Source organism: Diospyros lotus, chromosome 9 (genome assembly GCF_014633365.1).
Source record: "Diospyros lotus cultivar Yz01 chromosome 9, ASM1463336v1, whole genome shotgun sequence".
NCBI lineage: Eukaryota > Viridiplantae > Streptophyta > Magnoliopsida > Ericales > Ebenaceae > Diospyros > Diospyros lotus.
In genome coordinates, this window is record NC_068346.1 from 9,855,132 (window position 1) to 9,927,220 (window position 72,089).

Here is a 72,089-nt window from a genome sequence, read left to right on the forward strand (position 1 = left end):
ATCATGCCAATAATATCCTTAATTCATATAATTAATACGCGAAACTAAAACGAACTAAGGAAAGGCGTGGAGTTCACAAAAGGGAAAAGGATCACAAGGGTAGAGGGAGCTTGCCTTGTTTAAACTGATTACAACGTTTTTACGCTTGAATCCCACCAAAATAATACACACTGCAAATTAATATAAACGCCCAAAATTAACAAAATTGGATCCAAAACGAAATTCCAACCGTACAGAATGTTTAATACATAATTATTTACTCACCTGACTAATTAAAACTCAATTATACCGCATTTAAACCTGAATTTGCTCCCAAATTTCACCATTTTTCTCATTGTGCGCGAGCTTCATCTTCTTCACATTTTCTTACTGTTTTTGCTAGCTCGGGACGCCCGAATTGGGCTTAAAAAGGGTAAAAATTAAGTGGCTAGGGGAGAGTCACATGACAACAGCAGAGGTAGCCGCTGGAGGCACCACCGCCTTAGGCGAAACAACGCCCTTTTGGGCGTCCTTGTTGATTAAAAATCAGCATTTTCCTCCCTCACGCACTGGCAGAATCAAACTCGCGTCCAGCCCCTGGTCGCCCTCGCGCGCGACCGCTCGCGCCCGCGCTCACCTTCAACATATATGTGCCTTCCATTAAATTTAAATTGACTTTCAGTCACTTTCGTAAATCACGCTTCAGCACCCACTATTTCCATTAATTACACACACCCCAGACTCCAATTTTCCTGTTATTACATTTACATCCCGACTTTCCAGAAATTTCACTAATTTAATTTATTTTATTATTTTCCTAAATACTCTCCAATAAATAATTATTTTCTTTAAACACTAAACACTCAATAATCACCAAAATACAAATTAAATCATTATTTCCTTATTTCCATAAATACTCCCAAGTAATTTAATTAAATACCTAAATTTCCTATTTCCTCAAAATTACATAAACAAATATTTCCTCTTAAATTCCCAAATATTCAATAATGTCTTCAAAAATCGATTTGAATAATTATTATTTATTTTCAAATTTCGGGATATTATAATTTACATTTTCAATCCCATTTTCTTTAATCACCAATTTTACCCATAATTTAACACACACATATATATGCAAAGCCCACTTACAATTATATTAATGGCCCAAGCCTACTCAAGAGCCCATCCATGTTAGGCCCATGAAATCATTCAACCCATCACTTTTTTTGGGGCTACAAACCCTTGGTCCAAGCCCACTCCATAACACCATTTTATGCCTTAAATATCACACACACAATAATTCATTTTCAAGCAAAATTTAAACCACAAATATCACTTTATCTTTATATAATTGCATATAACAATTAAGCCCACATGAAATGCTCTACACTCAAAAATACAAATATTATCTAAGACCCATTAAACGGGTTGTTACAATTCTAATGGAAATTGAACTAATAACTGCTTGAACGCATCATCGATGGGTTTCATTTCATTGCCAATGGAACAAGAGGTACCAATTGGCGCAATGGGTTCCAAATTTGGAAAACCATCATACTGTTGGCATCCAGATCATTGGAACCCATCATCACTTCAATGGGTTCCAACAATCTGGTGGTACTCAAAGAGAGAGAAATAAATAGATAAAAAGAGAAAGAAATGGAGAAATGAGTAATGGTGACCTATTTCTACTTCCTCTTCTTCATTTGGTTGTTATTGCTTTGCCTTTCTCCTTTTGCTAAACTATTACTACTTTTTCTTTATTTGGTATTACCTTAGTGACACTAGAGATAAAAGAGAACAATGCTAAAGATGACGTAATGACATCGAAGATCAAACAATGAGAAAGATGAGAAGAAAGAGATCTACGAGTCTGATATTCGAGACATGGTTAGAAATGTTTTAATATATTTGAGGATAAAATATTATTTTAAGTTTGGTCAAAATCAACTCTTTTTTTTCCCTTTAGCTTTTAAGCTTCAAAATTAAAAAACTATACCTTTTATCTTTTTAAAAATATTGGGTCTTATAACTTTTAAACTAGGTAGTGTTTGGCCCATCCAAACACTTCAACTCATCTAAAAGAGTTGATGTACAACTATAAAACTGTTGTTAACCCACTTCTAAGTCAAGCCCAACAACCTTTTAAAATTGAATTGGTCACGGGCAGCCTATTGGTTTGTTGGTTGCACTGATCACTTATTAGTTTAATCACTAATTCAAAAATTTATATAAAAAAATAATCATATCACTCTTTAAATTATATGAATGTATTATTCATAATTATTAATTTTTAAAAAATATTAAAATAATATAAAAATGAATCATTAATTACATGTTCAAATTTTGTAACTAAAGCATAACAAAATCGGTTACATTATTTTTGTTAAATTTTTTAATTATATTTTTAAAAGTAAACTCCATACAACATTCTTGAGATTTAGAAAAAAAAAAAAAACACTGACTATTCTTATGTTTTTTAAAAATAGCACAACCCTCTCCCGTTGATAATTAAACATAAAAATTAATCATTTTACCCTTTTTATTAAACCATCTTATCTCTACTTTTTTTTTTCTCTTCTCTCTCTAACATTAAGGTCGTGTTCTCTTTACTTTTCAATTTTCAGTTTTGAGTTTTGAATTCATTTTTAATTTTCTGTTTTGATAGTTTATTTTTAAAAAATTAAAAACGTATTCTTTTTGTCATTTTGAAAAACTATTTCTCAAAACAGAAAATTAAAAAGCGTGTTCTCTTTGAAATTTTAGAAATAGTTTTTTAATGATATTTTATTTAATAAATTTGGTTATTCAGCAAATTTGAAATATTTAATATTAATATATTATTAAAAAAATATATACATTTTAAAGTTAATGAATTTTGTAATATTTTTTCCCATTACAATAATAAAATATGAATAAATAATTAAATAAATGTGTTTTGAGTTTAGAGTTTGTTTTGGATAAAAACACTTAAAACAACTTTTTGTTATTTTGAATTTTCTTTATAATTTTTTTTATTTTCAAAAATACATTTTTAAAAATAGCAAAGAGAACACGTTTTTATTATTTTAAAAAATTAAAAACTAAAAATGATTTGAAAACAGCAAAAAGAACGCAACTTAATGTTCTGGTAAAGTTTCGATCATCGTTAAACTAATGAATTTGTCCTTTAAACTCTTTTATTTTCTCTCTCTTTCTTTTATTCCCATATCTGAATCAATGGAGTTGATCTCTATTGTGATAAAACCTCTACGACCTATCATAAATAGAGTTTTGAAATCATATCACATTAGTAGTCAAAAATAAAAAAAAATAATAGAGAAAGAAAGAAATGAATTGTCAAAAATAAGAGAAACTAAAAATATAGAGAAAGATAAATTTATCATTTCATTCTTGGAAGCCCATCTCGACACAATCCACCTTTAAAAATATCAATATCACTAAATTAAGAATAAGGTAATGCTATCATCTAATAATTTTATTAATTAATAATAAATGTATTATGTTTTAAATAATTTAATTGATTAATATAATTTTAAAAAAATTAAAATATAATATAATAAATATTTTTTTAAAAAATAAAATGAACAAGAATTAATATTATCATAAAAATAATTATATCTAATTTTAAATAATCTCACCTCGTCGTTGGACGTGATGAAATTTTCCTTTCTTTTTATATAAAGGAAATGATAAAATTAGGTTCCACCTCTCAATCCCCTAATCATAGAAAGACGAAACTAACTGAGAAGTGTGGAGTTCGTGATCTAAACTAACTGATGAGCGTCTCTTCTTCCACCGACCCACACAAAAGTAATTAAAAAAAAAAGAAAGAAAGGAAGAGAAAGATCAAACGATCAAGACAGCCTGATAAGGTTCGTCTGTTCCCTAAATTTAAGGAAAGTGTTAGATTGCACTTCTATTTTTGTTGGGCTGCGTTTCTTTTGTGTGTTCTCTTCAATTTTTGTCTTCCTTCAGTAGAGTAACGCGGCAACGCACGGCTGTGTTGGGCTGCGGATCGCTATTTCTTCCCAGCCGCTGTGGGTTTACATTGCTCCAGTGAGAGGTAATCAAACCTTTATTCCCAGACCTTGTTCTTGCTCTTCGTCTTCTATGTTGAATGAAGTGGGTTATCATCTCCTTTTATTTAAACATCTTCATCTGCAAAAATTAGGTTCCATATATTTGGTTTGCCAAGGTTGTTAACCAAACAAATCACACACCCAGAAAGGAGATACCATCTCAATCAGATTCTAGGAAATAAAGTAGAATACTTTTGAGTTGTTCATCCGTAGCAACTGTGAGAAATAATTCATCCTGGTGAGCTGAGGCCAATTGGTTGAAGAAAGGAATTGCTTCAGGGGAAAACGCAAAAGAGGGGGGGAAGGGGGAAGACAACAATTTTTAAGTCAAAACCCTCGGTAACCATCATCATTATTGGGGAAATAGCCGTTTTGATTAATTTATCATTAGGTAAACAAGTGCCTGGGAACCAAAAAGGTGAGCAGGCAATAAGATTACCAAGGTAAAGAAGCCATTTTTTTCCTGGAATTTTGAAGGTTTTAGTAGTTGTCTGGGAGCCATCATTGAAGTTGAAGAACAACAGAGGCAGAAGCTAACATGGAACACACATTTAGCAAGATTCAGAACCAGAGTTATGCAAGGGATTTCTAAAACTCACAGGGCAGCCTTGATTGGTGGCCTGGGAGAGCCAGGAATCTCATTAAGCCTTTGAAGGAACCTTCACAACGTTGGGTTTGTTGTAAAGTAGAATAGGGGATTGAAATCCCCAATTCCATTCACAACTGAAATTGCAGGCTTTAGAATATACAAAACTGTGTAGTTGAACTCTGAATGGCTATCAATTTTGACATTTTGATGCTCCTATTATTGTGGGTTTAACTTTGGCAATTCAGTTATTTAAGTATTTTGGGTATTAGGGGTGAAGGTGCATGAAAATTTCATACTGTTTGGGTATTTTCTGTAGTAACCTAAATTCTTATATGGCTAATTGTGTTTTTCCATAATTTTTCAAAGGAGCTGACTTTATCTAGCTTGCCTAAACCATATAGATGTGGCACAGTTATTATAATTAATTTCATGTATCTGTAGTTTATGCCTATCTTTGATGTTTTCTTTACATACATGAACGAGAGCTATAAGGAAGTTTATGGGTTTTGGTTCTTATTTGGTGTGTAGTTTGTACTGAAGAAGAAGCCTGGTGAAAGGAAAAAACAAAAAAGGAATGCATTGCACTCTATAAAAGAGCTTCAGAGGGAAACGAGCAATGTTTGGGGTCCTTTCAGCCTCTGCATTTGTTTCATCACATTTATCTACAGCGTCAAGGTTTGTTGAATTTCCCTTTTTTGTTTGATGATTATGAATATAATATCTTATGATGTTTTTTGCTATCCTCTCATAATCTCACTTCACTGGAGGCCTTGCAGATTGGTTGTTAAAATGTCAGCTGCTGGAACCACCAAACCTCAAATATCACTTGACCATATAGCTGTGAAGCCTCCTTCTCACCCTACTTATGATTTGAAGGGCATAATCAAGCTTGCCCTTACTGAAGATGCTGGAGATCGAGGTTCAGTTTCTCACATTTCCTCTTAAGGTTTCTATTGTCAAATGTATTTCAGTTTTTTCAAACCTTTTCTCAGTCTGACCACACTGGAGCAGCTTATCTATGTGTGTTAGGAATATGTAGATTTGACCCTCTCCTAACTCCACAATGAATTGAGTGGTCTTGATTGTACCGCCCATAGCATGGATTTTAACCACATTGCTAAGCTACTACAAGCTAGTTGAAAATGCAAATCTAAGAAGCTGTAACTCTGTTGGTTGATTTTTAATTTTTAATCCTTCACTGAAATGGGATTAATTGTTGAAAAATATTTTGATAATTATTTGATGACGTTCTTTATCGTGTGGACTTGAATGCAGGGGATGTGACCTGTATGGCTACTATTCCAGCTGAAATGGAAGTGGAAGCCCATTTCTTGGCGAAGGAGGATGGGGTTATTGCTGGTATTGCACTGGCAGAGATGGTATTCAGTGAGGTTGATCCTCTGTTAAAGGTATTAAGGAGTGAAACTTCCTTAATCTAAATCTTGTTTGTGGTAGGAGTGTTTTTCATTTTTGCTGCACTCACTGACATCAGGTAGAGTGGTCAAGAAAAGATGGCGATTGTGTTCAGAAAGGACTGCAGTTCGGAAAAGTGCATGGTAAATCAAGAAAACAGTCACAATTGGAGCATTTTTTTGGGAGGTTTTTGTGTTGTATGTTTGCTTCTCCCCCTCTTATTCCAAAATATGCAGGGCGGGCGCACAACATTGTTGTAGCTGAGAGAGTTGTTCTTAATTTTATGCAAAGGATGAGTGGAATAGCTACTCTAACTAAGGTATTCAACCTTCTTTCTCTCTCTTCCTTTCCATGCACACAGGACAAATGCATGACAAGGGACGTCATATGATTATCTCTTCCAATTTGGATATTTATGGCTGGAAAATGATGAGAAAATCTGTGAGTTTTAACTTAAGTTTAGATCAAAATGGATGATACTAGAATACAGAAACAAGTTATTTAATCATATCCTTGCCACGGAGAACATTTCATGTTATATCACGATACATGTCTTTGGCTTCAGATCATAATTTCTCAATTGGACAATTTTACTTCCGTTCACATGAAATGAAGTAGTGTGGTAGTATTGAATTTCTGCAATAGAGTGAAACAAGTGAGCATTTTCAGTTATTGAGAACAAGTGAATAATATTGTTCAATTTTAGTACTGGGATGCATAAACCAGAGTGTTGCTTTCCTTAAACAGTTGGATGATAAATTCCATGTGACGAGGACATATTTAACCAATGTCCCCCACAGGCAATGGCTGACGCTGCATGCCCTGCATACATTTTGGAAACAAGGAAAACAGCTCCAGGTTTACGTGTGGTGGATAAGTGGGCGGTGCGGATCACTTAATTAACTTGCTTTCATTCCTTTTATCTGCACTAGGTCTGTTATCACTTATTAACCTTTCTAGGCTATCTTTTACATGTCTCCAAACAGGTGTTAATAGGTGGAGGGCAGAATCATAGGATGGGTTTATTCGATATGGTGATGATAAAGGATAATCATATTTCAACTGCCGGAGGTGTCAAAAATGCTCTCAGATCTGTGGACCTGTACTTAGAGGAAAATAATCTTTGTATGCCGGTTGAGGTAGTGTTCTTAATTTTTGTAGTTTTGCCTGGATTACAGACATCACATCAATTTCTTTCGACGTGTCAGTTGGATAAAGAAGTGCTTCCAGTTATTTGATTGTTTTTTATGTCCATTTTCTTTTAACTTCTCTTTAAAATATGAAATTCTATCTCTAACTCTTGTCTTTTCTCCACCCATCCTACCCCTGCATCAAAAGAACTAATGAACTGCATGTGTCCATGTACACTAGTGGCATGCTTTTGCTTGTTATCATGAGTTATTACATCTAATAAAACCTTGTTTTGATTGTCAAATGTATACATTCTTATGAGAACAACTTATCAATTTCCAGGTTGAAACCAGGACGCTTGAGGAAGTACATGAAGTATTACAATATGCATCTCAAAATAAAACGTACCTGACTAGGATAATGCTGGATAATATGACTGTTCCACAACCAAATGGAGATGTTGACGTGTCAATGCTTAAAGATGCCGTGGACCTGATTAATGGAAGATTTGACACTGAGGTATTTCATATTGTTTATTCGGTATACCAATTTTCTGCTAGCTAGTCCTTGCAAGGACCATCAGTCTGTGCCTGATGCCTCCTCCCCATAAAATCGACCTGGCCACCCTTGTTTATTATTGAAATTAGGTTGTCCTGTATGTGCTGAATTTACCATCTTTTCTCCCATTCCAATTTCGTACTCACTTCAGCTATGGAGATCTTTCTGCTTGCATTCTGATCCAAATAACGATTCAAGGATCTCGGGTCATGCTTCTGCGAATCTTTCCTTTCCCCATATCCAACACAATACTTATTACTGATTTTCCTTCAAAATCCAAAAGGTGTTGATACATCCTATCCACATATTGGCATTACCTGCTTCCACACATTACTGATAGATGCTACAGCTGCCATTACTTAATGTACAAAATGTTTCTCAGTGCACTGCCTTTTATGTGTTCAATAATGTTCTTGTCTTGTGAGGAATCACTGCTCAGTGTCTTGCATAATCATCCAAGCATTACAACCTGTTTGAATTTGGGTATATGCATCTTGCTGTTTCATTCTTGATATATTCATGCTATTTGATATCCTTTTTGTTCTTCATCCCCTAAAGCATCAGGAGGCATTCTTTCTTTTCTCAAGATAATATGACTGTCTAAAGTTGTGCTCATATCTATATAATTACATATCAATTTAATGGTGTCAGGCATCTGGAAATGTTACCCTCGAAACAGTGCATAAAATTGGACAAACTGGGGTCACCTACATCTCAAGGTAATGATTATTAACTTTTTTATCACATTCTGTGAAGAAACTTTGGGCTTTTACTCAGATGGTTGAGGGAGCTTCCAAAGGCAATCTATAGCACTAATCTCTTGAGTGGAAGTATCTTTTATTTGAGAATTGCCGGCCATAATTGTGACATGAACATAGTTCATGTGATACTTGACAGTTCCATGCCCTGCACAGGGACGAACAGTTATCAACGCTTAGAAAGGACTTAAGAATGAACAGTATATTGTTTGTTGGATTAGCAAGTGTGAGACTGCATCTCAGTCTGATCTGCCTATTAACCTTGATTGGATATTGAACTTCAAAAAAATCATAGATAAAAATGATTGGCTAATTAGAATTCATGTAGCTAACGCTACATAGCCGGCCATTGTTTCGAGCAATCTTCTCAAGTAAAATATTCCATCCCCATCTGTAAGGCTATTTTTGGATTGCCACACTACAATTAAAAACAAAAAAGGATCATCACTAGCTACATCTGATCTTTTATTTGGACCCTAATGGATCATGTCCGGGTTTTTCTAGGTTCAGTCAGATAAGATTGTAGCTTGGAATGCAAAGAATTCTGTTTAGAAAGCACGGATTCTTTTGGCATTTGGCTGAGTTTTTGTTGTTGGGAGCAACCTTTCCTGTGGGTGTCTATGAAATCTTAGCATCTTACGGTTCTAATAACATCGCACATTAACTTGCTGCTGCTCCTTTTTGTCCTGATGTTTTGCAGCGGTGCACTGACACATTCTGTAAGGGCACTCGACATTTCCCTGAAAATCGATACAGAGCTCGCGCTTGAGGTGGGAAGGCGCACGAAACGGGCTTGATCACCATCTATTTCATGCTTTTCCTCTGTAGGAACGGGTGAAACTAAAACACAAACACTCAGACTAATTCCAAATCATAAGTTCTTTGGACTGCTGAATCCATGGCCGGAGCGGCGACGACACGGCAAGCTGAAGAATATCAAGGGCCAGAAGCTCGGGCAAGCATGCTTTTTAAGTATGGTTTTGTATTTTTGTTGTTTCATGTCATCTTGGAAAGGCATAGCTTTTTTTCCATATACAATAGAAAAAAGCTAGTTACAATGAACCAGCTTGTTCTGAACAAAGTTGCAATGTTCCCTAGTTTTAGTAGAGCCTTGTTTGGGACTAGGCCCGCCCGTATGGTCTTCATAATTTTTAGATACACAGAGGGATTCTATCTTATCTTGTGATGAAAGATTAAAGATTTGACTTGACTTGACTTCAAACTCGTTTTAGACGGCCCCAGTCAGATGCCCTTTACATCTAAAACCTTAACCTTCAGGGCATGCATTTTTGTGCTTTTCTCAGAGCATTAGCTGTTGTTTGCTAAAAGTTATAATAAATATTTATGCTAGTGTTTTATTAAACAAAGTATTATTATTTGGGTAAAAGAAGATTAAGAGGTACCTTAAACAAGGGACAACTTGCATCTTATTTTTATTGTATTTTAATTATGGACCACTACCACTACCACTACCACTAACACTTTGGGGTCAATTCTTGGCCTTAAAATTGATGTGGTGGCTGGTCAGGGAGAGGAACGTGGCGGGTTAGGGTGAGGAGGGGGACTAGAAAGATAAAGAGAGACAGAGACAGAGAGATGAGCAAAGACCCATTTTCTAAGTTCTATCGCACATGGGTTATTTGTTATTGTTTTTATAATGGTTGAAATTAAATTATATTCATCCTTATTATAATGTTGATTATTTATCATTTTATATCTATATATTAAAATAATAATAATAATAATAGTGCATAAATGTGCACCTCCATCCAAGAGGAGAAGCAGTAGTCCTAGTCGCCGACTCGCCTGTGTCCAGCTCCAGCGTGCCTCGTGCTTGGCTTGGGCCCCAGCCACTTCGCAAAATACGCATGGTACCACAACTAACTATATAATCATAATAATAATAATAATAATCATGTTAATACTAAGATAGTATTAAAGTCATATAACATAACATAAGAGAGTGAATGTTTTACTTTTAATATTAATAAATTAAAACTGAGATATTTATAATAAATATACAAAGCAGGGGCTGATGGAAGGGAAGTTGCGTGAAGAAGAAGGAAAAAGAAATGAAAGAAAAGAAAATTTATTGATTTTGGGTCTGATGAGGGTTATAGAAAAGTGAAAAAGACTGGCTGTTCAACCTTTTGATCAAGTGCCCACCGCAATATACTTTTCTTCACCGCCATTTCCTTCCCTTCCCTTCCTTCACATTAACGCCATGATTATTATTCTTCACGTTCGTTCGTTCATTCAAATTCATTAATCTAAACTCCATTTCCAGAAAGAACGAACTTTCAGAAAACGAATAATGGGTGTGGTAGATACTAACCCAACAGAGGATAGAGAGAATTAAGTGCATTATTTCTTAGGAAAGATGGTTAAATTAGAAAAATGATAAGTCTTAGGTGACTTGATTTGTTTTTAAGCTAATTCTTTCTGATTTAATTTACACATTTTTTTTGTGTTTTATGCTTTCGCTCACGCTTCCTTCCACAAATGTAACCCAAATCAGAAAAATCAAAGCCTCTAAAGAAGACTTTCAATGTGGAAAATAAACAAAGTGAGATCATTTTAAACATTTATTCAAATACATAAAAATAAAAAGGGTGGTCCCAGAAACTTATCAGCTAAAACATTAATAATAATAATAATAATAATAATAATAATACAAGAAAAAGAAAGTCCCACACCCACACCCACACCCAATCCGATCCCATCCTTACCCGACCCTTCATTAGACTTTTGAAATTTTGTCGCGAAGAAGCCTTTTAACTACAAAGACTGCATTGAAAGGCTATATATACGTATATGATGAGGTCTAGTACTTCAAAAAGGGTTAGGTTTGAACTAGCTTTACGAAAGTCAGTGCATTATAATCTAATCTTGACGTCATTGCTTATCAATTCTAAGCTTCCTTAAATCCGCCTCTAGTTGAGAATTTTGTGCCCTTAAAATGACAAAAATTTATTAAATGATAAATACAACCATATATAGATAGATAGATAGATAGATAGGTGGGCTTTTTCTCGAGGATGATTGAGAAACTAACCCACTCATCAAAGAAAATTATGTTAAAAGCGAATAGACATTAATGGCTTCCTTGCCCCTAAGCATAGTTAAATGTAAACAAAGTCATATTATGGTCCAAAACCTTTCGCTTATTAATTATTTTCTTGTCTAGTATTGTTGGCATGGAAGGTGGTGCATCCCCCCCCCCCCCCCCCCCCCCCCCCTACTTACTGCATACCCAACACACCAATCTATATACCAGTAAGATTTACAAACTTATCTCTATCATCAGTGCAAAAGGGTTAATTCGCTATTTATCAAAGTTACAATTAGGGGTATTCATGAGTTTGTAAAATTTGGGATTGATTTCATTAGATTAATTTAATTTATCTTTTTTTTTTTAAATTTAATTTGGTTTTGATTATATTTTTTGACTTGATTGGCATCAACTTAGATTTAACTTAAGTTAGTACGTCTCTCCAAACTCGATTTACATATCATCCATTAATATGCTATTGCGCTCTTTCTTTATTGGCTTATGGTTGCTATGGGTTTTAGAATTTATGTTAATGTAAATTTTATAAATCTTCATACTTTGGGTGCATGTGTTTTAAATTATAAAATTTTGATATGATTATATAGTTTTTATAATCAAAATTCAACTTCTTTAAAATCCAATTTAACCGGGTTGAGTTGGTCTAATTTTATTTTATTATTAGGTCCAATTTTAAACACTATCATAACTATGATTCAAATTCAAATTTATATAAAATTCAAACTCAGTTAATTCATGAGTACAAGCTCGGTCTCAACTCAAACCCTTTTTTTTTTTGGGTAAGTTTCATGTACAACTTATGAGCTTTACCTAAATTGTAATGATCACCCATATATTTCTAAAAATAACACCAACATTCTTTGAGGTTATCAAGAGTATGAAAAATGACTGTGTTACCCTAATATTTATATCTTTTTTATCTCTCATTCTTTTACATCCCCACTTCTATCCTCTCTTTTTCTCTCGCATTTTAAACTCACTGAAAGTTAATTACCATGTTAATTTGATGAGTGTTTTAACGATCATCCAACAACGATATCTTATTTTTTGTTCATCTATTTTTTTTTTCTCTCAAGATTTTGTGTCATTCTAAATTGATCCAAATTTAAAACAGTGATGAACCAAATGAGATCTAAAACGATCGTTCTAAATCTGAAATGATGGATGAAGATTTGGTTTGGAACCTTTAAAATGATGGTAGAAGTGGCAGGGCCAATAATAATTTTTCATCAACGAAATAAGTTTTTCTCTCCTTATCTTTCTCGTTCTGTTTATCTTGATTTCTTTAACTAAAACTTTTATTCATAACCTTGACTTGGGTTTCTATGTAAAAAAAACTTAGTCTTGGGTTCATTTGACTTAAAATTTAATGTGGAGTTTGGTTCAAATAAGAAAAAAAAAAAAACAAATTTGAACAAAATCTAATTTTGATTAGGGTTTGATTTCTTGTGGTGGTAGACTGCTAGCCATCATTAATATTTTTTATTTTTTTCTTAATTATAGGGGTATTTTATTATTTTTAATAAAATTAACTGTTGTTACCAGGACATATGGTGCATAGTAACTACCCTTAAGAGATGTTAGTGTTATTTTTAAAAATATAAACGGTGATTAGTGCAATTAAACAAATATTAGGGGTGATGTGTGAAATTTACATTTTTCTTTTATAAGTACAAAGTAAATTCAAATCAATCAAGTACATGAATTACTCTCACATTAAAAATTATAAATAATCCATTATAATATGACCAAACAAATCATCAAATCACAAATAATCAACATTAGGTTGAAAAAACTTTAGTAAGTGATAAGATTTAAACTTAGATTTAAAGATTTTTCAAGCCTAATTTTGTCTTATCTAAATAAGTCACGCTCATTATTAACTTATCCGTGTCCCCTTTAAATAACTTTAGCTACTTAATGTGTTAAAATTGTTGAAACCCTACACTTAATGCTTAGTAACAAATTAGTTATTGTAGTTACCATTAAATTTTTAATTTTATTATAATTTAATCATTTGTTATAAATTTCATCAAAAACTATAATGTAACAAATACATAAATAAAAAATATAAAAGTGGGGATGGCCGATGGAAGAACCCATGTTGAATTCTTTCTTTTTCTTTAAAAAGAAAACATAAAATTAAGAGAGTAATTATATTATTTATCCTAAATTATTCCATATTATACACAACAATCCACTTGAATATTCTATGTTTATTGTTAGTTAAATGCAAGTAGGGGAACATGGATAGGGATTAAGATTTGGTCATGCATGGAGGCACACATTTTCTATATTATAAGATTCTCTTCTCTTAGTACAATATACATACATACATACATACGTTTTAATTATTTTAATTATCTTGTCCCCCCTTACTTATTTTATATATCTAGCTATTATTTAATCACTTTTTGACAAACCGCAACGGAAAATACAAACACAGCGGTGCCGGTTGTTTCAGGCTTTCAGCCACGAGACCTAACCATCGCCATTAGACCACATGTTGATAAAAAAAAAAATTATTAATTCATCCCATATTTATTTTAACCATAAATTGAAGTAAGAAAGATGATGAAGATGGTGATGATACCATTAAGAATAATTCAGGAAAATTATGTAAAATGACTGAAGAAGGCATGAATAAGTATTGTGGGCGAGCTCAGATCTGCTGTCCGATCATCTGTCTTTTTGATTGTCTCTTCAGTTAAATTAAGTTATCTTATCAAATTAATACGTAATAATGTGTATTAATAATATAAAAAACTCAACGTTCTTCTTTCAAAATTTATCTTGTAATTAACGGAAAGAAACCCATCTGGATTTTTTTAGACAGAATACTTCTATCTTTGTTTGGAAAAAACCCATCTTTTCATCTAGAAGAAATATGAATTTTTCTCGTTAATTGTAAAATAAAATTTGAAAAAAAAAATATTGAGTTTTCTGACCTTATTAATACACATTACTGTGTATTAATTTGGTGAGACGACTTAATTTGATTGGAGAGACGACTAAGGGGATAGGGGGATGGGACAGCAGACCTCGGCTCATTGTGGGCATGGCATGGAATGTGTTAGGCTTTTATAATGGGGCCCACATAGACCCAAATTTGACAAAGCATCCGAAGGTTATGGGATCCCTAATCCACAAAAATACAATGCTTCCTCACATGGAGATGACTCACGAATGATGAAGAAGAAGAAGAAGAAAATTAAAGTTGGATGGAGGGGCGGCTGCCTCTTGTACCCTTCTTCTCTTGATATGGTGACAATAATGTGTGTTTGTGATGTAACTTTCTATTAAAGTGGGGTTGCGCCTAAGAATAAACAACCGGGATGGCTTGCCATAGGCCATCCTCTTTTTCAAAGGATTGGTATCAAGACACCACAGTGTTAATTAGAAGCTGAAATTTAATGTCTTTGGAAAGTATGGTTTGTAATTTTGATTGGACGGAGAGAAAGGTTTATTAGTTAAAACTCAATTTGACTTGGAAGTACCCATTCATACCTAATAAATGCTATTATTTAGTCTATAATAATGATAATAATAATTGAGTTATTGAAATTTAACCAACTAGTTGTTTAGAGTTGTGTGGTTGTTGTATGTGATGGAATTCTTAAATTTTGATAGATTAATTATCTAAAATTGTGTTTTTAAGGTGTGTTGCATTGGACGGATGTATATTAAGAATTTGACCAACTAATTGTTTAGAATTGCAATGTTGTGAAGTTTTTCGGATAAAACTACAAGCTTAGAATATTATTCTATTACTATGAAATTCATAAATATAAACTTTTAAGTTCAAAAGACACACAAAAATTTCACGTCGTTTATGGGTCGAGATGATTGAAAATTTACAATTTATGTGATCAACGACGTCATCTAATGAGAATAATTGTTATTGTTGTGTTCCTAAGACGTAGGTTAAGTGGTGGGTAAGTGATAAATTAGAATTAGTACTAGTAAGTCACGAGTTCAATACTTGACTTAGATAAGGGTCAAAAATTCGTCTGCGATTTATCTTATTTGTTAAAATCGAGAGCACGAGCGACGGATAATCGGACAAGGGTGATAATTCCAATAATTATCATTGTTGTAAGAAAAAAATAGTGTAAAATAAAAGCATTTTCAAAATTATGAACTCATAAAACTCAACAAAAAAAGAGAGATGGAAACGACTTGAGGACTGGGATCCAACAGGAGGGACGCTTTCATTATGCGCGACGCCAAACTGTGCATGGATAAATCTAGGAAGAGGCCAAGGAGATGAAGCATACCAGAACGGTTGGAACGCAGGAGAGGAAAAAATAAAAAATAAAAACAAGAAGGGAAAGGAAAGGTAAAGAAAAATAAAAAAAAGGGGGTCATTTGGGGGCATAACATAACAGGAGGCTTGAAAGATGCTGTCCTCCCACCAAACCATAAAAGGAAAGAAAAAAAAAAAAGTCTTCTAATTGAAAGGCACTACCAAACCTTCTCTCACCTGTCTGTCCGTCCATCATACTTATATCATTCTCCTCACCTCTGGTGCATTGCTTCCCATGCTCTACCACTCTCCCCACGCATGGCCCACCATCCATCCATCCATCTCAGCTTTCCACTTTGCAAAATGCAAAATAGACCCACATTCTTAAACTATTCTTTTATTATTATATATATCTTGAAATAGTGCAGAATTTTACAGGCTTTAAGAGGTTGATTTTTATTTTGTTGTTAGGGTAAAATTCTACTTAAGACATCACATGAATTGGACCATTTTAATGCAAGTTTCATGGGGTTTCCTTTCTTTATCTGCTGGTGCTTTACTTTTTTTTTTTTACTTTATAAGTTAATAACCAAATAGATTATCCCTAAAATTGATGTTTAATTTAAATTATAAAGAAATAAAATAATTCAACAAACTAAAAATAAAAAAAATAAAATGATTTGACTTTGCGGTTGGGAGTTTGGAAAAACAGACCCTTTTTACTAATGTTATTCCTTGTTTGGGGGTCCTCGGATTCAAACAGAAGAAAACCCGAACCGGTTTGGTGGCGAGTAATAACTCACCAAACTTAACTTGCGAGACCTATAAAATTAAAATAGACACGCGCTTGCCTCAGGCTGAAGCTAAATCCGGGCGTAAAGCACGCACTCCGACTGCGAGTGGGCTTAGACCCACTAATCCAAATTGAAACACTGTCGCTGTGCCTGCAGCCAAAATACTTTAATCCCACACAATTCCCCCATTCGGACCAATCAACACTGAGATCAACTCTCCTCCTCCCCAATTAAAAAACCCTAAATACAAATTAAAGAAAGCCAAAAAAAAAAAATGGCACACAGTTAATTACATTATTGCAGAATTAATTGAACCCTCGTGGAGCATCATGCCGACCAATGGCTGCACATAAAAGCAGAGGACAGGATCATCAAATGCTCATAAAACCCTAGAGAGAGGACGAGGAGGAGGAGGAGGAAGATAAAGGTGGAGAGAGAAAGAGTGTGTATGTATAGGGGGAGTTGGATTATTTTATTGGTGGTTTGTGGGGGTGAAAAAGAAAGCATTGCCGGGAAAGATGGGAAAGAAGAGTGAAATGGTGGCGTTGTTGGGTTTGTTGAAGAAGGGGGGCAAGAACAGCGAGAAGAGATTAGGGTTCTTGTGTATGGAGATTCGAGCTACCAGTTCCAACCACGGAACCTTCTCCGTACTCTTCCTTTTCCTCCTTTTCATTCTCATCCTCTTCGTTCTTTGAATCTCTCTCTCACACTCACAGAACACTCTTCCTCTCTCTCTCTCTCTCTCTCTCTCATCTCTCTATAAGTGTAATCTCGTCTTCTTTTCTCTTTCAGTTGATCGAGGGGTGTTTCGGGGACCTTTTTTGGTATTTGTTGTGGGTAGGGCTTCGTTTTTGGTGTTACATAGATTGAACTGTTTGATTTAGAGGATCTTATCTGGAATTTCATCCGATTCTTGGTGGTTCTCTTTGGGGGGTGCCAAGTTCTGGATCTTGGGTCTCTAATGCTCGCGTCGATATTGAGATCTGAGCTTGATGATTCCGGGATTGGTTAGTTGGGCTTAGGGTTCAATTCCTGTTGTAGCCAAAGAAAGAAAAAAAGGAAAAGAAATATAGGATTATTGTTGCTGCTGTTGTTGTTTTGATTTGTTGTGGTTGGTGTATGTATAATCCATTTCCTGTCAATTTAATTATAACTATCCGTTCCCTCCTTCGAGATATTAGCAATTCCAGGAGGAATTTAGTCATTTGCTCCCTTTATTGTTCTTCGCCCAAAATAGAAAAAAAAAAAAAAAAAAAAGGTGATCCAAGCCCACTTTTTTTCATGTGGGTTTTCATAAAATTCACTTCAGTTGATCTGGGTTGTTTTTGATACCAAAGAATCAGATAAGTTCAATCTACTTGTAGGTCTTATTATTTTGACTTTAGACTATAAGAAGAGAAGAGTTGTACAGTTTCCGTCTTGAGGAGCTGGTGGATATACGTGTTGGGTCTTTGCTTTCTATGGGAATACCTGATAGGTCACTACCAGATTTGATAGAGAAATTTAGGTCTTGGATTTCCTGGGGAACAAGTGATCTGGCTTCTTTTCCCTGTGAATTTGAGATGCCCGATAACCATCTCAAAATGTGTTACGAGTGCGAACTGAGCTTCACGGACACTTTGCTTGGGTATGATTGTAGAAGCTGCGGCAGGATGCTGTGTGCAAATTGTGTGCAGGGCTATGGTTCTTTGTATGTGATGTCAGGGGACAGAAACAGCAGAGTGGTTGATATCGAGGCTTGTAAGTTTTGTTCTGAGATCAGTACAAGGAATGAAGGGCCAAGAAGGTATAGTGACAAGATCTATCCTGCGGACTCTCCCCGACATAGCCCTGAACCTCCTTCACCGTGCTGCAGTGGTGAAAGACTGGATGGTTATTCGTTGCATGATGTGAATCGATGTAGTAGTACTTCATTAACTGGCTATCCAGCTCCGGTCTCTGTCCTTTGCTCTCTAAGCAGGTAGAAAAGACTTTTTCATTTATGAGAGCATGCTGTTGAATTCTTTTCTGATTCAATATCATTATTGTAGAAAATTTAGATTGTGTGAGGATTCTGTTTCATATGTTCTCTTCCCTATAGGATTGTTTAGAACCTATAAGCATGAAATTTGATAGTTTATGGCATACATGAGTTGAATTTTGTCTTATGTTGATTTTTTAATTTTTCTTTTTAGACGATTGTGATAAAATCATCTCATGACTTAATGGGACAACCTAATTTCTTGTTGATTGATGCAATCTATTACATACTGCCTTCCAACTTTTGATTAGAAATCGTAATTTTCTTGGTATTGGATGAATAATTAATCAAATAATGTGTGCATGAATGTAGGAGTGATGAAGAAGAGACTGAGGATTCTGCAAGGACCATTTTCAGCCCATCAAGTGAATACGGTAATGACACTTTGGATATAGATTCAAGTAGCATTAGCACTAGACAGGAGTTTTACTGCTTTAAGTCAGTTGGATCTAGTCCTTCTGACAGCCCCTCTAGGATTCATATTACTTCCAAAAGAGTTGGGCATTCTGTACAGAAGGAGCAAGGGGAAACCCCAAGGCATCAGAATGATGGTCCCTTTGATCAAGTCTCAATTGCTGTTTTAAGAAGGCCAGAGAGAGGGATTGAGGATCCAGAAAATTCTGATGATTGTACTGATGATTTGTCTATATTCCGGGGCCAATGTGAGACAATGCAAAAACCATTGGATTTTGAACAAAATGGTCTACTGTGGTTTCCTCCACCACCTGAAGATGAAGATGATGAGGCTGAAAGCAATTTCTTTGCATATGATGACGAAGATGATGAGATTGGAGATTCAGGTGTGGTTTTTTCATCCAGTAGTAGCCTTGCTAGTTCTTTTCCAGCAAAGGAGAAGCATAATGAAGGGCAGAAAGAACCTCTAAAAGCTGTGGTGCAGGGGCACTTTCGGGCCCTTGTGTCGCAGCTTTTACAAGGGGAAGGTATCACGTTGGACAAGGAAACTAGCACGGATGACTGGCTGGATATTGTTACAACAATAGCATGGCAGGCAGCTAATTTTGTTAGACCTGATACTAGCAGAGGAGGCAGTATGGATCCCGGTGATTATGTAAAGGTTAAGTGTATAGCATCAGGAAGTCCTAGAGAGAGGTAAAATTTGTTTACTTTTCTCCCCTGTTTATTTAATCTGTTTCTGAGACTCTTATGTCCATGTTGTTCCCTTTATTTGTGTTTCTCTTCTTTATTTATCATGATGATTGACTTTTGTTAGTTTTTGCGTTGCAGCACACTTGTTAGAGGAGTAGTCTGTACAAAGAATATTAAGCACAAGCGCATGACTTCACAATATAAAAACCCTAGATTACTTCTTTTAGGAGGAGCACTTGAGTACCAGAGAGTCCCTAATCAGTTGTCATCTTTTGATACCTTACTTCAACAGGTTTTTGTCTACACTGATTTGTTTTATTACCTTTGTAATGATATTATGCAATTAGACAGGAATTTGAACTTTGTTAACCAAACAGGAAATTGATCATCTGAAGATGATTGTGTCAAGGATAGAGGCGCACCGCCCAAATGTGCTGCTTGTAGAAAAAAGCGTATCTTCATATGCCCAAGAGTATCTGCTGGAAAAGGAGATCTCTTTAGTGTTGAATGTTAAAAGGCCATTATTGGAACGCATAGCCAGGTGTACTGGTGCGGTCATAACCCCGTCAATCGATAATATATCTAAAGCACAATTGGGACAATGTGAACTCTTCCGTCTGGAAAGAGTTTCTGAAGAACTTGAGAAAGCCAACCAATTCAATAAGAGGCCCTCAAAAACATTGATGTTTTTTGAAGGCTGCCCCAGACGGTTAGGTTGCACGGTAAATATTTCTTATATCCATTTAAATTCAATTTCATTTCCTTTTGGAACTTGTAACGTATTAGGTTCTTGATGAGATTGTTTTCTGGTAAATGATGTAAACATGTCCAGCATGTATTCCTCTTTTGTGATCTCATTCTTTTCAGATGTTTTCCTTCAATTCTCAGGTCTCAGTGCCCTTCTACTTTTTCCTTTTCCTGTTTTTTTGTTGGTGCTGTGGGAGCCTTTGCAGGCATAGAGTAGATGAGGCTGTTGTTTCCTTGTATTATTGATAGATCTGTCTGTTCATTAATTCTTCCATAGAACTGAGAGCTTTATCAATAAAAAAGGAAATGGCAGCCTCCTGTGTACCTGCAAATGCTCCCACAAAAGCAACAAAAAAGAAAGAGAATAATAAGAGGTATATTACAGCCTGCCAACTTATCAGGAAAAAAAAAAGAAGGCTGCCATGAAATTGATCCTAAATTTCTGAATAACCATGCATGAGCTCTGCAGCATATACTTGGATGTGGTCCCATTTTTGTGTTTGGTGATAATGCCCTTCAATCTTTTATTTGGAGATGGACGTAAATATGTACTATGTAGTCTGATGTCATTCACTATTGTATCGACAAGGATTTCTTGACCTACATAATTTCAATATAGCAGATTAAAGATTCTTAAGGAGGGGTTTTCTCATTTGACATTTTGTATAACCAAAAGGAAGAATGAAAAAAGAAAGTCATCCAAGTTATTCGACAAGGGAAAGAAGCATGAATACAAACCTCTGTAACATACATGGCAGGACAAGGGCATGTTGACACAATATTTTTCTACAAAATTAGAACACAACACAGTAGAGACATGTCAACTAATAGATTATATATTTTGAATGCACATACATATAAATAGGTCAAATGTAGGAAATACGCATGATCAATCTAAATATATGTTGGAGAAAACTCTTTTATTTTCAAGGTTTTGGAATTTAAGATTTAGAATTCACATGTTTAAGCAACGTCATACCAATAAATATAAATTTGCATTTTTTATGTCATAATTGATTTTTAACTTGTAATTTTAGAATTGTAAGGTGATTGCAATTTATTTAACTAATGGGCGCACACAACAACTCTTAATGGACACATGTGTCCTCTAGGTGTCTATATAGTAAAAAAAGAAGGGCGTCCCTAGTGCATGAGGATTGTAGGGAGAGGGGGGGGGGGGGGATGTTTTCACAACTTCAACCTGTGACCTTCAGGTCACAAAAGAGCAGCCTTACCATTGTTCTGTAGAGCGTTCAGTGGTAACAAAACTTTAGATGAACATTTGATGTATACTTGGAAGTGGTCGATGTGTGTGTCAGGCATGGTTGTTAGACACATTGCATTATTTTGTAGAACTGTCTGTGCTTCTTAGCTCTTTGGCCTTCACTTAGATGGCCTAGTATTTCTTTAGTATCCCTGTTAAGAAATTCTTGTCTTGCTTCCTGCTTATATGTTCCTTCTCTCTAATAAAGTTTTTCTCCATGAACAAAAATAAAATGTTGATGTATTTGGACTCTTTTCAGATATCATCCGCTCTTTATGCAGCTAATGCCTTGGATTATAAAAATATATATTTGTATTTAAATTTCCACTTTATATTTTGTATTCTTTTGGTGTAATTGCTCATATAAGCCTTTCGTATTATTAAAACATAACTATAATGTTCTTGTTGCTACATTTCTGATTAATTACAACTCTTACAGGTATTGCTGAGGGGCTCATGTCGTGAGGAACTGAAGAAGGTCAAACATGTTGTTCAGTATGCAGTTTTTGCAGCCTATCATTTATCACTGGAAACTTCTTTTCTTGCTGATGAGGGTGCTAGTCTTCCTAAATTGAGAATGACGCCTTCTTTAGCCACGCCGGAGAGAGCAGCTGATAATGCCATTCCACTTGTACCAAATGCTGTTTCTTCTATTAACGACAAAGAAATAGATGATGACCAAGAAATTAATGAAGTATCTGCATCTTGCAGTTTGGACATTAGAGCTCAAGAACTATCATCTGAGCATCTTAATCCTTCTTGTGGTTCTTTTCCTACTTGTAGGCCTGGATCTGTATCCTTTGATGCATGCAATGATAATTTAGCATCTAATATGCCCCTTGAGGATATAAAGGACACCCGTGAGTTTTCTTCTGAGATTAGATCTCATACCAAGCAGGAATTGTTGGAAACCACTGGCCAAGAGGAGAGGAAATCAAGGGAAGTTTATGAACTGAAAGGGCCTGAAAGAGTTGATGAAAATGATGCCTCGAGTGAATATTATTCAGCAACGGATGGTCATCAGAGCATACTGGTATCCTTTTCTAGCCGGTGTGTGCTAAATGGAAATGTATGTGAACGCTCTCGACTCCTCCGCATCAAGTTTTATGGATCTTTTGATAAGCCGTTAGGAAGATATCTTCGAGATGATCTCTTTAATCAGGTAACAGATTCAGGTTTGATTGTTTTACATTTCATGACCTGGTTAGGAGCTGAAATTTGTTAATTAATTGTTCTATCTGTGCCAGAAATCTATCTGTCAATCTTGTAAAGAGACAGTTGAAGCCCATGTTCTTTGCTATACACACCAGCAGGGAAATCTTACTATAAATGTTAGGCGTCTTCCCTCCATGAAGCTACCTGGGGAGCGTGATGGAAGGATATGGATGTGGCACCGATGCCTTAAGTGTGCACAGATTGGTGGAGTTCCACCAGTCACTCGGAGAGTGGTCATGTCAGATGCTGCTTGGGGACTTTCCTTTGGGAAGTTTTTGGAACTTAGTTTTTCAAACCATGCAACTGCTAATCGTGTTGCAAGCTGTGGGCATTCTCTGCAGAAGGACTGTCTCCGTTATTATGGGTACATCTACCTGTTCAGATTTTAACTTCTTTTGCTTTATTTTGGGATATGTTGCATGCACTTGGATACTGGTTTCTGTGAGAATATACTGTTGTCTGAGAATTTACCAGTCTCATATTGTATGGCTTCTTGTGTTTAGTGTAAGAGGCTGTTTACAAACAAACATGTAGCTTTTTATGCATAATGTAGAGTTTCATGCAGAGTCATAGTAAATTCGAATGCCTAAACACATTCCAACGTATTTGTGGTGGGTGCATGCCCAACTGTGCATATAACACAAATATTTCTGATGCTGCAATAGTGGTGATCACTGAGAAATTTAATCAGTTGAATTATGAAGGCACTGACGTCTGAAATATCCCATTTTACTTCAACAGGTTTGGGGATATGGTTGCATTCTTCCAGTATTCCCCAATTGAAATTCTCTCTGTCCATTTGCCCCTATCAGTGCTCGAGTTCAATGGCCATGTACAGCAGGATTGGATAAGAAAAGAGGCTGAAGAGGTGCTTAATAGAATCTTAATTACAATTATCCTGGTTGTGACATTAAATGTAGGACTGTTTTTATTACTTGTTTCAGATTGAGTCCATTTAATAATCCTTTGCGTTATCTCCTTCACAGCTTCTGAGTAAAACTGAAGCTGTGTATGCAGAGTTATCAGTTGTACTGGACAGCTTTGAACAGAAAAGCAGGTCCTTGGGACATGAAAAGCCTGATGCAGGGGACTTACATGACCAGATCATGGAGTTAAAGGACTTGCTTATAAAAGAGAGTAGTGATTACAAGGTAATTTGAATATCAAACAATCAAATGTATAATTGTATGAATAGAAGTGAGGCTTCCACCTATCTGACTTATCTCCTTGCGAGCAGGATTTGCTTCAACCATCTCATGAAGAGACTTCACCACTGGACCAGACATCAGTAGACATTCTTGAGCTTAATCGCTTGAGACGTTCCCTTGTAATTGGGTCACATGTTTGGGATCGCCGTCTCTATTCCTTGGATTCCCTTCTCAAGACAAGTGAGTTTACTTCCAATGTCACCCTAGATGCTACATCTCATATTGAGCTGAAAGCTCCAAGATCTCAGGACATCAGTCTTAATTGTGGTCATGAAGAAAATGTGTCAGAGTCTTCAAAACTACAAGTTTTGCCCAAGAATACTACACAATCAAAGCAGAAAGATGAGCCTAACTTGTCCCCATCTGAGCCCATTGTTCCCGAGGACTCCATACCAACATCGTGCCAGCATTACAAACAAGAAGACCTACAGTTGGATGGAGAAATTTCAGGTGTTAAAACATCCTTAGATTGTGCCCCCTTGCCTGCATCCAATCTGTCGGATAAGATAGATTCTGCATGGACTGGTACTGATCAATTTCAATTGGAAGCTCAGTTTCTTAATATTCTGCAGACAGATGGACGTCAGGTTGGTTCTGTTAGGCATGCAGGCCAAACAGATAATCCATCCTTCAGGAGGCTGGTGTCACCAGCCAGAGTTTATTCTTTTGATTCTGCATTGAGACTTCAAGAAAGAATTAGGAAAGGATTGCCCCCCTCCTCACTGCATTTGTCAGCAGTTAGATCTTTCCATGCTTCTGGAGAATACAGGAGTATGGTTCGGGATCCAGTTTCTAATGTGCACAGGACTAACTCTCAAATTTCGCCAAAGGAGGCCCAGAAATTTAATCTCTTAGTGAATTCCACACCATCTTTTATCTTGCCTGCAGGGGCACGGTTACTGCTTCCACATACTGGCCAAAGTAATTTGGTTATTGCTGTTTATGATAATGAACCTACTAGCATAATATCTTACGCCCTCAGTTCCAAGGAATATGAGGAGTGGATTGCTGATAGGCCTAATATGCATGAAAGAAGCTGGACGATTGACATCAATAGAGTAAATTCTGCAGCTCCCACATTTTCAGCCTGGCCATCTTCTGGTTCACTGGACTTGGATCATGCCAACTATGGAGGTTATGGATCTGAAGATGCTTCATCCACTATCAGTGCTCTGTTTACAGAACCTAAGAATTCTCCTCATCTTAAAATTTCTTTTGAAGATGATTCTTCAAATGCTGCAGGCAAGGTGAAGTTTTCTGTTACCTGTTATTTTGCAAAGCAGTTTGATGCTCTTAGGAAGAAATGGTGCCCAAATGAAGTGGATTTCGTACGTTCCTTGAGCCGCTGCAAGAGATGGAGCGCACAAGGTGGAAAGAGCAATGTGTACTTTGCGAAATCTTTGGATGAAAGGTTCATTATAAAACAAGTCCAGAAAACTGAATTGGAATCGTTTGAGGAATTTGCACCAGAGTACTTTAAGTATTTGACAGATTCCTTTAGCACGGGAAGTCCAACATGCCTTGCTAAAGTGCTTGGAATTTATCAGGTTAGTTCAATATTTTTTGCATGGCTGTCTGAATTTGTTTTTTTTTGTTCTTGGTTTGGTATTTTGGTTAAGCTCTTGTGATTCTAAACTGCATTTAATACATCTCAGGTTACTGTCAAGCACTTGAAAGGTGGCAGGGAAATTAAAATGGAACTGATGGTGATGGAGAATCTCTTTTTCAAAAGAAGTATCTCAAGGGTCTATGATCTGAAGGGTTCTGCAAGATCTCGATATAATGCAGATACAACAGGGAGGAACAATGTACTGCTAGATATGAATCTTTTAGAGACACTGCGTACAAAACCCATATTCCTCGGAAGGAAGGCAAAGAGAAGTCTAGAGCGTGCTGTTTGGAATGACTCATCTTTCCTAGCGGTAAGTTGTTCTAAAACCATGTCATTGCGACCACATCAATTTCCACAACTTGGCTTTCAAGCATTTAACATAAATCTGATACTATGCTAAATTTTGAATCTTTTATTGCTGTTAAAATTGAGTCTCATAAAAAAGAAAAAAAAAAAAAAAGGAACAAAAGTAGTGTCAGGAGGGCTTTAATGCCTGTTCTCTGAAGCGCCTGATGGCTTAAATTCATCAAATGTTGACTATCATCGTTGCTTTCCCCTTTGCTTTCCTTGTGTAGTCGGTTGACGTAATGGATTATTCGTTGCTGGTCGGGGTGGATGATGAGCGGAAGGAGCTGGTGATCGGGATAATTGATTTCATGAGACAATACACTTGGGACAAGCATTTGGAGACGTGGGTGAAGACATCTGGCATACTACTAGGCGGGCCAAAGAACGCTTCTCCCACCATCATCTCTCCGAATCTATACAAGAGAAGGTTCCGAAAGGCCATGACCACCTATTTTCTCACGGTCCCGGATCAATGGTCGTCATGAATGAAGTGGCTGTGGTTGGTACCATTATTCCATTCTTTTACGTCGCAACAAGCACGCGTTGTTGCGAATAAGGATAAGGAAAGTGAAAATTGTTGGAGGGGGGAAACCCTGCCCTTCCTTCTCATAGATGGGATTTTTTTTTTTTTTTTTGGTTTTGGGGGGGTTGTTGGTTGTAGATGGGGGCAGAATTGGCCCTCAGAAAAAAAAAAAAGGTAATGTAAATGAGGCAGCAGAAAACATATTTTGGCTACGGGAGATGAAAATTCTTTTGTAGTTTGGTGTTATAATTGTATGCATACATGCATGCCATCTACGTTGGCTTTGTTTTTCAAGATCAAAGTTCCTTCACGTGTCACGCTCAGCCTCTTTTGGGGTGGCTTTACCCCCCTTGTTATAGATGATCAATGTTACCATGCAATTAAAAATCAGCATTATCATCGAGACTTGCAATTATGGGATTGAAAAGTTTATTAAGAACTGAAGAAAAAATTATGCACCTTTAAGTACTTATACGAGGCTAGGTATATCATGCCTTATTTAAGAGTTTTTGTACAATTGTTTTTGGGGTCCCCAATCTTTTACTATAACTAATTTCTTATATTTTATCCCATTGTGAAATGGTTTTTCTTTTATGAGCATTCACTTCTAAGAATGGAAGAATATATTTACAAGTAATGAAGTGGCTGAATTATCTTCGCATGTGCTAGAAGCATATATTCTACTTTTAACTTTAGGTAAATTATAAAAAAAAAAACCACCTTAACTTTGACAGTTTATTATTTCCAAATCAAACTTCTAAAATGATATCAATCATATATATATATATATATATATTATAAACCTTCAATAGATGTATAAAATATCAATTATATGATATCGTAATATATATCTTCTAACATAATAGAATTCCATTAAAATGAGATGAGTTCTTTATTGTCTTCTTTATTGTGTGACGATGATGGTCATTTTGTGATCATAAAACTCAGAAGAGATGGAGACCTGAAAATTTAGGTCGCACCGGCGAAATCCTATAACACTTTGGTGGAAAAAGAGAGAGGTGGCTTAAGGCTAAAAATCCTAACATAAATTGGGATAGTGGGGGGAGGCTATCAAACTCCTAAGGCAGCCAATGCAATAATTTTCGCAATTACAATGGGTGCTGAACGAGCCCTTCTTCTATCGGTGAGGTGAAAGCAAAGTAATGCAAGTACAGATTAAGTGGTTGAGCAACGATAAGTTAGGCTTCGTACTAGTAGGTTGTGAGTTCGATTTCTTGTCTTGTGCAGTGAGATAAAGACTTCACTTGCGATTTATCTTCTATGTCGAAATTGAGAGCACGAATGATGGGAATTACGCAAGAACGGTCATCCCAAATAATGCATTAATTAACATTAACGTACGCTACTGCAACTATATAAATGAAGACTTATATATATGTGAACATTGACTATAAAATAAAAAAAATGTATTTATTTACGCATGTAATGGAGCAGTGACCAACTGCTAAGCATGTAAATATTAATATATACTATGCTAATTTGGCCTTTTTATTTTAGTCCAATCGCACGAGGAGGAAAAATATAATTTCCCAAAACTTGAAACCCTTTTGGTGATGGTGGGGTTTGGTGATAAAGAAAAATGAAGGGGCTGCGGCTGCGGGGAAAGAAAAAGCAAAAGGAGCCAAAGCCAACCGAGGCAGCCAAATTCACGTGTCCATCATCATCATCCATGTAGAGGTCACCAATGACATTGGCAATGTCATTAATATACAAATACAATGTTGTTGCACTCAACTTTCTTTCATGCATTGCACTAACAAGTTGTTTTCTTGGGCGGTGTGGTGCGGGGTGTGTGCGGTGTGGTTTGGCCGGTCTAAATTATTTTCAGCACGTCAAATTGTTAGTGCGGTTTGAAGACCAAACCAGACCGATCTGGTTTGGATGTGGCCAAACCGCACCAATTCAGATTGGTCTGGATTGGTGCAGTTTACCATAGTTTGAAAATAACCTGTTTAACATATAACCTCCAACTTATTATAAATAATCTGTTTAACATACACTTGAAAAGTGTTATCAACTTGAGAAATACACATAATTGTACCCATTTTAGGCTGCATTTCAGGCTGCACTTAGCCAAATCTCTTTATCAACTTAAGAAGTTCTCATTGCTCACAAGTCACAACCTATTTTAGACCCAATAACAACAAACAAACAAACACTAGACATTAATAAAAATACACACACCTATCTATTAAAGAATCGATATTGGCTGCCAGGTACACGGAATGATCCTTGTTGGTGAGATTGGTGAACCGCTTTGGCCTGAGCTTCGGCCCTAGCTATGTCTCGTAGTCGTAGCCGTCGGTCCTCTCATCTGCCTCGATCTGTCGCAGCCGGCGGTGGAACCGTGGGTGTGGGCTGTCGACGATAATCCGAGGACGAGGAGAAAGAGAAAGACAAAGAGAAGACGTCGAGACGATGGAATAGAAGGGTGCAACAGCAGAGGCGATCGAATTGGGACGAACTGGGGAAGGGTTGCGTGGGTGGGGGAGGGCTGAAGGGGGTTGCCGATTAGGGTTGTGCGGGTGGAGAGGGCTGGATGGGGTTGCCGATTAGGGTTGCATGCCTGGGGGAGGGTGTGTAGGTGAAGGAGGGGGCTACCAATTGCAATTAGGGTTGCGGGTGGGGGAGGGGGATCTGTCGATTACGATTAAGGATTATTGTTTTGGGTGGGAGAGGGTTGCACGGGGCTGGGTGCTTTTATAATATATTTTTTTATTTTTATTATTTTTTTTATTTTTTGAGTAGTTCGGTTTAAAACCGAACCGCCTACTGTCTAAACTGCGAACCGCGTGGTTTGGACAGCCTTCAAACCGTTTCAACCGCCAAATAAAAAAATCGATCGGTTCGATCTGGTTCGATTTGGTCTGGTCGGTTTCCGCGATGCACCAATTATTTTGAACACCCCTAGTGTGGTGGTTATCTTTGAAACACAGAATCAGAGATCTCATTTTGATGTTACAGAACTATTTTTTATTTTGAAAATGGAAAAAATGGCCCAAAATATTTTTTGGATCGTTTGTAAATTACATAAAATGGTTAAAAAAATATTTTCGACGATGAAATGTAGTTGAGAGGGAGGATGTAGTGAAAATCAAGGACAGAGATATGAGGTAGCGAGAGTCGGGGTAGCGACGATTGACGGTGAGATGTGAGGCTATGAGAGTTGGGGCAATGAGAGGGTTAGTGGCAAGCGAGGTGACAACAACAAAGGGAAGGGTGTGTAGTGGCGATGAGAGGCTGTATAGAGAGAGAGGGGATGCAGCGACGATTGACAGTGAAAGGCGAGACATACGACCGCAACAAAAGGAATGGTGTGCATCGGCGACGAGAGATGGCGAAGAGGGAAAATGCCACGACGATCGACAATGAGAGGTGAGATGGTGAGAGGTGAGGCAACAAGAGGGTCGGTGATGAGAGACAAAACAACGATGAAAGATGATGCAAGGCAAGGTGGCTGTTGCCGGAGAAAAAGAGGAATAGGCAAGCAACGTGACAAAGGAATGAGAGAGGGATGAAAGAGAGAAATATAGTTTCTTAGAGAAAGGAATATAAATATATTATTTATATCAGATAAATGATATAATATTTGATATTTGTATATATATTTATAGATTGTTGAAAAAGAAAGGAATACGGTGATATATATGTATATATGTTAAATAATATATTTATAAAATTATATTTATAAAAAAGTCACTATTTTTATTAATTTACATTTTATCCTGTACTTTTGTTTTCTACCTTTTTTTTAAAATATTATTTTTTTATTTCCATTTTATATAAAAAATATTTCTCGTATCCGTTTCCGTGCAATACTAGTTACCAAATAAAAGGTGTCATGAGATTTTTTTATGGCATTTGATTAGAGTTAAGAATTAAGAAATGCTTTTGTTTAATTATTCTCTCTTTTGTGAAATAAAGGGATATAAAAATTTAAAACTTCTAATGTGAAACAAAATCTGGAGTAGAAAACAAAATTATGTTTTAGATAGAATTATCCCTAATTACCATTTAAGATTATAAATATTTCATTTATCAAATATTATCTATATCTATATCTATATCCATCTATTTATTTATACTATTATTAAGCAAACACACAATTTGATGTGACATTTTTTTAATTCTCTTAAAATACTCCTTTTATGAACCTTTGTTTAAAAAAAATATTTTAACAAGTTTTAAACTTATGACTCCTAATTTTAACTAACTTAGTAACACAAAAGATCTTATTTTGTTCAATATTTTACATGAAAAAGATAAAAATTACACTACACCTATATATCAACATATATACACAATAAATTTTTATTTAAAATATTTTATTTTTTGACATATATACTTATATAACACAGATCACCCTTCTAATATTAATTACGTATATATTTTTGTCAAATACACTTTTTTCAATCACTAGACAAGGTGCAATTTTACATGATTTATCCAAACATTAATTTTTTTTATCTGAAAAGTAATTATTATAAGGATAATGTTAATTAATATCCTGTTACTGGTATTTCCCGCACACTTCTCCTGGGTTAGATTGAGTCCAATAGACCGGCCCAATTGCCTAAAACCCAGTAAGCCCAGTTGAGCTCGTCAGACAAGTTCATACATCGTTGAAATTTGAGCTCAAATCACGAAACCAAGCGAGCTCTCAAGTAAACTCCCAGCAAAACTTCAAGCGAGCTCTCAGTGATATACCCAATGAACTGCCCACAATGTTTCTAGCTTGCTGGCATAACCGTTCAGCTCGCCAGTCAAACTATTCAGCCTGCGTAACAACATTGCTGCTAAATAAACGGAGGCAGGGACCCACCTGCTTTATCTGATATAAACAAAATCCCTGGTAATATGGAGCCCACTTTTGATTTTATGGAGATGATAAGGACATCTTGTCCCCCATGATATCAACTCTACACTTTTGTATTTTATGCAATTGTAAACACCCCTCACTATAAATAAGGGTCGGATCACCATTGTAAGGGAGAGAACAAAAATTAATTACATATTGTTACTCTGCTGGAATAACCAGAGAATAGTCGTGGAGTAGATATTGTTCCAGCCGAACCATGTAAAATTCCCTTGTCTTTTATTTCTACTTATAATCCTTTCTCTTTGCATTTTGGCTCATTTTTTCTCATTACGGGCCTACGAATCATGGTCGGCTCAATTTGAATGTCAACATATCCTAAAAGCTATTATATTATTTTCAATTCCTATATATTCTTATTAATTAATGATAAATATATCGTATTTTCAATTATTTCATCACTTAATAGAATTGTTTTAAGTTTAAAAATAAGGAATGATAATTGAAATAACTGTACAACATTACCCTATGGATCAGCTTTTCGGTACAATTTGTCCAAACCAAAAAGTATTATCCTTACTCTTTTTATATTGATTCTCTAGATGGCAAAAATATTTTACAATAATGCCAAATATTTACTAACTAATATAGACTTTTCAACCTAATAGATTATAGTCAAATTTATATTTTTGTTCTTGTAATTTTATAATTTTTTTTATGTATCCACTTTAATTTTTCGTTATTTTAATTATACTTATAGATCATGTATTTTTGAATCAATTACACACTTCACCAGAATTGAGTTAGAGTGTGCAATACATATATATTGAAATGCTCAAATTACCCTACTTGTCGACAACCATCATTGCCATAGCTTTTTCCTTCAATGGCCGATGACTATTCAAATACATAGGATGGAGAAGAAAATGGGATAGGATGAAAAAGATTTGTAGGGGGTGAGGGATTTGTAGAGATGGTGGTTGACAACGAGGTTGTGTGGGTTATATCGTAGGACAAAAAGCAAGTGGCAATGGGGCAAGGAAGGTAGTCGGTAACAAGTATAGAGGATAGATGAGGTGCAAGTTAATGGTTATGGCGAAGGATGAAGATGACTATTGGATATAACGGAGAGCAATTGGCGGTAAAAAAGCATAGGCGGTGGTGGAAAGTGCAGAGGTTATTGTCAGCGGTGGTGGAAGACGAAGAAATGAAAGAGCTGTTTGTTAGGGAAGATGAATCGGTCAAATGGATAGTTAGTTGTTGTGACTAAAAGAAGAAGATGGACAGTTGGAGGCATTGCTAACTAAGAAAACTATTATCAGAGAAGACAAAACAAGAGGTATCGTCGACAAGAGAAGACTGATGGTTGGTCGCAATGATCGGAGAGGGCACAAACAATCATTGTCAACTGATGCAGTTGACAATGACTGCGAGGGCTTGACGGTGGTCATCGACGTTGAACACACCTTCTCCCCTATCCTTTATACTTGTCATCAGGCACCTCTCCTATCTTGTTGCTAGCTGTTTTTTGAACGTGTGCGCGTGGGGGATAATTTTGTGATTTCAGCATGTGTATGTTGCACGCTCTAATTCAATTCTAGTGAGGTGTGCAATTGGTTTGAAATTAAATACACAGTCAAAGGATGTAATCAAAACAACGAAAAATTCAAGTGATCACACAAAAAAATGTTGAAGTATAAAAACAAAAATATAAATTTGATAAACAGATTACCAATCATGAATTTGGGTAATAGCAAACTTCAGTCCTTGAAATATTCCGAGCCCTTGCTAGGCTAAATATCTCATATAATATTGCACGCTCTCAATAATTTTAGAAAGACTTTAATATCACTTATAACACTATAAATTCTTAAAGAAGTAATAATCAGGGGGCGACTTTTTCGTATTCATGGAATTAATTAAGGTCTCCCAATAAACTATTGTAGTAGAATTGATTAGTGACACGAGCTATGATTCTCCGTTTTCCATTTGAGAAGACGAAAAGCAATGGATTGCATAGGAGTTGAGCATGGAGATGCATTAACAATCTGTCATTACAATATACTATGCTATTTTTAACTATTTATCTGATCGATCAAGCATGGCAACAACTTCGGTTGACACATCCATGCATGTACAAAAGCAGCGCACATGAAACTGTCTACATTTGTGGATCAGAAAGCTGAACAACTCGTCAAGGAAGGTGGATTCAGCTTAGTTAATTGCACATATTCAAAACTTCTGATCATCATCTCTTCTTCTTCTTCTTCTTCTTCTCTATGCTACAGCCAGCTTTATTTCTCCCTCGCTGATAGGCAAAAAGCCCACTCGCTTCTGCAAAAATGAGTAAAAGTTTTGGTAAAGCATTAATCACCTTTTCAAAAGCATCATTAGAATGGCTGAGCAGTTATAATTAAGGTCATCCCAGTGGTTGTTTTTAAATGTCAAGAGCCTTAGGATCACGACATATATAGTCAATAAAGAAGCAAAAGGAAAAAGAAAATTTTCAGTGCACAAAACAAAACTCTCAAGTGTTTTTAGGGTCAAGAAAACATTGTTTAAATTGCCGCTTACCTTCTTTTACAAGAAATAGAACGCATAATCTTTAGTTACAAATTAAGAAATATAACTTCACACATACAATATAAGGGTGGTCAAAGATTACAAGAATATAGAAATGAAAAGTGAAATTGGAGAGAAAAGCAAGATGATGACAAAGAAGGGTTTGGTCAAGGGATGTTTACATTTCCATGAAGGAGGCTCAATATTTTGTGCTTACCTAATCAAAGTAGTGTGAACTTGTTGGGTCTTGCACGCGAAGTAAAAGTTAAAAACAAAACCAAAAGTAAGCTTCAAATTAAGGCGCAATTGGACGAAACACAAGTCTATTAAGGCAGGCGCCCACAATCCCTAACTAGCCTCATTAACTGTGATTTTTTTGTTTTGATAAATAAGATTATATTATTCCAAGCATAAATATCGGTAGCAATTGAAATTAACGAGATTTGAATTTAAGATTTTAAATTCACCTTATTATTATCACCTATCACCCCATTACATTTTCATTGTGATTGTGATGTCTTTTTTTTACTGACAAGTACTTACAATTGTACCATCTTTCGATTAATATCGAATAAACTCACTTAAACAAATAATTATTTAGTTGTGGAAAGAAAGGTTCAGAATGAAATTTTCTCAATAAGACTAACAACATGTTTAGTTTGGGCCGTTCTCATCTTAAACATGATAAGACCCGTATTCTTGACAGAGTACAGATAAGGATTTTTTTTTTTAGATTAGCTCTAAGACCACATTTAAATATGGCATTTAAACCCACTTTATGCATGCAAGATTCAAAAAGTTATAATTATAAATTCTCTTTTACTTTTGGTAAGTATAATTATAAGATTATCTCTATGAAGTTAAGAATTAATAATAAAAACATATACAAATTAAGAACTTGGGTAAAAGAATAAACTTAGAATGGCGTATGTACAGAACTTGAATATAGTCATAAAGGAAGGAAGAAAAAAAAGAAAGAAAGAATATGACAGTGATATATAATCATAAAAAAAGACTTGCACATATTTTGATGGACATATTTTATTTAAAAATTCTAAAAAAATACTATTTTGGAATTAAATAGGGAGTCAGACATGATCGTGTAGAAGTTGACATGTTCGTTCAATTGCCATATATGTGTGTGAAAGGGTAGCTTTGAAATTGGCCTAGGGATTTTCAGTTAATGAAGCAGCTAGCTTTATGTTGGGTAATGCATAGGGATGTTTTAATTTTTTTTTTTTTTTTTTTTTGGGTAGGTGATCTATTTTGCAGTTCCCTTTGGGGACTACTGGTTGGTTGGGGGGTAGGTCTTTGAATAGGATCTTGCTAACAAACACACATACATACATGATTAAAGATGGTTTTATGATGCTTGCTAATTAATGAACAAAGCTGATTTGATTCATGATCCACCAAGCAACAACTTTAAAGTATGCAACTTAATCATTCAAAATGACAATAATATAAAATCTCTCTAAATGTAATATCTTTAAATAAAATATTATTTTTGCTTCTAATTATATGACTGACAAATTGTGAGAGAGTGTTTATTTTCTCGGAAAATTTCAAATGCCCAGGAAACAATGGCCATGTCCGAAGTGGAAGGAAACATACCTCACGAGCCTTGAAGTCCTTCACTACCACTCTTTCATGCCCGCCCTTCCAATGTGGCTGTTGCTGCCCCGACAACGGCGCCTCCTCGCCTGCTGCGGCCGCCTCGTTGGCCATGCAAAGCTCCAGAATCCTCTTCGCCGCGTCAGCCTCATCCTTGCTCTCCGCCATTAACCTCGCCACCTCCGACCTCGGCAGCCTCATCTTCAACCTCATCTTCCCATCCTCCACGGTCGACTGTCCCCTCGGCTCCCGGACCGCATTGCTCGCCGGCTTCATCGCCGAGAGGTCAGAAACCGACCTCCTCGCGAGCATTAGGCTCTCGAGACGGTCCTTGGCGCTCATTTGAATCCCCGACCGGACTCTCCTCGGGGCCTTCTCGTCCGAAACCTTGGGCAGCTCCACCAGAAAGTACAGCCGCTTGGGCTTCAGCTCCTGCCAAGGATCCAGCGGCTTTGCTCGGACGCCGAAGTGCTTCACGGCCTCGGATTCCAGCACGACGTAGCCGGGATAGTCCTTGACAACGTCGCCGGCTTTCACCGGCGTCTTCAACCTCATTGTCTCGCCGTTTATCTTCATGATCTTTGCAGTTTTTCTGGCGCCTAAAGTGTTCCCCATGGCGCTATGGCTACAGTGAAGCGGACTCTCAGGGGAAGAAAAAACCAAAGCGGTGTGTTTCGGTAGTTGTGAGAAAAAACACAGATTTATGGGCAGTGGTTGTGATTGTTAGGGATCTCCGGTCAAAGAAAGATTGCCAATTTTTGAGAAGGAGCAGAGTCGTTGACAAATTGGGAAGAAACAATTTATATATATATAATGATATACACAACAATTATATAAGATCCTACACATAATTAAAGCAGAAAAGATGGTACGTGAGACCCTTCCATTCCATCATCTACGCATAACCGACAAAACTTGCTTATTTTCCCATTTTCTAAGGTGAAATCATTATGAGGAGTTTACATAAAGTTATGAAGAAGTTGAAAATGGATCCAAAGCCCGCCCGTGATGTGTGGGTGGGGGATAAGATATGGTTATCCTAATGACAATGGGGTTTGGTTTGCTTTGCCTGAATGAGAGTACTGACACTTGTGTGGATTGGACAAATCATTAAAAGATTCCCTTTCACATTGTCCCTTGTTTGACTTTTATATGCTAATCTATTATTAAGGAATTATATTTATATATAGTCATATCCTGACTAATTCTTCTGTTTTTATTTATTACCAACTATTTCACGTCCCAATGCTTTTTTTTTATAATTTTTTTATTGGCATGCAATAATAGAGTTCCCCCCCCAACCCCCCCCCCCCCCTAATTCATAGTATAACATCCTATCATTTTCAAACTAATTAATTGTTGGTTAAATATAGACAATAATTAAGAGGGTAGAGTATATAAATTCTGTTAATCACTTACTTGTGGCAGTGTATATATTTTGCAAAAGATCATTGCACCGGCTGTAATTACTCTTTGAAGTTTCTCATTAATGTTTTCTTACTGTTTCTCTCTTGACTCTTTTGTCAAAAATTTCTTCCATTCTATTTAGTATTAATTCTTCTCCTCATATGAGTAGTATCTTAATGTTTTCATTACCTGACCAAATCATTTTATTTCTACTGTTAGTATATCTATAAAAAAACCAATTAGGAATATTAATTTTTACTTCAATTCAACAAGAATTTAACAAATTCAATCCTATAAATCTTAAATCATTTTTGTCAAATAACAAGGATCTGAATTAGGGTCGCAAATGTTTGACTCGATAAAAGATTGTTTGAATTCGTTTGTTAAGGTAAACGAGTCAAGTTTGAGTCTAATTTTAAAACTCAATTTGTAAAGGAGTCGATGTTGACCTCAATAAAGTTCTACTCATTAAAGTTCAAGAATATGTTTGATTATAGTCTTGTGAATACTAATAGACTCAATTAGAGACTCGTAAATATGGTCAATTAGAAGTTTGTGAATAACTTGTAAATAATTTTATTTGTAAATATATTATTTCATACAAATTATCAAACTTTAAATTATTATAATAATACAATTAAATTGAATATGTTTAAAGTTAATATATATATTAATTTAATATATGTATATATAATAAAATAAAATAACAAATTAGGTTTAAACAAAATAATGGTTCTCGTGAACCCGAGCCTGCTAATGAGTTCAAGCTCGACCTTGACTCGTCAACTTTTTGACAATGACATAATTAATATATATAATCATCTTAATTAATTACGTATCACACTACAAAAAATCAACGTTTTAGCGACCAAAAATTTTGTTGCTAAAACATCAAAATTCGTCACTAAATTTTTTGGCTATGGATTTAGTGACGGGTAATTTTTCGTCGCTAAAAAGGGCGTGGTTGAAATTTAGTGACCAGGTTAGAGAAGAATTTTTTTTAGCAATGGAATTAGCGATGGAAAATAATTTTGTTGCTAATTAGCGCATGCCCACAAAATCAATGCGTACTAACCCTTGCACGCGCCGGGATAATAATCCCAGTAATAATTCCAAGTGTTATACCTTGGAATCGAATACCCAATCTCCAAGGACCAAGCACCTGTATGCACGTGCGCGAGCCAGCCAATCTGAAAGCCTCATTGATTATTAATGTGCATAATTAAATTATATTTATAGTATTTTCTTTTAAATTTTCTAGAACTATAATTATAGTCTAAAATTTTTCAAACTTATTTAATGAATATTAATTTTAATATTAATGTTAGTAGAGGGAAATGAATATTAATTTTAAATTTAATATTTATTAATTTTATTTCATTACTAATTTAAATAGAAGTTTATAAATTATTATATTAGCAACAAAAAATTCAGTTCTTATTTTGATTTTTATTTGTAATTTTATATTTTATTAATTTTGTAACTTAACGAGGAAATTTTTTGTCATTAATTTTGAATTTAATTGAAATTTTTAAAAATTCTACACTTAACTATGAAAAATTTTATTATAATAAATTTTATTTTTGAACAAGATTACGATAATATTATATAAAAAATATTAATAAATAGATTTATTTTATTTTACTTCACCCTTTTCCAAGTAATTAGGTTCAACTTGCTTTCTCATTTCTCCTTTTCTAAAAGTTGAACCAGAACCCCAATAAGTCACTTGCAGCATCAAACTAAAGTCATGTTTCCACACACTGCTTCCATCTACCAAGTTTTAGCTGTAACTGATTTGGCTAAGTACTAAACCTAAACCATTTTTGTCTAGATCTTGAGGATTCCTATGCGTAGAAAATGCAACCCCAACCCATTGCTCCACCTAGTAGGTTAAGATTTGTCGGGAATAAGTCTACACTAGCCCGTCCTTGTTATACCCAAGAAGCCATTTAAATATTGAAACCAGCAACATCCTATATTAAATTTTAATCACAGTATCATTAACTCAATTCATCTTTAAACTTAAAATAATCTCATGGCAAGTGAGGCCAACTAGGTAGGACCCAGATGGCAGAACGAGGCAAGTCATGGAACTCAACTTGAGACCTCTCCTATTAACACATCTGTGCTACTGGGCTGCCCACCCTAGTGGCGCTGAACCAATTATGATAATAAAAGGTTTACATACACAATCTCCCTAAACTTTTTAGTTTTGTACCTCGGTAGAGTTCTGATTATTAGTTCAATTAGACTGCAATTACTGGGAAAGGATTTATTATTTCTCTTGCAAAAGTATTTCCAATCACCAACAACCTGGCCATTTGCAAGCCCATGGTTGCAGGTTTTACATGGAAAGGGAGACGAGTTTTCTTGTTGAGAAAATTATTTCAAGCACTTGAAAAACGTATTTTCAATCCAGCAATAGAACAAAGAGATCAATCTCATAGTAAGGAATCTCAGAAAAAACAGATTGAATGAAATTATCACTTGAAACGAATTCACAGAAAGCTATGAGAATAGAGTTTCATCCTCATGCTTATGTACTCAGTTTTCACATCCAAAGGGAATAATTTAATTAATAATCCGAATAAGAAGAAAGAGGATGAAAAAAAAAAGGAATCATAACGGAAAGAAATAACTTCTCCACACTTGCTAGAAAGTTAGCGCTGCTGCAACTTTTGAAGATGCTCCAACAATGAAGTCGCCTTTCGCTTGGCCCTCTCGGTGCCACTCTTGGCAAGCTCAGACAGAGGTATTAAAGCACCAAGCCTACTTATACAGGAGAGATTCTCAGTATCTCTCTTGCACAAGGAAAGTAAAATGGCTGCTGCGTTCTCTTTCGTACGAGGAGAACCTGTTCTCAAAAGATCAATCAGGACTGGTATAGTGCTAGCTTTCACGATGGCTACCTTAGCCTCTCCGTGGCTGGCAAGAACCGATAGTATGGTCAGGGCTTCATCTACCATGCAATTGCTTGAATCAGTAAGCATCTTGAGCAATGCTGTAACAATCCCTGCCCTCACTGCTCTACCCCTGTTTCCTTGATAAGTGCACAAATTGAATAGTGCCGTTGCAGCATCCTTCTTTCCCCTCACACTTCCATTCTGGAGCAATTCTACCAAAGCTGGTACCGCTCCTGATGCACCGATTATTATTTTGTTCTCATCTGCAAGTGACAGGCTAAAAAGGGTTGCCGCTGCATTTTCTCTTGCCTTCATGCTGCCAGCTCTAAGGACTTGGACAATAGATGGAGTTGCATTAGCAAGCATTATAAGTCCTTTGTTGTTTTCATATATTGAGAGGTTGAGAATGGAGGTGACAGCATTTTCTTGAGTTAAACTGTCATCGGATGTTAATAGGTTAACAAGCGTTGGAATGGCTCCTGCTTCTGCTATTAGTATCCTATTATCTGTACTTCTTTTGGATAGTGATCGGATTTCAGCAACAGCTGCCCTGCGTTCCTCAACAGATGAGCATGAGAGCTTGTGAACAAGGGCTTCAATGGCTGCTATATCCCCAGAAACATCACGGAATGATCCATCACTCTTTTTTATCCTGCCGTTTGTCAATGCCATTGGTTGCTCCATATTGTTCTTAGCACACCACTGAGCAATTAGGCTCCTCAAGACATAATTTGGGGTGAGAGTGAGATTCTTGAGTTTTTGCTGTGTTTTTGGGCATGTTGTGTTGCCGCAATCGATCCATCTTTGTATATACGACCTCTCATATGTCTGTAAAATCAAGGGGACATAAAATTAAGATGCAACAATAACTAGACAATCGAGGTTTTAGTAATGCATCAAAATGCATTAAATCAACTGATGAAAGGATGGACCCACCTGCCCCGTGGCCACAATAACAGGATCTCTCATTAGTTCTAGTGATATTGGGCAAAGAAAGTCAACAGGAATGACAGGAGAGTCACGTTTTTTATTCTCTTCCAGATGATCAATGGTTGTCCTGAGTTCCCTGCCCGTGTCAATATTTGGTTGACACACTACCAATGATGCAAATGAATCTATTGGTCTTTCGGATTCAAGACTCGGCTGAATTTCTCTGTGGCCTTGTGAAACATTGCCGGTTGGGACCGGAGCTGCCTTCCTTTTGAAGTCATGATCAATATTACCTATATTCTCTATATGCAAACTTCCCGTTAGCCTACAGCTGAGTGGTTGTAGATCAATTTCTTTGTCTAGTGGCTGGGATAAGGCACGAGATAATATTGTTGTCCTTAAAGGCCCACCATATCTTTCAGTGGCTCTTCTCAATTGCGCTCTCACCAATTCAACCTGAAAAGTATGATTGTAGAGGACATTAACTAGTGCTAAATTCAGCCAAGTCAAAGACACTGCAGAGAACTCAAATCCTACCTGCTCCTGAACTTCCTCTGATATGTCAATTTGATCATAAGGTGTGTTCCCCAAAGCTTTCTCTAACTTCCATGTCACACATTGAAATTGAAAGGCAATTTTCTTGGCAGCCCCATCCTTTAATTTTTTTTTTAAAAAAAAGAGAAGAGTAAAAGTTAGATGGACAGAGAACAATTGTTTGAGAATGAACATCAGTCCAAAATAATTTCACCAACACTAGGTCTCCTATTTTACAACAAACAAACCAATTGAAACCTCCTTATTTTTGACTTATGGGTAACCACTAAACAGAAACAACAGTATGCTTTATCATACCAAATTGCTAGCATACACTTCAAAATCATATTCGGAGAAGTAGACTGTAAATATATGAAGAGCACACATAAACACGAAAGGACAATGTAGATCCAGGGCACATATATATCCCAAGTAGTGAAAATTGATGTATCAACTTATGCTTCAACGGTGGAACTTGTAGAGTTTAGACCTTACCGGCCAATGTATCCCTTGTTTCACTGAAAACCAGCCATGTATTCAAATTCAATTGAATGTCAATTCTAACATCAATTAATAATGATGGCACTGCTCCAGATGGCCTATACTATATAGGATGTACCCTAATTAGTGGTGCTGTTTCAAATAATACATATATATATATTTTCCATTCATGGGATTTGCTCATGAGGGCGAGCCTTGGTAGCAATTTTAAGGTTAATCCTCTGTGATTGGCAGGTTACGATTTGAATTGTGGAAACAGCCCTTTGCGAAAAAGCAAGGGCTCTGCAGAAAAAGACCCTCCCCTGACCCTTGGAAAGTGGAGATCTTCATTCACTGTGGATGGTCTTTTATAGGATATTTTCATCTTCTGTTTGCATGAAAATATTTCTCATTCAGAGAACCAAGTAGAACACACATGAACTCAATGTAGGAAGTTAAGTAAGATGGGGAAAACTCATGAAGGATGGTGTGGCACTTCCAGGTTAGGTGTTTAAATGGAAATAGGAAGATAGAAAGAACAAAGAAGAGTGTAGATCCAATGTGTTAAGCCAAGGATATGTTTTCATAAAGAAGTAGATGTAGAACACTAATCCATCTACATAAGAAGCATGGAGACAATACTTTTCAGGAACTTATAAATGCGTGTAGGATACTTGTCTGAACGTATCTGATAAGTTTTTAGCTTTTTTTCCTACTAGTAACCCTAGGGACACTTGGGTGGGACGACTATGTCCATCATGTGAGTAGCATATCCATTGGCTAAACAAATTGGAACCACCTTATGTTTTAGAAGCACAAGTTAAAACTCAATAAATAAACATAATCTAGATTTATATTTATTGGCCCTCCCTCCTTGAGTTTTTTTAACTTTAAGAATTTTAAATTCCAAAAATTTGAAAAGAGCTTTCCATTGCGCAAAAATATGAGCTATGTTTACACACAAGTGTAGGATATATAGAATAATTATTTGATGTCTCTGACTTCTTGTAGTTTTTCTGAATGCCCTTCAACCTCTAGTCTTTGGGGTGAAAGCATGCCAAGCAAATGAGAGATGAATGAGTTGAATCCAGTAATTGAATGCAAAAACTGAGTCGATTGGACCCCATTAAGATGGCAACCAGGTGAAGCATAATTTATAGACAAGCAAAGGGTATGAATTAGGAAGGATGCTGATTGAAAATTGAACAGCCTATTACAGCTCAGTGGCTGAAACTTGTACAAATTTGTGCTGTTAACTTGAACCGCATAAAAGTCCCAAATCCCAGTACAAATGCGGATACCAATTCATGGAGAACCTTAAAAACAGGTGACCGATTTTCTATAGATTACCAATAAATGCAACAAATACAAACAAATCCACTTTGTGATAGGAAAGGATACATTTTCCTGAATTAACTCACTATTTTGCACAAACTGCCTCGTTAAACTCAGCTAATTTATAGAGAAGACGACAAAAAGTTACTTAAAACATTTCCCAATTGAAAAATCAATTCATGACCAAAATTTCTTGAATCAACTCTTCATCAAGTTCCCAATCATAGATCAAGTAACAAGATTCAGAATAACTTCAAATTGGAAGATCAATTCACTAAAATATCTATCCAAATTCAGGTGAAACAGACTTACAGATGAGATCTTCGGATCGAAATTGCCGGCGACAGAGAGCAGCCTCTTCGCCGCCTGAATGGCCACCGCCAGATCGGACAAGCAACTGGCCGCCGCCGAGGACGACGCCGGAGAATCGGACGGCATCAAAGTGCAACCGGAATCCCTGATCTCTTCCAGCAAATGCGCCAAAAGCGAAACTCTCCGGGAAAGATCCGTACAGTCCTTCTTGAAAGCGCCGCCGAACCCCTGCGCGGACAGCTGCACGACGCCATGGACTAGGCGGAGTGTCGCCTGAATGTCGTCGCCGGCGACACCGGCCATTGGTGGGGGTGGGATTTTGGGTCCTCCTCCGTCCGGGTGTCTATGTGGAGTCGAGTGCGGAGACAAATGGAGTCATGATAGCGAGTTAATTAATTTGTCAGAAATTTTCGATTATTTTAATGTAATGACAATCGGAAACGCGAAATCATTAGGAAGAAGAGAACCGAGAGCAGTGACGAGTTTTGGGGAGGGAGATGGGCAATGGGGGCCAGTGACGAATCCGAGATTCCCGCAACAAAGTGAGAAATAGGTTGAATTTTTTTTTTTTTTGAACTAAATGGTGAAATTCCTAGACCTTTGATGAGCCCCAGCGACAAAATTTTTGTAGGAAGTTAAATTACGGGATCCAGTAATGAGATTCGAACACAAAACTTGCACCGACTATATAGCGGCTGAATTCAAAATTTTTTGGGATTAATGCGTGTACGGTCTCAACCGTTAAACTATGTTCGTGAGGAGAAATATGTTGAATTTTTTTATTTAGGCAAATGGGGTGAGATAAAATTGTATCGAGTTAATTTATTTTAAAAAATTTAAAATAAATTTATTTAAAAATTTAAGATAATAAGTGATATTATTTTTTTAAATTTATATTTTAATTAATAAGCACTGACTTTGGAGAGAAAGGAGGAATACAGTTGGATGGAGAATATTGTGAATTGGGTTTACAACAACAACAACTACTACTATAAACGCATCGAATTCTAATTCTAATTCTAATTCTAAATTCTAAACAGCTTTGTTTGTCTCTGTGCGTGCACTGTACTCCGCCCTTTACAATCATTGCAATTGACACGTTATCATTACCAACGCAATTCCTCTTCTTCTATTATGCGGTGGTTTTTCCTTATTAAAATGTTATATGACGCCATCCTCACGTAAGCGCATTAAGGGAAGGGTTTGGTGATTGATTTACAGATGGCTATATTTGAATGTGGTTTATCTTCATATATATCAATTATGCACACAGATATATTATTATTATTATTATTATAATATATTACCTGTCTGTCAAATAATACTAACTCCACTCTTCTTCTTCCATCATGTACGAAAACTTCCAAGAGAGTTGTTTTGGGTGTTTTTCAAACATTTTCATTTTTAAAACATTAAGAAACATTTTAGGGTCACTTTTGTAATTTCAAAATATTTTTTGTACTCATTTCGTAAGAAATTTTTTTTCTCGTCTCTAGCATAAATTTTTTTAAAATTTATTTTCAAAATTTGTCTAAATACATCATGAAATTTATGTTTATTTTTAGATTGAATAATTATTTTTTATATTAAAAATTATATTTATAAAAAAGTCTCAAATATTATTTTTTATTTACATGTTTCCCTTTTATTTTCGTTTCTTTACTTTTTTGAAAAATAATATTTTTTTTATTTTTATTTCATATTATATTTATATTCTATTTATGTTTTCGTGCAATTTAAGACTCTACATGTAGGCATTTACACTAAATTAATAAAGAATAAAACGACGAGAAATTGGTTTTACTAGGACATCTTCCCTCTGCAATACTTTAGAAGATGATGGGAGGGGCTGAATTATTTGGGAAATTCTATTTATAATCATACGTTTTGTTCTCTGTAACTTATTTTTAATATTTCTAAAATATCCTAAAATGAAAACTCATATTTGCCATTCATTTAAATATTTAACGCTCAACCACCCATCAGTACTCTTTAATCGCGTGCACTCACTTTCTCAACCATTATTGTCACAGCCACTTTCTCACACACAACTGAATATCGCGCAACCATTATTATTTAACATCGAGCAGCAGCCACTATTATTGAACACCAAACATTGCTCAGCCGAGTTCTCATCGCCATAGCCATTACTATTAGTGATGGATGATTATTATCTGCAAATGTTTAGCAGAGTTTGACAAAGAAGATAACGAGTATTCATGTTTTGGCGAGAAAAAACACAATTTATAACATCTATCACTAGTTCAATCACATAATTTATATATACATACACGACGAATGAATTAAAAAAATAAGATTAATTAAAAAATAAAAAATACACTGCCTTGGAGATAGGGGATGCCCTGAACCTCGGGGTTCGGGGCTTGGGGGATGCCCTGAACCCCGAGATTCGGGTGATTTGGGATTCCCCGAACCTTGAGGTTCGGAGAACCCCTAACTGCCCGAACCCTAACATTTTGGGTGTTTGGGGAACCCCGAACCTCATGTTTCGATAAGCACCCTGAATCCATAAATTCGAAAAAAATCAATTCTCCCGAACCTATGAGTTCGGGAGAATTGCATTCTCCCGAACCTATGGATTCGGGAGAATGCAATTCTCCTAATTCAATTATATAATATTATATTATATAATATGTATATAGAATGCTATAATATTATAATATATAATATGTATATAGAATGCAATGGTATCCATTCTCCCGAACTTATAAGTTCGGGAGAATGGATACTATTATTATATATTATATTATTATATAGTATATATATTATATGTATATTATAACTATATATATATATATAATGATTTTGTATATAAATTATTTCAAATGTATATAAATTATTCCAAATTATTGTTTCTCGGATCTTTGGATTAATATTATATTTATTTTTTCTTGAATTAATGTTGCTTTAGTCTTAATTTTTCTTTTGAGTTAATTTTAATTTTTGATATCAATAAATCAACCTAATCTGATCCAAATTTCACTATGCGAAATTAGGTAAGTTCGGTTTCAATTTTGTATATCATTTACTTTCATATTTTATATAATTGGTATCATTGCTTTCATATTTTTCGAGAAATCCCTTACCCCTAAAGGGCGAGATTCGGGGAACCTCATACCCCCCGAATCTCGTTGTTCGGGGGGTTAGGGGTTCCCCGAACATCGCTGTTCGGGGAACCCCGAACAACGAGATTCGGGGGGTATGGGGTTCCCCGAATCTCGCCTTTCGATGAAGCCCTCACCTCCCGAACAACGAGATTCGGGGGGTGAGGGGTTCCCCGAATCTTATGGTTCGGGGAACCCCTAACCCCCTGAACAACGAGATTCAGGGGTATGGGGTTTCCCGAATCTCGCAAGTTCGAGGAACCCCTCCCCCGAAGGAGGGGCATTACCTATTTCTGAGATTTCGGGGAACACCAATGAAAAAGGTGGGCGAGACAAGCGAAGTGGGCGACGACGAGAGGGCGGTGGTCTGTGAGAGTTGTCTAAAGAAAAAGAAGAAGAAGAACAGGGTTTGATGCGCAAAGAAGGAGAACAAGTAGAAGACCAGGGTTTGATGCGAAGAAGAACAACTTGGATGCGTGTGGGGTGTGTTTTTTGAGGGATGAGTGTTTAGAGGGTATATTTGGTATATAAATGGTTGAACAAAGTAATAAATGTGACTATGAATAATAAAATTTAATATTTTACGTGTAATGGTTACGAAAAACAAAATTTATGATTGTAAATAGAATTTCTCGAATTATTTAGCTAAGAGGCTAAAATTACTTTTTCACCCATGCATCCAAATTCGAGTCATCCATCAAGAAAAGGTGTTCAACTACTATGATCAGTATAGTCTTTCTCTACTCTTAAGGATTGGTCCATTGCAATGAGATTAAAGTTAAGAATGCTAATACTGAAATTTAATGGGAAGAGATGTTGATCGTGTAAATGACATCTGATTAAGCGCAATAAAAAACGATCAAACTCGAACTAGTTCTATGAAACCTAACCAAATAAGCATACACAAATCATTATGTTTTGTTCAAATCTTACTATCATAATTAATTTTTATTTTTTAAATAAAATACAAAAAAATATTTTATTAACAACACATCACACACATCAAATCATTTATTGAGAAAAAGAAAAAAACAAAAAACAAAGCAATCCGAATAACTATGATTTAGTCAATACATAACAAACAAAGAACATAATAATATATATGTCTATGATTTAACACTATTTTAAAATTATACACAGGGGCGGATCTAGTGATGGATTTGGGGGAGGGTTGACCTTCAAATCCAGAAGCCATTTCAGTCTCCAATGGTCTAAATCTCACGACAAATTTGGGGGAAGGTTGGAGCGAGCACGGGTTGGAGCCCGCGCCTGCCTCCCCCTACATCTGCCCCTCATTATACATACACCTCACATTTTTCCAAACACAACGTTCCCCATTTTAAAATTCACATTTCTTGTGCACATATAATATATAGAGTATGAATTAGAATTAGCTTAATTAGCTCGACGTGGTTTCAACAACTAGCCATCCAGCTAGCACTAGCTAATTTGTTTGCCTTCCTGGGCGGCCGTGGGTGTCTTCTTCAACTCTTTTCTTAATGCTTATTGAACCTATCAACGTACAAAAATGGTACGAACCACGTCTTTTTCCATCACATTCTAAGCCACCATGGTTGGCCACTTTCATTAACTTAACAATAAATAGAAAATGAGACTTCACTCGATCGGGGAATCTTCTTGTTTTCCCCTTATGTATTATTTTGTGTTTTTTTAACGTCACAAGTTTGGTAACATTCTATTCACTCCAATGAGGATTAGATAGGCGAGCACAATATCTAAGGCTAATTTGTCTATTAGTTTAGGAGATTACAAATAGAGATAACAAGACCGAATAGAGATAACAAGATCCATCCAGAGTTTAAAGCGCGTTTCTTACAACTTGGCTCCACCCATTTCATTAAAACTCTCTTATTATCCAATCCATCCTCGAGTCAAGTTTTATTTTCATATTCCACCTTTACTTATTTATAGGCCCGGGCTTATAGACAAATCAAAGAGGCCATTATCTCAATGCCCATAATTATGTCAATTTAAAGGGTCCATAAATTTGAAAAGAAATTTACTATTTTGTCCTTATATCAAAATGACTATTTTATCCCCACATAAATCTCTCCCCCTTCCCCCCCTCCAAAAAAAAAAAAATCTACAGAACGCAACAATCTCTCTTGCAAACTCTCTTTCTTTCTTTCTTTCACTCTCTCGAGAACAACTCTCTAAATCATTGATTTTTTGATATCCAGCCGTCTAATCTTAGATTCAAACATATTTTTACCGTAAAAATGGTCTCGATCTACAAGAAGATAAGTCCTTTAGTTTTATCAGCAATTATTTTCAATGTAGATACATGATATTTACGTATATACACACAGTTTGGGCTATGCCGAAAGTTTAATCTTAGATTTATAGAGAGTCGACCATTAGATCTTATTGGTTTTTTGTTATGTTGGTCGATGGGGATAAGGGTGTCGGGTGGTTGCCTCTGATCCCCGAAAACCACAGGTCATGGTGGATGGCGGTAGGGTTTGCCGGTGAGATCTCTTTTTTGAGCTATTTATATTTTTGTTATTTTTTATAGAATATATATATATATATATTTTAGTAAATTAGAAACTCTAGTAATAGGTTATGGGTAACTAGGATTTTACGCATTCATTGATTTGACAAAAGAAAAAAAAAAATTATTCACCCATGGTAGGTAAGTATTGAGAGTAAATTCTCAATTGAGATCACTAGTTGAAAAAAATTAAAGAACTTTAGGAACACGCAGTGTAGAGCAACATGTAAAGCATAGAGAATTTATGTTTTATTATTATATATTCTCATGTGATACTTTTTATTATTGGGCCAAACAATATGTAAGTATTTCAAATATTTTGTTTTTAAAATAGTATTTCAAATATTTATTCTGATGTACTTTAAAATGCTGCAATTCTAAACTCAATTATTAATCACTAATTCATTTGTGAATTTTTTTTGATTTGTTGGATTATAATTTAAAAATTAAGTTTAATGTTATTATTGCTTAAGTTTAAAAATTAAATTTGATTGATATTTTTGACTCTAAAACTGCAAAGAGAGTAGTTTTTAATTGATCAATTAGAAAATTTTTGATTTTATTTTGATATGGTATAAATATTTTTTTATATTTTATTATAAAAAATAAAATTTGAATGTACACTATGATTTGGGAGCCTATTTTTTACATTTCGACTTAGTACCCCAAAATTTCAAGTACGACACTGCCTGTCTATCAATCTATCTATTTGTATTGGATAAGAGTCCTTTATTTGTCTTTTTTCACCAAAGACCTATCACAAGATGACACACGATTTCCATTAGAAGGTGTCAGGTGCCATGATCTCTCTACTTATTAGAAGAGTGGCCTCCCGGATAATCTAGAATTGTTGGCTAAATATTGTTGGAAATTAAATTACATGAAATCACAGAGGAAATCTCGTTAGAGATCGCTCTTAGTTGGTGCTTCCCCAGGTCAAACTATATAAGCATTAATCCTTAATTGAGGTAACTAGCTCACCATATTAATCTTCTCATTACATTGCTTTCTTGCTTGATTATAAATTTTAAGGACTAACTTGATTATTAGAGCCTATTCTACGGGACAATAGCCCCACATTTGTAGGAATCTAGCGTGTGATGTTTTGGGTCTTAGTACTTTGCAATATCATTTGGTGCCCACCATTGGGCCTTATACTTCGTGTTCTCTATACTCTCTACCAATCCCCCATCATGCCTCTGCACTAAATATCTTCCGCCAGAAGTTAGCAGAATGACTAACATTGTGATGATCATGTTAGATAATTTTTTCATAAAATTCACATATCATATAAAACACAAAAGATTAAGAAAGAAGAATACCTCTCAAATTTATGATTAGTGATAAAAACCTAATTGAATAGCATGCACAAATGCATAAGCCACAAGTTAAATCTTCATTTTCTTATCTTCTATCGTACTAGAGCCGCTTCTTAATGGGTAAAAAATAGTGTGATAGATTGAATTAGAGGATATAGGAGACCTAGCCTTCAATTTATAATGTCAATAGAATTCTACCATTATAGAATTCTACCATCATAGAATTCTATCAGGCCTACACTTATTTCACAAATCAAAGATAAATGGGTCTAAACCCATAAAGGTGCACCGAGCCCAACATACCAGTTATGATCACAAATAACCTATTGGATCTCCAGACAATGTTAAGCTAAAGTCCAACTGATTTTCTTAAAATAAAACCCAATTAATATTACACATATTATAAAAATTCTAATATTCTCCCACTTGTGCAATATTAGTTGGTGTCTTGATTTTTTTTTTATTTGAAATTGACTCTCTAGTTGAACAACAAACTTGAGTGGCCACATAGCTTAATAGATAGTCACCTTTAAACATATTCTGTTCAACCTAATTACCAAAATGAGATCATAGCCATCAAAAGCTATTTATTTTCATAAATTTGCACTATATGGTTATAATCTTGGCAATTAAATCAACATGAACACAATATGATTTGAAAGTGTAGTATAGACAATAACATGCACCTTCATGATCTTTATGCCAAGTTTGTATCAATCCTTTAACCATCACTACTCATGAAAGCTGAATTTGGATCCCTTCAAATAGTGATAAAAGTAACAAGCATGTAGCTTCAAGCATAACAACTTTAAAATATATAGTGATATCACCAATCTCATATCATGAAGAGATACTTCAGCATGCATATAGCTTTAAAATTTAACATGGATCCATGAAAAAAAATAATGGAGTTCATTACATAATAGTAACTAGAAGTAATAAATCAATAAAATGACAACTCCCACTAACCAAGCACATCAAAGAACTCTAAAATCCTCATATTGACAACATGTCTTTTAAAATCAATAGGTTAATTTAAGTCCTTTGGTTGATGGATCAACAACTATAACCTAGGTATTTATGTGCTCCACAACAATATCACATTTTTTTACTATATATTTGACTGAAAGATAATTGATCTCTATGTGTTTGGAACTACTAGAACTTTTATTGTTTTTAGTGAAGAAAATTGCTCCGTTATTGTCACAATAAATTTTAATTGGCCTCGAGATGGAATCAACAACCAAAAGACCAGAAATAAAGTCTTTCAACCACATAGCTTGTGATGTAGCTCCATAACAAGCTACAAACTTTGCTTACATAGTAGATAAAGCTATAAGTGTTTGTTTTGCACTTTTTCATGAAACTGTCCCACTGGCTAACATGAACATGTATCTAGAAGTGAATTTTTTTTTCATTAGGGCACCCTGCAAAATCCACATCTATATACCCAATCACTTCAAGGTGATCAACTTTTCTATACATAAGCATAAATCCTTTGTTCTTTGCAGATATCTCATAACTTTCTTTGTTAGCACCCAATGCTCAAACCTAGGATTAGAAGAAAATATTTCCAACACATTAATTGCAAAAATAATATTAGGCTTAATACAAACTTGAGCATATATTAAGCTTTCAACAATACGAGTGTAAGACACATTTTCTATTGTTCTATCACATTTTTGGGATAATTTTTCTTACTAGGCAATTCTCCTTTAGTAAGAGGCACCTTCCTAGCTCTGCAGTCTTGCATATTAAAGCGCTTGAGAATACGATCTATAAATGATCTCTGAGAAAGTCCCAACAAACCTTGAATCTTGTCCCTGTTAATCCAACAAATCCACTCACTTTAATCCATAATTCAATAATCAGGATATCAAAATTCATGCCCATAAGAGAATCATATGAGCCAAATAATTAAATGAAACTACTAATATTAATCATTTGAAATTTTGATTTTTTTAAACACAAAATGGGTTTATTATTTAATTTATAATTTTAGGCTCAAAATTAAACTTATTAACTATAGCCTAAAAATATAATCCAAGCAATTAAATAAAACCCATTATAAGAACATGGCCCAATATTCATATGGGTTGAGATAATAAAATGAGGTCTAAACAATTAAAACTGGTCAACTTTGTTAACAAAACAAATAGCTCAAGCCCAGGCCCAATTCAAACAAATTCATTGGCCACATATTTGCTGCTCCAAATCCTCTCATGGATCCTTTAATGGATTAGGTCAACTCGATCAAGATTCGACCCAGTAGGTCGACCCAACACCTAATGGGTCACAACCCATCTTAATCACTTAGGGTGTATGTGTTTTTGCGTCACCACTATCTACTTCCTTCCACCACTAGCTATCTCTTCGTCTTCTCCATTCGTCGTTAACCATTCCATCTTTTTCACCATCATTGCAGGTCACTCGAGGCCTCAACCTTTTCATCACGTTAGCCATGCCGAGCACGAAGCTCTTTAGCCATGGCAGTGACTAGAGAGGTCATCAGCCATAGCGTCGATGACCCTTGCAATACTAACCAAGACGAAGAAAAGCCATCGGCCAAAATGAGACAGAGACCATCGCGTTATAGGGAACCCATTCGATCGACAACCATGGTGAAAGCCAATTTATCGATAGCAAAAAGGAAGCCTTGAGGGCAAGCCACGACCTGCGAGGAGTTAGCCATTGTTGTCAACGACCATCAATCGGTCATTGCCCCTCGTTTGTCGGCGACTCAAATAGACCTCCATGGCAAGGAAGACCCAATGCAATTGGTCCGTCCAACCATGCCAAGAGTCATGACCCAACAACAGTGGCAAGCGATACAATAAATTCGACCCATGTCAGGCACCAAGCTTGAAATGTTGGCAATGGAAAAAAACGGCAGAAGGTCACGACCACAGTGGCCACTGGTGGCAGTGAAACTGATGAACCACATGACCGATAAGATGGCCACAACGAGATGCGAACCATTGGCTAGTCAAAGACTCATGAACAGATCCGGTCACCCTTAACAGATCAATAGAAAAATTCACAATATATGTAAACACATGTCAAGTTAAGGTTTTATATGAATATGTGTTGGCTTTGATACCACATATTAGATAATTTTTTCATAAAATTCATATATCATATAAAACACAAAAGATTAAGGAAGAAGAATACCTCTCAAATTCATGATTAGTGATAAAAACTTGATTGAATAGCAAGCACAAACGCACAAGCCACAAACTAAATCTTCCTCGCATTCTCTTCTATCATGCCAAAGCCGTTTCTCAATTGGTAAAAATAGGTGTGATAGATTGAATAAGAGGGGAGATGAGACATAGCTTTTAATTTATAATGTCAATAGAATTCTATCTATCATGGAATTTTATCAAGTCTACACTTATTTCACAAATCAAATACAAATGGGTCTAAACCCCAAAAGGTGCACCAAACCCAACATACTAGTTATGATCACATATAACCTATTAGGCCTCTAGACAATGTTAAGATAAAATCCAATAGGTTTTTTCAAAATAATTAAAACCTAATTAATATTACACACATTATAAAAATTCTAATAGATCATTCCAACGTAAATGCTCTACCTCCTCTCTCAGAACATGCGACTGTCAAGCCTTTCGGGAAACTTAAACTGCAGATTTAGGTGTTTACCCATATGCTAGGAACTTTCATCCATACCTAGCAGCAACAACCATAAGAGTGCCAAAACTCCCTATCCCATCCTATCCATGAACAAGAGTAGGAACAAGAGCATCAACATAATTAGTGAGACGAGCAGGAAAGATCAACGCAGCCATCTCAAAGGGACCGCCCATTTAAGCATGAGAAATAGAAGAAGCTGGAAGCCTTAGCCTCCCGCTCCACAATCGACACCAAGATGAACGGGCCGAGCAGGAGCGACAGATTCAACTCTTAGAGGAGGAAATCTACAACCTTCTAAGAAGTGGTTGCAAAATTTTCCCTAAAGGTTGAAAAAAGGACACAGTTTTACACTAGCAAAGAAAACGAGAAAGAGTTAGAAGAAAATGCTAAGGTAAATGGTTGGAGCTTACTTGGGTGACATTTTTGCAGATGGGGATCTCAATGGTTAGTGATATCAATTTGGGGCACATGGATAGGCACTTGGACTTGTTAAGGACTGGGTGGACCCCTTAGAAGTGATCTCAATTTGAACATCAATCGAGGTGGGAGAACATGTGGGTCTTTGGTCTAAATCACTAGGTGTATGTGCCTTCGAGGGACAACATGTTGAGAAGTTGAGGAAGCTGAGTTCTTCCTTTTCTTCTGTTAGAATTGCGGTTACATTGGGATAAGTTCCTAATGATAAGATAAATGTTATGAATTTGAATTTGTTTCAAATTCATTAACATTTGAATTTTAACAATATATATGATGGGATAAGTAATTGGAATTTGAATTAGATTCAAATTCCTACATGTCTATCTTTATCTGTGTGATACCTATAAATAGACATAGAGCCTAATGGAAAATCAACGACAATCAGAATTAATTTCTGATCGCTCATATACTGTCTTCGGCATCACCATTCGAGCCTTGGGCGAACAAGGGGTGAACGTATAAGGAAGCTTTTATAGTTTTCTTCCACGGAGGTTGTTAGGCAAATCAGTTTCGATCATTCCGCTGCGATCCAGGTATTTTACATACCGCTTTTATTAGTTTAAAACACTACAGTGGTATCAGAGCCATTGTTTATTTGCCTACACCGTTGTGGTTGACAATCACAGTTTTGGTAACTCGTGATATTTTTTCTGTGTGAAATAATTCGGTTTCTCTGTATGCTTCGATTAAGTCATGTTTAATTGGTAACTCGTAATTAATTTTTTGCGATAAAAAAAAATTGTCTGCCCACTGCGATCCAGACGTGACAGAGGGAGTCGCTGACGGCCATGTTCGTCATGGCTGTTCGGCTTACTGCTCCTCGGTCAGCCTCTCGATGGATGAGGCATTGTCGCAAGCAGCCGTGTTTGTCACAGCTGCTGGGTTTGCTGTTCGTGGGTCTTCTCCATGGGTTTTCTATGAAAACTCCAGCATGATGAACGGCTGCGTATGTCGCGGTTTGTGGGCAATGCTGTGGTATCGAAGACAGAGGTTTGAAGCGAGGATCGTCCTCGCGATGGCTGAAGCCATCCCTAGCGGTCGCGTATATCGCGGCCAGTGGGAGATCCGTCGCTGGAGGCTGAAATCGACCATGGCCGAGACCTTCTCTTTTCTGCCATGGCCGACGCTTCAAGCTTGGTGCTTGACATGGGATGGGTCGATTGCATCATCGTGGGTTCGCTGGTTCCAATCGCTTCAGACGTTTCTTCTCGCTGTGGCTGCCTTCCTCTCGGCCGTGGGCCGATCGATTTTACCATAGCCATGGCCGACGGTTTGCCATGGTTGCGGCCTCTTCTTGCCATTGGAGATGGCGATGAGGGGAGAAGAAAGAGAAGAAGCGGCCGGCAGCGATGAGAGGCGAAGAGGATGGAGAAGCGGTCGACGGCGAAGCAAGGAAGAGAAGGCGGCGGTGGCGGCGCTGGTTCAAGGAGCCCAGCAAACCCTATGTGCAGGAAGAAGAAGACTTGACCCATTTTGTGCTGGGTCAAATCCGAATTGGGTCAGACCCGATCCATAGGCAGATCCATGAGTGGATCTAAAGCTGGCCAATTGATTTGTTCAAATTGGGCTTTGGGCTTGGGCCATTTGTTTTAATTAAATTGGGTATGTTTTTTAATTTAATATTAGTTGGGCTTAATTTTGTATTGGGCCATGATGTTGGATTTTTTATTTAATTATTTAGATTATAGTTTTGGGCCATAAATTAATTAGTTTAATTTTGTGCTTAAAATTATAAATTAAATAATAAATTCATTTTTTGAATTAAAAAGAAAATCAGAATTATCTTAGGAATATTTAATTCTGGAATATTAATTTTTGTAATTAATAAAAAAAAAAAATTGTTTTCATGACTTTTATTTTGTGTTTTAATATTGTCATGATATTTGTTTAATTTATTCTTTTAGACCATAAATTAATGAGTTTAATTTTAAGTCTAAAATTATAAATAGATGTGATGTGGCATTTTTGCTAACTTAATTAATTATCTATTGTCTGCAAATATTTAGTTTTATTTGCTTATTGATAATTAGTTTTATTTGCTTATTGATAATTAATTTCGGTTTAATACCGATCTTGGGCCTTGTGTGGGACCTTATATATTATTGGATATTGTGGATTAGTTCTACATAAACAATTGAATCATAACATATTAGTTGTGCATTAAGGGTGATGACTTTGAAGCCTGGCAATCTGTTGATCCCGAAGTGCATAGCTAAATGTTTGATTTAATTGTTTGCTTTGAACATGTGCATTGAATGTCTTTTGTTATCCCTGATTCAGTGATCAATGGCCACCAGTTCAGTTGCTGGAAGCATGACCAGGATAGATAAGTTGGATGGGTCCAACTACTCCACATGGGAGAAGCAGATTCAGTATCTACTTCAGATAGAGAAAGTATGGGACGTATTGGAGACTTCACATCCAGTGCCACAAGGGGAAAATATTTCCTTGGCGACACAGCGGGCCTATGACAAATGGCTTGAGAGGGACCGTTATGCTCGTCTTGCGATGCTTGTTAGCATGCGGGCCGATCTCATGGGCCAGTTTGAGTCTTGCCAGACTGCCATGGAAATGTGGCAAAAGTTGAAGATCACTTTTGGTCAGACATCTGCGACAAAGCTTCGTGCTTTGCAATTAAAATTTCAACAGTATGTCAAAGACCCGAGGCACAGCATGGCTGAGCATTTGAGAGTGATGGGTTCACTTATCAGAGATCTTCAGAGTGCGGGAGTAGTGCTTACTGATGAGCAGCAACTCCTAGGGGTGATCAGATCCTTGCCTGACCCTGAGTGGTCTCAGATGAAGCTCCTTATGACACACAGTGAAAATATCAAAACTTTTGATGATATTTCACGTCACTTGGAGCTTGAGGCGGAGCGCGTTGAAGCGAACCGTGCGGCGGCTTTTGTAGCCAAAGTCGACAGACGTGAGGGCTTCGGGCCCAAACGCAAGAGACAAGGATCGAAGGCATCAGGGCCTACACCTAATGTTGGCAAGAATAAGAAGGCCAAAAGAGGGACACGTGGAAAGAAAGACCTGTCCAAATTGAAATGCTATAATTGTAAGAAGAAGGGTCACTTCGCTCGGGATTGTCCAGAGCCGAAGAAGGTATATTTCTCTTCTTATTCCCCTTTGATTCATGTTTGCTCACATGCATTAGTTGCATACTCACGTCCTGAGTGGATTGTGGATACAGGAGCAACACGACACATAAGTGTTGAGAAAGAAGGGTTTGTGGATTACCACCGGGTGCCAGCGGGAACTCAGTACGTCACGCTTGGGAATGGCACACAAGAAGAAGTTCTTGGAGTTGGTTCGTTCCAGCTCAAGATGAAGAATGGCAAGATTCTACTCCTAAAGGACGTTATGTATGCTCCTGGAGTCCGGTGTAATCTATTATCAGTAGCATGTTTATTAGGACAGGGTTATTCTTTTCTTTTCCGTGATACTGGCGTGAACATCTATTTGGATGATACATTCTTTGGAGGTGGTTTCTTAGTAGATGGTTTTTTCAAACTTAATTTGGATCATGTTTTTAATAACCATTCTATTGCTTTAGTTTCTTCTACTTCTTCTAACATAAATGTTGATTGTGATTTATGGCACAAGAGACTTGGCCATGTGGGTCAAGAAAGGATGGCAAGGCTGGCGAGAGAAGGTCTATTGGGATCTCTCAATAAAGTGAGACTCACTGTGTGTGAGCCTTGCTTAGCTGGTAAGGCCAAGAGGAAACCTTTTGGTAAGGCTTCCCGTGCATCTTGTCCTTTGGAGTTAGTACACTCCGACATATGCGGTCCTATGAATGTGAGGGCACGTCATGGTGCATCATACTTTATTACCTTCATAGACGATTATTCACGTTTCGGTTACGTGTATCTGATTTCTCATAAGTCAGAAGCTTTAGATTGCTTCAGACGCTTTGTGCATGAGGTTGAAAATCAGATCGAAAAGAGCTTAAAAACTCTTCGAACCGATAGAGGCCGTGAATACCTTTCTGATCAGTTTAGAAGTCTATGTGAGGAAAAAGGTATAGTTCGACACCTAACTATTCCTGGCACTCCGCAACAAAATGGTGTTGCAGAACGTAGGAATAGAACTTTGTTGGAAATGGTTAGATCGATGTTGGCGCAGGCGAATCTCCCGATTAGTTTCTGGGGAGATGCGTTGTTGACTGCAGCATACATTCTTAATCGTGTTCCAAGCAAGTCCGTGCCTTCTACCCCTTATGAGTTATGGACTGGTAGAAGTCCAAACTTGGAACACTTGCGGCCTTGGGGATCAGTTGGATATGTTCATAGCACATCCCACAAGTATGGAAAACTTGGACCAAGAGCCAGCAAGAAGGTGTTCATTCGGTATCCTGCAGGATCAAAAGGATACGTCATGTATGGTGAACATCCTAATGGGGGTTTAACTGAGACAGAATCTCGGGATGTAGAGTTTCTTGAGGATGAGTTCCCAAGAATTGGTGAGGTTGATAAGGACTCCCAATTGTATGAGTTACAAAAGGAAGTTCCTTTTGTCAGTGGGAGAATTCCTGCAGTTAGTGGGAGTGAACCCATAGACAATACTTTGGTGACTCAAGTAATTCGACGCAGCCAGCGTGGGTTAATCCCTCGTCGTCATTTCGATGATATTGAGGGAAGGGTACTTATGTGTGCCATGTCGGATGACAGTGAGCCAACTTCTTATGAAGAAGTCTTAACCTCCCCAAACCGAGATCAATGGTTGATCGCTATGAAAGAGGAAATGGACTCAATGGATAAGAACAAGGTGTGGGAACTTGTTGATCTTCAACCAAATAGAAAGGCGATTGGTAACAAGTGGGTCTTGAAAATCAAACGCCGAGCTGATGGATCGATCGACAAGTATAAAGCCCGATTGGTCGCGAAGGGTTACACCCAAATGGAGGGTGTAGATTTCTTAGAGACATTTTCTCCGGTGGTGAGATTTGACTCTATTCGCGTGATTCTAGCCATCGTCGCTCATTTAGACCTTGAGCTACACCAGATGGATGTCAAGACAGCATTTCTCAATGGAGAACTAGACGCGGAGATATATATGGATCAACCCATCGGTTTTGCTACTGAAGGGCAAGAGCGCAAAGTGTGCCGGCTCAAACGATCCATATATGGTCTCAAGCAGTCGTCTAGACAATGGTATCTACGGTTTCATGAAGCCGTCACCTCCATTGGTTTGACCATGATGGAGGAAGACCATTGTGTGTATATCCAACGGACAAAAGATGGGTTCTTGATTTTGTCCTTATATGTAGATGACATCTTATTGGTTGGAAACAACTTGGAGATGATCAACACCATTAAGGAATGGCTATCCTCTGTCTTTGAGATGAAGGATTTAGGGGAAGCGAGTTATATCCTCGGAGTTAAGATCTCGAGGGATCGCTCAAGGAGGCTTTTGAGTTTGTCTCAAGAGACTTACCTTCGTAAGGTCCTTGAACGGTTTAATATGGATAACTCAAAGCCTGTTGATACTCCAGTTGATAAGGGTTGCACCTTGAGTACTAGTCAGTGCCCTAAAACAGAGGAAGAAAGGAAACTAATGGAAAAGAAACCATACGCCAGTGCTGTTGGGAGTCTCATGTACCTTATGAAGTGTACTCGTCCTGATATCTGCTTCGCCGTTGGGCTAGTAAGCAGATACCAAAGTAATCCTGGTGAGAAACATTGGAAAGTTGTCAAAAGAATCATGAGGTATCTACGTGGTACTCATGATTATGCCCTAGCTTTCCAAGGTGGAGATATGAAAGTACATGGTTACACTGATGCTGATTTTGGCGGAGATAAAGATGATAGCGTCTCCACATCAGCATATATTTTCACCCTTGGTGGAGGCTCTATTTCTTGGTGAAGCAAGAAGCAAGATTGTGTTACTCAGTCGACCATGGAAGCAGAGTATGTGGCTAGCTTAGAAGCTAGAAGACATGCATCTTGGCTTAGTGCTTTCCTTCGAGAGCTTGGGGTAACAGCTCAGGCTGATGAACCTGTCGAAATTCGGATCGACAACACAGCTGCGATGCAGTTCGCACATGACCCCAAATTCCATGATAGAGGAAAGCACATAAGAAGAAGATATCACTACATTAGAGGATTGATCAGGGACAACGAAGTGATTTTAAGTTATATTCCTAGTGCTGAAATGTTGGCTGATCCATTGACAAAGCCACTTAGCAGGAATGTATTTGAATCCCATGTGAGGCGTATGGGATTACGTAGAATTTGAGTTCTACATTTGATCACTGTTTACGACATTCATTTTGATTTATACTGATGGATATTTGTTATCTTATTTGATGGATATTTGTTATCTTCTTTCTGTTTTCATTATATGACATTGTGTTGTTGATATGGAAAACATGAAAATAATTGCACATGTTCGTGAATGTCACCAGGCTTAGATCGGTCCAATCACGCGGACGATCGCCCTAACACCTGTGTGGTGTGCAGGATGAGACAACTGACTCTTGGACCTATGTGGTCAGTGTAAGTGCCTTGATACATGAGGGGTATCCAAGGTTGTTATTGTCGCCTTAGTACGGCTAAGATGAGACTTATTTGAAGAAGTCGAATATGGATATATTCTGAATTCCATATTAAGCCTGAGAAAAGCAGGATGTGAGTACTCATAAGTTGAGTGACTCGGGTTAGTGCCTATGTGGTGACTGGACCGATATTTGTACGGTGTTTTGAGTGTGACATCCCCGATTAGTGGGAGCTCCACCGTAGCATGCACATCATACAGCATGCGCTTGTACGACCGCTATAGGGAAGTGACAAGATTGTTCTCTCTCTGTCACTGCGTGGGACCCTATTCACATATGCCTTCTGACCTAAAATTGTTTCATGAAGTTGAGGTTCAATTACACTACTTTAGCATGTCACCCAATTGGCTAGCAAGAAAGCAGCTAGGCGGGCCATGTCTGGGCAAGTGGTTGAACCAAGAAATGGATTGTTTCGAATTTTGGGAAAGATAATTTATACCACATCATGTAAGTTTTGCAACTCATAGTCCGGACGATCATCTGTGTGATGATCATGAGTGCAAGAACTTCGGTTGATGATCAAATGTTGTTCAGAGTTCATCTTGAGAGATTGGAAGCATTTGATAGATGTGTTATTTATTATCTAAGGCATGGATGGCATTGCCCTCGTTTATTTCCTTTTGCAGCAGTACTATGTTGGCATTGGTGGTTGTTTGATATAGTACTCTTATCATTGTCATCAAGGTCGCACCCCTTGACGTCCTGTATGAGAAGATGAGTTGAGCATTATCCCAAGTACCCGAGTGGGAGATTGTTAGAATTGCGGTTACATTGGGATAAGTTCCTAATGATAAGATAAATGTTATGAATTTGAATTTGTTTCAAATTCATTAACATTTGAATTTTAACAATATATATGATGGGATAAGTAATTGGAATTTGAATTAGATTCAAATTCCTACATGTCTATCTTTATCTGTGTGATACCTATAAATAGACATAGAGCCTAATGGAAAATCAACGACAATCAGAATTAATTTCTGATCGCTCATATACTGTCTTCGGCATCACCATTCGAGCCTTGGGCGAACAAGGGGTGAACGTATAAGGAAGCTTTTATAGTTTTCTTCCACGGAGGTTGTTAGGCAAATCAGTTTCGATCATTCCGCTGCGATCCAGGTATTTTACATACCGCTTTTATTAGTTTAAAAACACTACATCTTCTTTCGTGGAGGGGGCACATCCTCTCTCTATTTTCAAGCACACTTTCGGTTATTCTTTGGATTTTCTTGTTAGCCCTTGGGTACACCCCACAACCATGCATAATCCACCATTTCTTCTGTAAAAAAAATAAAAAAGTGGAATTAGTTTGGCATTAACGCCAAAAAGAGAGATGTCAAGCACAATATATACTCAAAGGAAGAAATAAAAGTAATCAATGGAATGACCTAATGTTTTTCCTAGATTGGTCGAAGATTTGGGGAAAAGAGTCCTAAGGTCAATTTAACAACATGCTCCTTTTCTTAGTCTCGGTGAGCTTAATCTTTGGAGTCAGTACTCGATTCATAGGCCACTTAGTGGGGCAAGGAACCACTCCTTGCTTTCACTCTAAAAAAAAAAAGAAAACCTCTCCTTCCTTCTCTTGATGGAATAGGGACTATTGAAGATGAACTTCATTGGGGGTTTAGCCATGAAGGTGTACAGAGCCCTGGCATAGTCAAATGCAAGAATTTCAAACATTTTGAGAAACAATGAAGCATGAGGAAGGATGGATTTGACTTGGCAAGGTAGGTGGAAGGCAACCAAATTCCTCCACCAGTTTGGATTAAATGCTGGACGTTACGAAGATTCTTAACAATTATAATCTAGCTAATGCGAGAATAGTATTTTGGTCTTAGCTACATAATATCAAATTTGGAGAAAAATAAGGTTGTTATGTTATATGTGACCACAAAAATTTATGTGTTTAGTAGGCATCCTTTAACACATAGGCACACGAACGTGTAGATTGATAACATGCCTACTAGACATCACCAATATATATGTATATCCATTCTAGTTATTTAATTTGTGTAATGCTTAAGGTGTTTGTTTGTATAGGGCAATGTTATGTTGCCCATTGCTGGGCAACATAACATTTGCCCGACAGTGAGGGGGGCGCGGGCCTCATGCACGTGGGGCTCGCTCCTGCACATTGGCCCCACGTGCATAGGCCCCGCATCCCCTCACTACCGGACAAATGTTATGTTATTCGGCAGTGGACAACATAGCTCTGCTGAGCAACATAGCAAAGCCCTGTTTTTATAATACAAAAAATATATTACATAATATAAATAGTGATATAAAATACAAAACGTGATGTATAACTAAAAAAACCAATATATCACAAAAAAAGATATGTACCCTTTTATATTATATAAAAATATTAATATAATTAAGTAGGTTGCATTTCTTTTTTCAACCCACATTATTGGGCTAGTGTCAGTGGGCCGGGCTAACAGGTTATCTAGGGAATATACATTGTCACAATAATAACTATTATATTTTATCAAATCAATTATAGATGGAACCATCGCATCAAATATATTGCCAAGATTACCGTATGAATATTTCAAATTTATGGAAATAGTTTATATATTGTAGGATTACAGAACTATTATAAGCGACATTATAGTAGGTGTTAGAATGAAGAAAAGAGCTAGAATTTTCATTCAAAAAGCTCGGCATCACAAAAGAAGACCAAATCTTAGCATGTGTTATCTTTACTTTTCAATTTTCAATTTTGAGTTTTGAATTCATTTTCAGTTTTTTATTTTGATAATCTATTTTTAAAAAATTGAAAACGCGTTCTCTTTGTCATTTTGAAAAACTTTTTCTCAAAACAGAAAATTAAAAAACGCGTTCTCTTTAAAATTTTGAAAACAAATTTTTAATGATATTTTATTCAATAAATTTGATTATTTAGTAAATTAAAAATATTTAATGTTTATAAATTATTAAAAAAAATCTAAAATTTAAAGTTAATGAATTTTGTAATATTTTTTCATTATAAAAATAATAAATAGAACGTATTTTCATTATTTTAAAAAATTTAAAACTAAATATAACTCAAAAACAGCAAAGAGAACACATCCTTGTATGTTAGAAAAATATAATAAAATTTTTCTTCAATGTACCCCAACTAGCCGCCACCATTTCTCACATGCACATAGTCCGTGCATAGCATGAACATAGTATACCCCTTGTTTTTTTTTTCTTCATTTTATTTTTATAATAATATAAATTATATATATATACCTTCAAAACAATTTTTCATTTACTCATTTATCAATTTAGACATGAATATACCAAAATTTTCAACAATATATAGAGAGGAGACAGAGCAATGCTCTGTTCGCCTAAGGCTGAAAAATAATAACCTCCAACCCCAACTACCCTGCCACAAAGAACTAACTACCAAACAAAACTTAAAACACCAGCTAACTAAAAATACAAATGAAATGCAACACAAATGAAATATGAAAAATATGAAAGAAAGAAACAGCACCACATATAATAGTAGGATAAATTTCATGCATATTAATTTGTGTTGATTCGGGTCATTTTTAAGTATATTCTTAATTGTGATTTCGTATCACGAGTAATTTTTTTTTTAACTGTAATCCTTGACCTCACAAAATTTGAGCCAAATGAGAAGAAATTCATAATTAGCCTGGAACAAATGTACATAATCGTTTTTAGCTATTTTTTTGAAAAAAATCATTTTCAGTCACTCAAACAAACTAATTACACTCTATAGTTACTTTTTTTTTTTTTTCAAAATTATACTTAACTGAAAATGTGACAGGATCAAAATTGGATAGATTAGAACTTATAAAAAAATGACAGACTTACAAAAATAATTGACAGGGTTAAAACTGAGTCAAAATTGAAAAGTGGTTGTTTTCAGCAATTAGTTTGTTTGAATGGTTGAAAACGTTTTTTTTTTTTAGAAAAGTGGTTAAAAACAATTTTTTTTTTTGAGACATGGTTAATTTTTGCAATTTCTACAAGAAAATTTTCATCTAGCCCTTACTTTAACAATCCAAATTATATGAGATCGACAAGTGATTTTAACTGAATATGTTTTTAATGTATCTTTATATTAATTTATAGAATGGGAATAAAATGACATTATTGCCACAATTTAAGCTATTTTATAATTTTCTGAATTTGTAATTTTAAAAATTATCTGTTTTGTGTTGAGATTCATTATGGTCCTTTGAAAATATAAATTTAGAAAATGAAACATTAAAGAAATTTATAATAGACTATAAGATAAATACGTTTTAGGTTTCCTTTCAGAAAGAGAATCATTTCCCCCAACAACCAGCTGGTGACTACTAGGAATAACGTTAGGTGAACAGTATTCCATGCAAATTTTCAATTAATAGAACTGCAAATTAGGCCACGTATATACGTGTACATATATACAAACTTATAATAGTTTATATTTTTGCTCTATATGTTGTTTACTTTTTATTATTAATTAATTTAGAATTAATATGTGTGTGTGTATAATCAGACGATTGGTTGGATCTAGCTGCTAACAGTCAACTGATGACATTGTACAAATTAAACGAAAGCAATACATCTCCAACATCGCCCGTTATTGAGCATGAACCAAAGACGAGAACAAGGTTCAAGGTCAGATCGATATTGGCCTCCAATATTCGCAAAAGAAAGGACAAGGCTTTATTGTTTCTACCTAGGGTCCCATGGTGATGATAGCAATGGAGTGGCACCATTGGGACATTCAGAGCCACGAGATGCAATATTAATGGAGGGTGAGCTCGGATCAGCCAAGAAATAAAATTAATTAAAGCATATTAATCTAAGAAAGGTGAAGAGATGAAAATAGAGGGTGGTTAGGAGAGGGGGAGAGCTGAGGGACAAAGCTTAACTATGATTGGGAACTGGAATTGGTGGAGAGAAGTTGCTCGACAATACAGATCAGATGGCAAAAATCTCAACCTACAAAGGACCAATCCAGCCCCGCCTTTTAATATATATCTATATATATTTAATACTATATTTATATAAAAGCATATATATATTTTTATTTTATGAAATACTATGTACATGTTTTTCTTTATAAGTAAATATATATTTTTCATTTTAACTTACATAAGTAAATACTCTTCCTTGCTATTCAGCACAGCAAATAGCAATTTGCTGGTTGAAGGATGGCACTGTCCCCTTTTGGGGCTGAGATAGGGATCAATTCTACTGTCTTACTGGGGGGTTTGGGTCGGGAATTTGAGGTCAAGAATGGGAAAGTCCATTGAAGTGATTTGATGATGAGAAGAATCAGTGCAGTTGATCAGTTATAAATGAAATGTGAGGTAGTGTTCTTCTAACTATTTTATGCTATGTTCCGGGCTTGAAAGAAGAGCCCCTTCTTAATGAATCATCAGAACTTAATTCGTTTATGTACTTTGAATGGACTTTGTTTCCATTGCTGGAGATGCTTCTAAAGGATGATTAATGAGTCAACAAAATAAATTCATAAAATCCAATATGTCACCGAAAGAGAAGAAGGGTTTCTCTTGAAATGGTAGACTCACTGTTGATTTTATGTTGGTTTTGTCAACTTGTTACAGCTTGACTGTCGACTGATGTCTTAAGAACAGGAACGAAAAACAAAACAAGAACAAGAAGAACAACACAGCACAAACTCACCCCACTCACCAAATAAGAACACTTATCTTGATTATTCCACAAGAGTAGTGATTGATTCAACGCTAAGGCTTAATGTAAATCACTAATGAAAATACACCCTCAATCACAATCATATTTACTATAATTTTTTGTATCAATTTGTAGAGAATGAACCTTTTGATGGGAGAGTTTTTGTGCACTGATTCTTGTTACCATTATTACCTTTGCATAGCCATATATATAGTTACCCAACAATTGCATCTTATGATTCAAAATGGTGCAATTGTTTTCAACCGTTGCACCTTATCCAATATATGTATATATATATAATATTTTTAACAAAAAAATTCAGGTGCGGGTCAACTCGTCATGGGCGCCCGACCCAATCCAGATACCAACACAAGTACAAGATTCGTTTAATAACACTTATTCCTAGCTTCTTAATTATTGCCATGATAGTTAGGGTGAATCTGGGTCCTCTCCCTGTCACATAAAAATTTAGGGGTGTGATCCAGTTAGGTAATTTGGAGTAGTTAGTAATAATAATTTTTCATAATTTTAAAAAGAAGCTTAGGTAACTGGTTCAGGGGTTTGTATATATTAATTTGAATTTGAACCAATTTTTATTGAGTTTATAAATCGATTCAATTGCTAAGTAAATCTAGCCAATCCAAAATCTAATGAAATTCTGTTTGACTTGAATTGCGTTTAGATTTCAAAATAAATATAATGATTTACATTTTTGGTATCATTAATTCCGAAGGAAAGAATAAAAAACTAAACCGTACGTCATTTGTATAAGATTTCGTTTTCATACAACATAAAATATGAATATAAAAAAATCATCTGATCTACATCTAAATAAATAAACTATGAAAAACAACATTTGATTAGCATTCCAAACAATTTAACACAGGGAACTAGCAGCTTATCTAATGACAAATTGTTGGCACTTGGGTACCATATATATCCAACAAAAAGAATAGTTGTAGAAATAATAATAAACATAAAATTCAAGCGCCCATTAAACATATATACAATGACAATTCATTTGTATTAATAAAAAGGGTTTTACTAAACATAAAACATATATTCATTTGTTAAGTATATTTAATACATTTTATTTTCAACATTCGAATATTTTTATTGATTGATAAAATATTTTAAAATACGATGCATCTATTATCAACTAACAAAAGTGTCTAGTGTTGCCCTCAGGACATAGCTTCGCTGGCAAAGGAAGTACACTCTGAAATGTTGCTCTTTGAACTTTTAGATTTAGTGTTCGAGCCCTGGTCGGGGGGAAAAGTTTAGCAGTTAGAGCAATCCTGAAAGTTGAAAACCACTTGCCATCCTCACGTTTGCAGTGGGGCTAGGAATCAAACTGGCCACTGAGTCATCTGATTTACATTTTCTGTTGATATCGTGGGGTCGAAGAGCGGGGGCGCTCGTGATGATGCATTAACCTAAAAAAAAAAAAAATGTGTCTAGTGTTAAAAATAAAGTGCATTAAATAGGTATTGTTAGCAAAACTCTAATAAAAATTGCAATGACAATATCTCAAAATTTAATTCCAATTTAGATGATATGTTTTCCGTGTCTTTGCAAGGTTGGAAAAGATGAAAAAGGAAAAAGAATGATGGAAGATATAGAGGCGTGAGAGATTTTGTTAAAGAAATTGCACCGATTGCCCAGGCGTGCATGAAGCTTGATGATGAGATCTTCTTCATCCTCGGCGAATTTAAAGTTGCCTCTTTTGAGGTCTGGTCTTAGATAGTTAATGCATCTATTGGAGAGGAAAAACAAAGAAGAATATAATTAGGCTACAACTAATATCTATTGGAAAGTAAAAGCCTTTGTTTTCGTTTGGTCAAGTTACAAACTTGCAGCCTGATCAGGAAGAGTGCGCCAAGAACCTTCTCCGTGTTTTCGAATGTAATCTATAAGCTTTTGGTCTTCTTGTTTGGACGTCCAAGCTCCTTAATTTGTTGATATCTTGCTTCTCGCAACATGGCTTCCTCATTGTAACATTCATGCAACCACTGAAATAGGGCTTCCTGAAAAAGTAAATATATGTGGAGGAGAATGAGTAGGAATTAATGGTACTTTTGAGAGAGAGAGGAAAGAGGACATATATATATATATATATATATTAGAGAGAAAAATGAGGCATAGAAGGAATAGAAGGTTAACTGACTTGGACTGGTGCTTCGGCATTGTGTGATAATGGGAGGAGAAGGTGCATTCGTGCATTAGTTATTCTCTCTATGGTGCTTCGTTTGCTTGGTTGAAGAAGAGAAAGATATATAGGTTTGTATGATGTCAGGATGAAGCATCACAATTGCAACATCAACAAATCTTAATATACTGCCAAACTTTTTTTTTTTTAAGTAAAAATAATATTAAAAACAAAACAACGCGGAAACAACTATAACCAAAGACAAGGCATATTCTGGACCACAAAAAAAAAAAAGGGGGGGGGGGGGGGGGGGGGGGGGGGGGAACATAGCACCAATCACCCAACCAAAAGAAAATAAAGGAATAAAAAATATATATACAAAAATTAGAAGAAACGGTTGGGAACACCCAAAATGAAAAGAGCAATTACTCTGAGATCATTTACAAAAAACATAATTCACTTTAAAAAATTTGATTTTTTGTGGTGATTTTAAAATCCTCCGCAAAACATGATATTTTGTGGCGGTTTTAAAATCACACGGTATTTTGCGACGGTGTTTTTAATATTTTGCGGCGATTTTTCAAAATCACCGCTAAATTCAAAAACTAATTTAATAATTAAAAATTAAAATTAAATTTTACGATGATTTTTGACAAATTACTGCTAAATTCAAAAAATAATTAAATAACTAAAAATAAAAATATTTTAACATCTGCGGCGGTTCTTAAAAACCGCAATAAAATTCATTAAAAAGTTTAATTTAGTGGCATTTTATTAAAAATTGTAGCTAAATTCAAAAAAATTAAATAATTAAAAATTAAAATTAAATAACATTTTGTAGCTATTTTTCAACAGTCGCAAAATTTATTAAAAAATTTAATTTCAAAAAATTATTTAAGAATTAAAAAATAAAATTAAATAATATTTGTGGCGGTTTTAAAAAACAGTCGCAAAATTTATTTAACAATTACAGTTTTCAAAAAATCGTCGCTAAATTTAGAAAAAAATTAAATAATTTAAAAATAAAATTAAATAACATTCGCAGCCGTTTTTAAAAATTGTGGCAAAATTTATTAAAAGATTTAATTTTAAGAAAATAAAAAGAAATTTAACAAAATTTTAATATATAAAATTTTAATAATTTTAAAAAATATATAAAATCTTCTTTTTATTTTTTAATCAAGTAATTTATTTAATTTAATTCAATTAATTTATTTTTTCAATTTATAGTGAAGAATATAAATTATTAATATCTAAAAAATAATGGTTGTATTAGTATATAATTTATATGAATGTATTATAAAAACAAGGCTTTGTAGTTTAGTTGGTTTCGTGTGTTTATGCGGATAAGGGAGGTTCTGGGTTCGAGTCTGGGAAAGGGGAAGGATGCACGAACATGCGACCATGTGGCGCAGGGGCTAGGCTCGCTTGTGGCGCGCGGGATGGGTGGATAGGCGCGTGCGGGGCCTACGCTGGTGGATGGATAGGAGCGCAGCCTGGCGCGCGAAGTTGCAAAAATTCAATTTTTTTTTGAATTTTGAAATTTTAAAATTTTTTAAATTTTTGCGACGATTTTGGAACCGTCGCTAAATATTTTAAAAACCATCTCTAAATCTCTTATTTTGCGGTAGTTTTGAAACTGACACAAAAAATATGACTCAGTGACGGTTACTCTAGCGGTTGCTGAAAACTGTCGCTAAATGCTTCGCAATGGCTGATATAGCGGAAAACTGCCACTAAATGCCATTTTTTTTTTGTAGTGATTGAATAAAGCTCAATCCCATAAAAACGAGACCATAGCAAAACAAGAGCTTAAAAAGCATTGGCACCAAATATGGAAATACATGATCACAACAAACGACCACTCCTTATGGGAGAAAGGGCTAAACTCTCAGAAGCATTCAGACATGATGAAGGGCATGATTGTAACATCCCACATCGAGTGATAGGAAGGATCGGAACAACTTACCTTGATGGGGGTACGCGAACTTCCCAGGGGGTCACCCCATCCTTGAACTTCCTCAGCTCAAGCACGCTTAATCCGGGAGTTCTTTACTTACATTCAGCTCAAATGTATCTAGCTGGTGTTGTTTCCTTCCTTACTTATTCTCGATATATACTACCATCCTCTGGGCTCTTGGGGTATTACATTCTCCCTCCTTTGAGCATATGACATCCTAGTCATGCGACCTTACAACCGGTCACAGATCTTCCTCATTTGCATGGCCGATGTGGAATTCGCCTAAGGTGCCTACACATACCCCCTTTAGGGACTCAACGTCCTTGCTGAGTTTTGCCCCACCATCGCCCTCAGAGACTCGGGGGTCAGCTTTGATACTACTTGTAACATCCCGCATCGAGTAATTGAAGGATGGGTGACCCCCTAGGAAGTTCGTGTAGGCACCTTAGGAGAATCCCACATCGGCCATGCAAATGAGGGAGATCTGGGACCGGTTGTAAGGTCAAATGACGAGGACGTCATGTGCTCAAATGGGGGAGAATGTAATACCCCAAGAGCTTAGAGGATGGAAGTATATATCGAGGATAAGTAAGGAAGGAAACAACACCAGCTGGATATCTTTTGGACTAAATGTAGGCAAAGAACTCCCGAGTTAAACGTGCTTGAGCAAGAGAAGTTCAAGGATAGGTGACCCTTGAGAAGTTTGTGTAAGCCCATCAGGGTAAGTTGTTTCGGATTTTCCTATCATTCGATGCAGGATGTTACAAGTGGTATTAGAGCCGACCCTCGAGCCTCTGAGCGTGGTAGTGGGGGAAAACCTCAGCAAGGACGCTGAGTCCCTAAGAGGGGTACGTGTAGGCACCTTAGGCAAATCCCACATCGACCATGCAAAGGGGGGAGATCTGGGACCGATTGTAAGGTCGCATGACGAGGACGTCATGTGCTCAAGGCAGGGATAATGTAATACCCTGAGTGTAATATCTCAAAATTTTGGGAAACAATAATAAACATCAATTTCGGTATTTGAGGATTTAAGATATCAAGATAATAATAATAATAAATGTGTAAATTATG

The 72,089-nt window shown here is 36.0% G+C and overlaps 4 protein-coding genes across 6 annotated transcripts; 2 read left to right on the forward strand and 2 right to left on the reverse strand.

Annotated features, from left to right (window-relative positions):
* The first annotated feature begins 3,690 nt into the window (after positions 1-3,690).
* On the forward strand, positions 3,691-9,717 carry LOC127810675 (quinolinate phosphoribosyltransferase [decarboxylating] 1a). Of its 3 annotated transcripts, none has more exons than XM_052350265.1 (12): positions 3,691-3,854; positions 3,958-4,045; positions 5,179-5,325; positions 5,427-5,569; positions 5,926-6,059; positions 6,143-6,206; positions 6,300-6,382; positions 6,864-6,947; positions 7,050-7,202; positions 7,537-7,713; positions 8,404-8,471; positions 9,211-9,717. In XM_052350265.1, the coding sequence occupies exons 3-12, from the start codon at positions 5,267-5,269 to the stop codon at positions 9,305-9,307; spliced, it is 1,062 nt and encodes a 353-aa protein (XP_052206225.1). In that variant the 5' UTR covers positions 3,691-3,854; positions 3,958-4,045; positions 5,179-5,266; the 3' UTR covers positions 9,308-9,717. The 3 variants fall into 3 exon arrangements, with proteins under 3 accessions (XP_052206225.1, XP_052206227.1, XP_052206226.1); XM_052350267.1 differs by having other exon boundaries at positions 3,693-3,854; positions 3,961-4,045; XM_052350266.1 differs by lacking the exon at positions 3,691-3,854 and having other exon boundaries at positions 3,869-4,045.
* A 7,266-nt stretch (positions 9,718-16,983) lies between these two features.
* LOC127809670 (putative 1-phosphatidylinositol-3-phosphate 5-kinase FAB1C) lies at positions 16,984-27,076 on the forward strand. Its single transcript, XM_052348656.1, has 11 exons — positions 16,984-18,580; positions 18,953-19,750; positions 19,886-20,039; positions 20,125-20,469; positions 22,198-22,920; positions 23,006-23,337; positions 23,715-23,841; positions 23,960-24,124; positions 24,211-25,728; positions 25,837-26,103; positions 26,369-27,076. The coding sequence occupies exons 1-11, from the start codon at positions 18,081-18,083 to the stop codon at positions 26,624-26,626; spliced, it is 5,187 nt and encodes a 1,728-aa protein (XP_052204616.1). The 5' UTR covers positions 16,984-18,080; the 3' UTR covers positions 26,627-27,076.
* Positions 27,077-33,489: 6,413 nt separating this feature from the next.
* LOC127809512 (uncharacterized protein At1g66480-like) lies at positions 33,490-36,473 on the reverse strand. Its single transcript, XM_052348354.1, has 2 exons — positions 35,678-36,473; positions 33,490-33,835 (listed from the first exon to the last, which is right to left on the reverse strand). Exons 1-2 carry the CDS (start codon positions 36,290-36,292, stop codon positions 33,779-33,781), a joined length of 672 nt encoding a protein of 223 aa, XP_052204314.1. The 5' UTR covers positions 36,293-36,473; the 3' UTR covers positions 33,490-33,778.
* Positions 36,474-39,541: 3,068 nt separating this feature from the next.
* LOC127810643 (U-box domain-containing protein 11-like) lies at positions 39,542-44,106 on the reverse strand. Its single transcript, XM_052350216.1, has 4 exons — positions 43,582-44,106; positions 41,458-41,574; positions 40,927-41,376; positions 39,542-40,818 (listed from the first exon to the last, which is right to left on the reverse strand). Exons 1-4 carry the CDS (start codon positions 43,882-43,884, stop codon positions 39,748-39,750), a joined length of 1,941 nt encoding a protein of 646 aa, XP_052206176.1. The 5' UTR covers positions 43,885-44,106; the 3' UTR covers positions 39,542-39,747.
* Between the last annotated feature and the right edge of the window lie 27,983 nt (positions 44,107-72,089).

Excerpts from the sequence above, each read along its gene's own strand:
- LOC127810675 (XM_052350265.1), top strand. The coding sequence starts at position 5,267 with ATGTTTGGGGTCCTTTCAGCCTCTGCATTTGTTTCATCACATTTATCT. Across the intron at positions 6,383-6,863 it reads GAATAGCTACTCTAACTAAG|GCAATGGCTGACGCTGCATG; the intron begins GTATTCAACCTT and ends TGTCCCCCACAG. Across the intron at positions 6,948-7,049 it reads GTGTGGTGGATAAGTGGGCG|GTGTTAATAGGTGGAGGGCA; the intron begins GTGCGGATCACT and ends GTCTCCAAACAG.
- LOC127810643 (XM_052350216.1), bottom strand. The coding sequence starts at position 43,884 with ATGGCCGGTGTCGCCGGCGACGACATTCAGGCGACACTCCGCCTAGTC. Across the intron at positions 41,377-41,457 it reads CAGAGGAAGTTCAGGAGCAG|GTTGAATTGGTGAGAGCGCA; the intron begins GTAGGATTTGAG and ends CATACTTTTCAG. Across the intron at positions 40,819-40,926 it reads TTATTGTGGCCACGGGGCAG|ACATATGAGAGGTCGTATAT; the intron begins GTGGGTCCATCC and ends TTGATTTTACAG.
- LOC127809670 (XM_052348656.1), top strand. The coding sequence starts at position 18,081 with ATGGGAATACCTGATAGGTCACTACCAGATTTGATAGAGAAATTTAGG. Across the intron at positions 20,040-20,124 it reads TTGATACCTTACTTCAACAG|GAAATTGATCATCTGAAGAT; the intron begins GTTTTTGTCTAC and ends TTAACCAAACAG. Across the intron at positions 20,470-22,197 it reads CCAGACGGTTAGGTTGCACG|GTATTGCTGAGGGGCTCATG; the intron begins GTAAATATTTCT and ends CAACTCTTACAG.
- LOC127809512 (XM_052348354.1), bottom strand. The coding sequence starts at position 36,292 with ATGGGGAACACTTTAGGCGCCAGAAAAACTGCAAAGATCATGAAGATA. Across the intron at positions 33,836-35,677 it reads AGGACTTCAAGGCTCGTGAG|AAGCGAGTGGGCTTTTTGCC; the intron begins GTATGTTTCCTT and ends TCATTTTTGCAG.